Below are 72,089 nucleotides of genomic sequence, written 5' to 3' on the forward strand. Positions count from 1 at the left end.
ATACTTTTGTAGCTAAAACTTTCAACATATTCATGATAACTTCCTTAAGGCATATTCTTGGATATGAAATTATTAAACCAAAAGTAGACATATCATTAAGGCTTCCTATACTTGTCCAGCATTATTATGTGAGAAGGCACATTTCCTCTTACTATTTACAAAATCGGGTGTTACATAAAAAAAAAAAATCTCTGCTTGAATGAGATGTATTAAAATGAAATATTGTTGTTTATATTTGTATTTTTTGGTTATCATAAGATTGAAAATTTTCATAGATTCTTGGTTCTATTATTTTATCTTGAAAAATACCCAATACAGTGATAAATCAGGGCCTGAGATATCATAATTTATAAACTTGCTTGTTGGTGTCCAAGGAATACCTCTTTCCAGTGTCTAGAGTTTTAGGGAAGTAAGATGTTTAAATACATGTTTGCTAGGAACACAGTAATTTCTATCTCCCTCCCAGTGTGAGATTGATTTATTTGCTGAAGGTGATGTCAATATAAACATCTACGAAAATCCATTCCTTGATTTCTTTGAATTTTCTTTTTGCATATATGCCAAATAAATATGTTCTTTAAGTATAAATGAATGGAGACTATGATGGCTAATGACAGTTAATGTAGAAATTGATCATTTAGTATTTATTATAGACCACTGGATTATTGGATTCTACCAGACCACTCCTAGTAGGCAATATCAGTTGATCTTTTACAAGGGCCTAGAGGCAAAAAGTGGATTCCTTTCAGCTTCTCATATGTAAACCATGAAATTCATTCACAGAAACACTGGCTTATCTTCCCTTTCTCTTTCTTTCTTTCCTTTTCCTTTCTTCTCTAACATTTTACCTCCATCTCTTTCACTTCTACTCTTTCCCTCCTACATTATCTATTTTTTTCCTCTTCTGTCACATTTTCTTTGTGATAATATAATTGTTCAAAAATAGTAACTAATAATCCTTCCATATTTTATTCTTTTTGTTTCTTCTCCATCTCCATTTATGGACAAGGTCATTCTGATTCATTTTAGTACGAAAGGGATGTGATAAGAAAGGATTATCCTCCTGGCTTTGAATTTCAGACAGGTGCTAAGGAAAAACTTTGCTTAAATCGAGATAAAAGTAGATGAGTATTAGGAAAGCATACCCAACCACAGCACGGAAGGTGCCCATGTGCGCGCACACACACACACACACACACACACACACACACACACATATGTGTATGTATACACATAATATATATAGGTGTAAAGAATTACAATAAAGTGAACAACCATATACCCATCACTCAATTTAAGAAATGCAAGAATTCTAGTAATTTTGAAATCATCAAAACATCCCTGCTTCTACTGAAATGTGAATCATTCCTATGTATTTCCCCACGTAATAGACATACATATGTGTATCCCCAAATACAGTGCTTAGTAATGTCAATTTTTGAGCATACCTAACTACATTCAATGAACGGTATTCATATTCTCTAAGCTTGAAATCCTGCTTCACCACCTCACTGGGTAGCTCAGTCAACTCGGGAAAGTTACTTCATCCCTCTGATTGCAATTTCCTCAACTATAAAATGAGAACAGGGGCGCCTGGGTGGCTCAGTCGGTTAAGCGTCCGACTTCAGCTCAGGTCACAATCTCGCGGTCCGTGAGTTCGAGCCCCGCCTCGGGCTCTGGGCTGATGGCTCGGAGCCTGGAGCCTGTTTCCTATTCTGTGTCTCCCTCTCTCTCTGCCTCTCCCCCGTTCATGCTGTGTCTCTCTCTGTCTCAAAAAAATTAAATAAATGTTAAAAAAAAATAAAAAAAAATGAGAACAATAATTGTAAGTAGCTCACAGCATTCTTGGGGTTAAATTATACAGGTATTCCTTGTTTTATTTTTTCATTTTTTTATTATTTTATAATATGAAATTATTGTCAAATTGGTTTCCATACAACACCCAGTGCTCATCCCAACAGGTGCCCTCCTCAATGCCCATCATCCACTTTCCCCTCCCTCCCCACCCCCCATCAACCCTCAGTTTATTCTCAGTTTTTAACAGTCTCTTATGGTTTACCTTGTTTTAATGTACTTCACATTATTGTGCTTCACAGATACTGCATTTTGTATAAGTTGAAGGTTTGGGGCAACCCTGTATTGTGAAACTCTTTTGTCACCATTTTTCCAATGACATTTGCTCACTTTGTGTCTCCTGTGTCACATTTTGGTAATTCTAGCAATATTTCAAATTTTGTCATTATTATTATATTTGGTATGGTGATCCATGATCAATGATCTTTGATGTTACCATTATAATAGTTTTGGAGTGCCAAGAACTGTGCCCAAATAAAGTGGCAAACTTAATTGATAAATGTTGTATGTATTTTGACTGCTCCACTGACTGGCTATTCCCTATTCTCTGTCCTTTTCCTCAGGCCTCCCTATACCCTGAGACACAACAATATTGAAATTAGGCCAGTTAGGTATCCTATAATGGCCTCTAAGAGTTCAAGTGAAAGGAAGAGTCACACATTAAAGTCACACATCTGGTTTTAAATCAAAAGCCAGAAAGGATTAAGCTTAGTCAGGAAGGCATGTTGAAAGTTGAGATAGGCTGGAAGCTAGGCCTCTTGGACCAGTTAACCAAGTTACGAAAAGTTGGAACATAGCAGAAGTTGGTTCATGAGGTTCAAGGAAAGAAGCTGTCTGGGTGCAGGGTGATGCAGCAGGTGCAAAAAGCACCAGCAAGCCATCCAGAAGATCTAGCATAGACCATTAATGTAGGTGGCTCCCCTAAATAACAGATTTTCAATGTAGACAAAACAACCTTTTATTGGGGGAAGATGCCATCTAGGACTTTCATAGCTGGAGAGAAAGTCAATCCCTGGTTTCAAAGCTTTAAAAGACAAGTTGACTCTCTTGTCATGGGTAATAACAGTCACTAATGCAGGTAGTGACTTTAAGTTGAAGCCAATACTCATTTGCCATTCCCCAAATCCTAGAGCCCTTAGGAAGTTTGCTATATCCTCTGCCTGTGCTCTATCAGTGGAATAGCAAAGCTTGGATGATAAGCACATCTGTTCACAGCATGTTTACTGAATATTTTAAGCCCACTGTTGAGACGTACTGCTCAGAAAAAAAAAAGATTCCTTTCACAATATTACTGGTCATTGACAATGCACTTGGTAAACCCAAAATGTTGTTTCATGCCTGTTAAGACAATATCCATTCTGCAGCCCATGGATCAAGAAGTTACTTTTATTTTCAAATATTATTTCAGATATACATTTCACAAGCCTGTGGCTGCCATAGATAGTTGATTCCAATGATGGATCTCGACAAAGGAAATTGAAAAATTTCTGGAAAGGATGCATAATTCTGAATGTCATTAAGAACATTCATGATTCATGAAAGAGGTCAAAATATCAACATGAGCTGGAATTTGGAAGAAGTGGATTCCAACCTTCACAGATGACTTACAGGGGTTGCAAACTTCAGTGGAGGAAGTAACTGCAGATGTGGTGGAAATAGCAAGAGAACTAGAATTAGAAGTGGAGCCTGAAGATATGCCTGAATTGCTCCGATCTCATGCTCAAGCTTGATTGGATTAGGAGTTGCTTCTTTTGGATGGGCAAAGAACATGTTTTCTTGACATGGAATCTATTCCTGGTGAAGATGCTGTGAAGATTGTTGAAATGACAGCAAAGGATTTAGAATATTATGTAAACTTAGTTGATGAAACACAGCAGGGATTGAGAGGATTAACCCCAAATTGGAGAGAAGTTCTAATGTGGGTAAAATGTTATCAAACAGCATCGCATGCTACAGAGAAATTATTTGTGAAAAGAAGAGTCAATCAATGTGGCAAACTTCATCGTTGTCTAATTTTAATAAGTTGCCACAGCCACCTCAGCCTTCAGCAACCACTACCCTGATCAGCCAGTCATAATCAATATGGAGGCAAGACCCTCCATCAGCAAAAACATTACAAGTCACTGAAACTTCAGATGATTGTCAGCATTTTTTAATAAAGTATTTTTAAAAATTTATTAAAAAGTTTTTTTTTTGAGAGAGAGAGTGTGAGTAAGGGAGGAGCAGAAGAAGGAAGAAAGAGAGAGAGAGAGAGAGAGAGAGAGAGAGAGAATCTTAGGCAGACTCCATGCCCAGCACAGACCCCGACTTGGGGCTTGATCTCACAACCATGAGATCATAACCTGAGCCAAAATCAAGAGTCAGATGGTTAACCAACTGAGCCACTCAGGTGCCCTGTAGTAAAATATATATTTTTTAAGTTGATTTGTTTTGAGACAGCGAGCGAGAGAGAGCACGAGCATATCCATACCTGAGTTGGGGAGGGGGAGAGAGAGAGAGAGAGAGAGAGAAAGAGAATCCCAAGCAGGCTCTGTGCTGTCAGGGCAGAGCTCAGTGAGGGGCTCAATCCCACAAACCATGGGATTATGACCTAAGTGGAAACCAAGAGTTGGATGCTTAACTGACTGAGCCACCTAGGCACCCCTAATGAAGTTATGTACATTGTTTTTTAGACATAAGACTACTGCATACTTAATAGACTGCTGTCGAGTGTAAATATCACTTTTATACACACTAGAAACCAAAAAATTAATTTGACTCACTTTCTTGCAATATTTGCTTTATTGCAGTGGTCTGTAAAGAAGCCCATAATACCTCTGAGGTATGCCTGTATATATGACAGTTAGAGAAAAATTTGGTAATAATAACTTAATATTAGCTATTATCATTATTATTACTATTGTTACTATATTCTCAGTGACTAATGCCCCATGTAATGGCGTTGCATGTAGCTATAGTTTATTGTTGCTGACATATAGTATTCCACTAAATAGACACACCATAATTGGTGTGTCCATTTTAATGCTCATGGGCATTTGGGCTGTTTCCAGATTTTAGCTGTTATAAATATTATTTGTCGGAATATTTCTGTACAGGTCTTATTGCACAAGAGCAAGAGTTGCTCTAAGATTTTAGGATGTATTCCTAAGAGAATTGCTAGGTCATAGGATATACGCATATTCAGCTTTACTAGATAATGTGAAACAATTTTCTAAAGTGATTATAGCAATTTACTATCCCACTAGAGTATGTAAGAGTTGCTTCATATCTTTACCAATTCTTGGTATTGTTTTACCAATCCCTTGTGTGAAATGCTATCTCTTTTTGGTTTTCCTTTCATTTCTTTGATTATAAGTGAGATTGATTCATAGGAGTTGTTTACATATTCTGGACAGTTATCCTTATGTGTCACTTATGTTGCAATCATCCTTTCTTAATTTCTGGTTTGCTTTTCAAATTGTTTATGGTATCTTTTCATGAGCAGAAGTTCTTAATTTTAATGTGGTTGAATTTATCAAGCTTTTGCTTTACGGTTATGTGATGGTTAATTTTATATGTCAACTTGACTGGGCCTTGGGGTATCCTGACTAATTCAGACTTTGGTACCAAGAGTGGTTCTAGAGGAATAGAATTTTAAGGATGAATTTCCTGAGTTGGTTCTGGTAAAAATTCAAGTTTTCTTGAATTGGTTTCTGGAGTTGGCTCACTAATCTGTTTAGATTTAAAGATGCTAATGGCTCTATTGCCAGCAGTAAAGAAGGTACTAATGGTCCATGACATACTCTGGAAATATAGGTACTCAGCATATCAACATTGGATGCTCCTAATCAGACACATAAAAAGCAGGGAGCTGAGTGACTGTGTCTATAATGCTTTCAAATATTTTTGTCAAACTGATGAATATAATGAGATTGGCTCATTGTTCCTGATGTCACTGGGTAAAGTAGTGAAAGAAAATGAGATGAGGTCAGAGATTTGAAGTCTCAACTCAAGAACCATGTAAATGACTTGAAGACTTCTATGTGTGCCTTGAAAGAGACGCTTATTTTCTGTAGCCACAGGAATGAGACTGCTGAAAATCAAACTTACAATCTCATCTTGCAGCTGGCTGAATTACGGCACAGGATGAAATCCCCACTCTGTAGAGGATTTACTGTCAGAGTGGGGGCAATGTTCTCCAGATATGCTTTGAATCAGCACCCAACACGTGGCATTTTTCTTTTGTAGCCAGGATTCACAGGTCCAGGAATAGTGAAAATCAGAGTGGCCCCGCTTATTAGTACCCCTAATGACCTTTTTTTTTTTTTAAGTTTATTTGTTTTGAGAGAGACAATGTTCCCATTATCCTATGCTCTGTTGGCCTATAAGAAGAGGATGTCTGGAATACAGAGATTCCCTAGAGTATCTCTTTGGATTACCTTGCCCTGTGATTAAGGTCAATGGAAAAGCACAACGAGCCAATCCAGGTAGGACTGCTTACAGCTCAGACCCTTCAGGAATGAAGGTTTGAGTCACTCACCAGGTAAAGAACCATAAGCAGCTGAGATGCTTGCATGAAGTCAAAGGGAATAAGGGATGGACAGTGGAAGAAAGTTGTTATAAATACCAGCTACAACCATATGTCCATTTACAGAAACAAAGACTATACGAATATTTCCTCCTTATTTTCTTATGAATATGCTTATATATGTGTGTACTACACATGATACATTAATATGTAAACACACATGTAATATCTTTGTTTTGTTCCCTCTCTTATTCCCTCATCATGTAACATAAGATGTATTGACTCTATATCATAGTACTTAAACGCTGTTGATTTTATATCATAGTATTTAAGTCACAGAGTAGCAAAAAGAGTAAACATCACTCAAGGACTTTACCTCCTCTTCTGGGGAAGGAGTTAGTGTATTTTGGTTGTAGGCAGAACTGTTGTATTATGTTAAGTTAAATTATAACATTATTGTCTTCATTTGGAGATTAAGTATGGTTTAAGGAGATGTGTATGAGTGCCAGGTTAACTTGTAATGGTTAAGATTATGTATCAACTTGACTGGCAACAGGGCTCCCAGACATTTGGTCAAACATTATTCTGGGTTTGTGTATGGGGTGTTTTTGGATGGCATGAATGTTTGAATCAGTAGACTGAGTAAGTAGATTTCTCTCCCTAATGTTAGTGGGCCTCATCTAATTAGTTGAAGGCTTGAATAGAACAAAAAGGTTGATGCTCCCATAAGTAAGAAGGAACTCCTGCCTGATTGATTGCCTTGAGGTGGCACATTGGTTCTTTCCTGCCTATCAATCTGAAGTGAAACATTAGCTCTTTCTTGGTCGCAAGCCTACTAACATTCAGACTGGAACTTACATGATCAGCTCTCCTGGGTATACAGTGTGTTGATTGCAGAGCTTGGGATTTGTTGGCCTCCTTAACTGGGTGAGCCAATTCCTCATAATAAATCTCCTTCTCTCTCTCACTCTATATATACATCCTATTGGTCTGTTTCTCTGGAGAGCACAGACTAATGCAGTTAGCCTTTGTTTTCTTCTAAGAAATCATTTGTTCTGTCAAGCTCCTGCAGATAGTTTCCTATATTCCCTTCTAAAAGTTTTGTAGTTTTTCCTTTTAAACAAAAGATTTTAATCTACCTCAAATAAATTTTTGTGTATTTTGAGAAGTATAAATCAAATTTCATTCGTTTCCATGTTATAACCAATTAATCTAGAATCTTTGTTGAAATGTCTATCCTTTCTGCACTAATCTTCAATGATGCTCTTCCATAAATTAAATTCACCTCTAGTTGTGAGACTGTTTCTGCATTCTATAATGCTTTGATTGGGTCACGTTGCCTATCTCAATTACTACAGTTTTATAAATGCTTTGCTTTTCTTCATTTTATTTATTTCATTGTGTACAATACATATTTTATTATTTATTTAATTGTCCATCTCTTCTCATTAAAACTTAAGCTCAATGAAAACAAATATTTCCTCTGCTTTATTAAGTTTTATATGCCCATAGTATAGAAGAGCATCTAAAATATAATAGGTACTCAGCAAATGTTTGTTGACTTATGTCAGAATTGTGCTAAAGGTTTGACATACATTTTATCATTTAGTTTTCTGAATAGTGTTTTGTTTATTCAACTAATATTGATTAAGTATTTATTGTTATACCCATCTTTCAGATGGGAAAATTGAGGATTAAGGATGTTAAGGAATTTATCTACAACCATGAAGCTAGTACGCAATAAAAACCCTATTTAATTATAAGTATATCTTACATTGGAGTGTTATTAATAAATATTTGACTTTTATTGTAATCTCACGGAAGTAATCAAGTATTATATGATTAATTTATAAGACTGTCCCTTAACTTCACCAGAGTTTATCAGAATGATGGGATCTCTAAAAGTTATGCATAATATGTACTTAGAAACTATCAAATTATTTGAAGAGAGCAGCTTGCCAGAGCACAGCCTGAAGTATGACCAGAGAAACATAAATATAAGTGCTGGAAGAAGTCTAAGGGATCTTCTAGTCTAACAGCCATTGATCAATTTCTAAATTTGTCTTAACATAAGAAGAGGTTACTTGTACAGCATAAATTCTGCCTTGCAGATTTATATCTATAGAAAGTGTAGGAAAGAATAAAGAGTATGAAGAGTAAGCCATTAGTGAAAAATAAGAGACCATAATAATGACTAAAAGAAACAGAGAAATGTTCACATAACCAATGGTGGACTAGGAGCCAAGAATGGTAAATGGCAAATGCTAATAAAGTATTATTGAGGCTGAGAGGAGCATATTAAATCTGGTTGAAGGGGATAGAAAAGGCACAATGACTGTCAATTCACAAAAGAAGTGAACATGCCAAACACACATATGGAAAAATTTTTGATTATCAATGAGTTAAAATGAGATGCCATTTTCCATCTATCAAAGTCTATCAAACCATCTATCAAATTATTATTATTTTTTTTTAATTTTTTTTAACGTTTATTTATTTTTGAGACAGAGAGAGACACAGCATGAACGGGGGAGGGGCAGAGAGAGAGGGAAACACAGAACCGGAAGCAGGCTCCAGGCTCTGAGCCATCAGCCCAGAGCCCGACGCGGGGCTCGAACTCACGGACCGCGAGATCGTGACCTGAGCCGAAGTCGGACGCTTAACCGACTGAGCCACCCAGGCGCCCCTATCAAATTATTTTACCAGATGAAGAAAGTAACGGGTCAGTATGAACATGGAGGAACAAACATTGTCATTCATGGTTGATAGAATTTAAATTATTATAACCTTTCAGAAAGAGAATTTGGTATCAAAAGCTTTAAAAATGCTTTTACCCTTTAGTCTCATAGTTTCACTTCAAAGAATTCACACTAAGGAATAAGGTCACATATGGGCAAACATTTGCATCTATGGGTGTTTGTTATGGGATTATATGTAATGGCAAAATGTGTGAAATAGCCTAATTAGGATAGAGAACTGGATGAATAAATTATTATACATACCTATGATAGAAGAACCTTAGTCATTAAAAATGTAGAAGATTACAAAGAATTTTACTATAACCCAATATCTACATCTCTGAAAAATCTGTATTTTATAATATCTCCCACAAAGGAGGATTTAGAAAAAGCCACACTAGAGCAGACTATTTGAAACCTATTGTATCAGTTGGGGTCAAATACAGAAACAACATCAGCTGTTTTACAGAAAAAGTTTATTATGAGCAAGTACTTAAACAAGTATTGCAGAACTAAAAAAATAAAGGGAAATTGAGGTGATACAAAAAAATGTAACAGAAGGACACTGCTCTGACCCTAGGTTTGGGGGGAAAAGAAAAGAAAATGGGTTCAGGAGAAACCATAAGGGACTAAGTGAGGCTGGCACTAAAACCTTGGAGCTTGGGTGACGATCCCACCCCTCGTGTTGGAGTCTTGGGAGCTCAGAGGAGGTGTGCCATGGAACAAGCTTTCAGATCTCTGAAGAGGTATCATGAGGTTTTTGCTGAAAAACTGAGGACTGATCCCAACTGCTGCCCCAGAGAAGAAGGCTGTTGCTAAGGCAGTGCTGATAGGAACAGTGAGCAAACAAAGATGGATAAGACCTCTTTGTCAGCCTTTCTGTCTCCCTTCATTCCCATCCCTTCATGCGTATCACTGGCAGAAACTAATGGAGCCAGATGGCAAAGGCAGAAATGTGGTTTGCAGAGTTTCAGCTTCTACATCACAAAAAAGAGTACTCCGACAATGTGATCGGCAGAATTCCAAGATGGGCTCCAAGATTCTCACTCACTGGTGTATGTGATCTGTATACAACAACTACCCTAGAGTATGGGCAGAATCTATGAGTATGATGGGATAGTGGCTCCTTTGATTAGGTTATGTTACACGGCCAACAGTGATGGGATATTTACCCCTCTGGGTGCATTACAACTATATAAGACTTTGCCATAGCCAGTGGAGATGGACTAGAAGTCAGAGAGGGTGTTCTCCTGCAGGCCTGGAAGAAAGCAAGCATCCATGTTGTCAACAGGATAAAGGGGCCACATAGCAAGGGCCTGGGGACAGCCTGCAGGAGCTGAGAGCATTCCCTGGCCAACAGTCAGAAAAGGACAGCGACCCTAGTCCTTCAATGACAACATGCCACACCCCTGAATGAGCTTAGAAGACTGAGTTCCCAATGAGAACCACAGTACTGCTGACATCTTGATAACAAACAGCCTTGTGAGACCCTGAGCAGAAGGTCTAGTTCTGCCCTGGCACCTGACACGTGGAAAATGTGACTTGATAAATGAGTGATATTTTAAGACACTGAGCTTGTGGTTATTTGTTACACTGCATTAGGAAACAAAGGCAGATGGACTTGGTGTGGAAAGGCAATAGCGTAACAACCTGCACAACTATTGCAGGTTAGTTCAAAGAGCTAATGAGAACCACAAAAAATTGGTATCTCGGATGATAACCTGGACAGAGCTGGCTGGTTCAGTGTGACTGGAAGCTGCTTTGGGGGTATTCAGAAGCAAAACCTGGTGAAATGTAAACCACTTACTTGTGGTGCCAAGATACTAGAGATGTAAGTGGAGTTCCATGGAGCTGAGCTGCTGTGAAGGTGCACCCAGGAAGAGCAGTAAATCTCCCACAAGTGTGGGGTGCAAAGATGGGGTAAGGCCCCCCTTGAAGGCAGTTCAGGGTGCAATTACAGACTTTAAATTTTCTTTCTTTTTTTAAAAAATTTTTCTTTTTTAAAATTTTGAGATACAGAGCACAAGCTGGGGAGGGGCAGAGAGAGAGGGAGACACAGAATCCGAAGCAGGCTCTAGGCTCTGAGCTGTGAGCACAGAGCCTGACCTGGGACTCAAACCCACAAACCATGAGATCATGATCTGCGTGGAAGTCAGATGTTCAACTGACTGAACCACCCAGGTGCTTCCAGATTTTAAATTTTCTTAAAGTAAAACTGGAAATTCAGACTTTAAACACTAGCAGAGTGATGGCTCCTTCTTCTCCAATAAAAGTTTATCCAATCTCTCATGAAAAATTGCATGTAAATCATCACAATGTCCAAGTAATACTAACATCATTGCCCAATTTACCAAATGCTTCTGAGCTCATTGGTGTTGTAGGATAAAGGGGAGAAGAAGCAGAAGGAATAGGAGAGGAAGCCTTGGGATCTCCATGCTGATATGATACCTGTGACAAGAGGAAGGAAAGAAGAAAGTTTGGGTAGGTGGAGTTTCAGACTGCAGTGTGGCTCTCAGAGTCTTAGCTGGGCTGATGGGCAGCGCCCAGAGCAAAGACTGTCTGCCAGGGGACTCCTGAGTTGAGTAGGAAAGCCCCAACTCTATGCAATCACTGGCTGGTAGCAGCCTGAGGAGGAGGTGGCTTCAGGTGACAATTCCAGCTGATTGGAGGATGTGGCAGCTGGAGGTTGTCTGCCCAACTACTTGCATCCCAGCAGATTCTCTCAGAGGGAGGTCAGAGCAGAGGATTTCCACAGCTAACACAAATATCATTAGTATCTTTGTGAAAATAATGTAACACCCAGTTTCTCATAGGAGGAGTGTGATAGCTGGCAATGGAGTTCCTAATGGAACCAATGCCCATGATTTGGGACAAAAGATCATGTAGAAGAAAACCACACTGCTGACTTTGACTAGTGGAATTTTCTGGAAAGAAGGGCATGTTAGGTTCCATATTGATGATTCAAAACACACAGTGGGAGGCGACAGAGCAAGTCTTAATCCATCTGGTAAAAACTGAATTAAAAATTAGAGCCAAGAGCAAATGCCTATTTTTAGTTCAGTCAAATAAATAGAGTTGCTCTTGATATTGCTTGGGTTTCTAACAAGCTGAAGCAGAAAAGCCTGCTGATGCAATAAATTTTTGCCACCAAGCTAAAATGCAGCTGTCCCAAAACCAGATTGATCACCGTCCTTTCTGACCTTAAGAAAAGAAGTAAGACATAATCCTGTTCTTAGACTGGTGAACTAATCCAGATGAAAATTAAGCAATCCTTGATAATAGTTGTGGCTTAAATGAGGCATTGCAAGCTTTGAAAATTATAAAAATTACCTTTACCAAAAAATCATTTCCCATGGATTCTATAGTTATGCAGAGTGCTTAAAAATAATCTTTTCTTTCTGGTTCTTTCAAATAGGTGTTTTTCCTTAATTGTTCTACACTGCACTGTTTACTACATAAGGTACTTTAATTTGTGTGTGTGTGCATGTGCATATCGGTGCGTGTGTAGGCAGAGCTTATCAAATTCAATACCACAGTACTGAAGCTTTTCTTTAATATTATAACCTCACACAATATAGAGGTATACAGCTAAGATGTTCAGGCCTCCTTTCCACTCCCAACACCTAGTACTTTTCAAGGCATGTGGAGTTTAAAACTTAAATAAAAACAAAACTCTTAAGAAAATCTATGTATATTTTTACAGCTTTAAATATGGTTCTATGTTTAGTTTGTGAAACAAAGGTAAACATTTTATAAGTAAATAAAGCATTCAATTTTCATAAAATAAATGGTTGGGGCCTCTGGCTGGCTCAGTTGGTGGAGCATGCAACTCTTGATCTTGGGGTTGTGAGTTCGAGTCCCACATTGGGCATCGAGTTTGCTTTAATAAAATAAAGTAATGGTTATCTCCATGTGTGCTTATTCTCATGCATTATTGTTATTCCCACATGATTGAACACCAGTCTTGGAATCAACTATAAACTGAGGCACCATAATTTATATAGTAAAAGCTATTGAATGAGCTTATATATTCTATTCAAGAAACAGTGAAGAGGCCAGTGAGGTTGGATGGGGTGAGCAGAAAGGAGAGTGGAAGGAGACAACATCAGAGAGGTGATGTGGCTTTAATCTTTACAGGAATTTGCAGGTCATGGTAAGATTTTAGTTTTTACTCTGATTGAGTGGGAAGCCATGAAAGGTTTTGAGCAGAAGAGTGATGTGGATCTAATTCATTTTTACAGGGATCTTTATGGGTTTTCTTTTTTCAGGGAGTCAAGGGCAGAAGCAAGGAGACCAGTTAGATACTGCAATAATCTAGGTGAAAGTGACAGGGCCTTGGGTCATGGTAGTAGCAGTGAAGTGGTGAGAAGTGGTTGGATCCCAGCTTTGTCAACGTCTTTTCCTTCACTTCCTCAAAAGGCACTGATTTTGTTCTTAATATGAGTATGGCATGGGGTTGGGCATTGTAAACTACAAAATTCTCTCTCCTGCCTTCATTGTTTTCTCCTAACAGGCCAACAATCTGAGTGAACGATAAATGAAATACATATGATTCTAGTCTGAATCTAACCTGACACTAGTTTTGGAGTCTTGAAATCAATATTTGCAATTTTTATAGATCTTTTACATTAAGATTTTTTCCCTATATTATTATTATTATTTTTATTATTATTCATCTTTCTACTGCTCTAGAAACTCAAAGAAGAGAATGATCACTATTGTACTTTCCCAAGAACATCTTTTACTTATTTTCCCATCTTGGACACTTAATTTCTCAGTGCTTCAGACTCTTTTTGCATGAAAAATCTCTCTTTTTGAAAAATTGTGGTAAAATACATAAAACAAAACTTACCAACTTAACCATTTTTACGTGTGCAGTTCAGTAGGGTTAAGTATATTCATACTGTTGTGTAATCAGTCTCTGGAAGAAGTTTTTGTCTTGCAAAATTGAAACAATACCCATTAAACAACTTCTTGTTTCCCCCATCTCCAGTTCCTGGCAACCGTAAACCATAATTTTACTTTTTGTTTCTGAATTTGACCACTCTAGATATCTCATCTAAGTGGAGTCTTGCAGTATTTATCTTTTTGTGATAGACTTATTGTACTTAGCATAATGTCCTCAAGTTTCATCCATGTTGTAGCATGTGACAGGATTTCCTTCCTTTTTAAGGTTGAATAATACATGCTCTTTTAAAAATGAAACTCTTGGGGCGCCTGGGTGGCGCAGTCGGTTAAGCGTCTGACTTCAGCCAGGTCACGATCTCCCGGTCCGTGAGTTCGAGCCCCGCGTCAGACTCTGGGCTGATGGCTCAGAGCCTGGAGCCTGTTTCCGATTCTGTGTCTCCCTCTCTCTCTGCCCCTCCCCTGTTCATGCTCTGTCTCTCTCTGTCCCAAAAAAAATAAATAAACGTTGAAAAAAAAAATTTAAAAATGAAACTCTTTGTAGTAAACTCCCAAACTGTAAAGGAGAACTGACTTAAATGATGTAGAAAGACACCCAGAATTGAGGCAACTATTTAATAACTTTACCACTGACCTACATCTTGGGAATGTGTGAAAGAAGTTGTTGAATGCTGTGTGGAAAGAGGGGCTAGAGAGATTGGAGAAGATTGTTTCATATAAAGAAAAGTGCATTCTAATTTATCTTTTCCTTTTGAATTTAGAAAATGTCATACTTACTACATACATACTTATTTTTAAATGGTTCTGTAAAATTGGCCTGGATACTCAAAGAACAAGTAATCAAATAGCATTCTAAATTAGCTTTGTGAGCTCAGATTTCCCATCGCCCCTGCTTTCAAGAGTTCCACTGATATTCAGGTTTCTGGAAGAGAGTTTTACAAACACACCCTGGGAAGGCCTATCATTTTGATATATCAAGTATCCAAGTGAAAAGAATACATTTAAACTCAGACTTTAATAGCCATTTGTTGCTTTTTTGCTGTTCAATATTCCTCTTCCTACTAGTATTTTGAATTTCCTTTGGGAGAACCACCATCCCTATTGTCAGCTGTGTGGTTTGTATGACTCTAGCCCACCATTTTCAGCTCAAGCAGGTTGTTACCAGCTGTAGTCAGTCATCATTTCCCATAGTCCTTGACCACAGTATTTGATTGGTTCAGGGATGGGCTTGTAACCCAGACAGAGCTCAAGAGAGGCAAGGAGATGTTTGCTGAAAAGATCAAATACTGTCTTGGAAAGTCTGATTTCAGAATCTGAGCTCTGGAATGGGAAGCCATTGTGTGTCACAAGAGCTAGTCCAGGTGTGGATGTAGAGAGAAGCCTTGCATAAAATCTCTGATGATGCTAATATGGTAGAAAAACAGTGGAGAGATCAAGGGAAATTGTATCGTCGCTGACATAATTTGAACCACTGGGTCAGGATGCTCCTAAAGACAGAACTACCTCTGGAGCATTTAGTTACTTGTTATTTGAACACTGTGGCTCTAACACTAGGATTTATTCCTCCGCTTCATAGAAAAGACAACTATGGGACCAAAGAGAGACATAATAGAGATGTAAGAATGGAATTTGGTTAATTATAAAAGAATGTATAAATTATTAAAGTATTTAGAAAGACTATGCAAAATGCTACCATGACATTTAATCTAAACAAGAGGGCAGTACTACACAAACCTGAGGAAAGCAAACCCTTATGCCTTTATTCATTTTGTAAAAACAACAAACATTCGCTTTCATATTTTGGGACAGTAGCAATTAAAAGGGGCTACTGATAAATCTTTGTAATCCTTATGTTCTTTGAGTTGCTGAACCTAACCATCATTCCTAATAGGGTCTGTGAAATTTGTATCTTAAAAAGCTTGGGTCGGAATAACTCACGTGATGACTCAATGTCATAAATCATCTTTGCCTAAAAGAAACAGGGTACATTTTCTTTTTCCCGAAATGAGGACTGAAGTTTCGCATGTGAATCTTCCAGTTAAACATGGTGGGTCGTATGTACTTGGTTGCTTCCATTCTCTTCTTAGGCAAAGATTTAGAGAAACAGTACAGAGACACTAGCCAACCCTTGACCCTACCCCTACCCCTCAGGCAGGAGATTAGATCATTTCCCTGGAGAATTCAATTGGCCTAAGAGAGGGATTTTAGCCTGAAAACCCTTGAGTGACATCTACATGTGGACAAGCGAGAAAGCTTCTATTTGAGTTTTAGCGTCTTACTCATTTACTTTTATGTGACTACATTGTCAGTGGTACCGGGGATCTGAGTAAGGCTCTCATAGAAAGACAGGAATCAAAGCAATCAGGAAAAACAAAAACAAAAACAAAAACAAAAAAAAAACCCCAAAACAGGCCTTACAGAAAAGTGAGATGATGCAAGTAGTAGAAGGGAACTAAAACTGAGAAAAAGAACACAAAACAAAAAAGCTATTTTCAAAAAGAGAAAAGCATGTAGCATTCATGAATGAGAACAGAACAATACATAGAAAATTTAGAAGCAGAACTTGAGGAAATCTTCTATGATATAGGCAAAGAATTGAAAAACAGGAGGGAAAATACAAGAATATTCGAGAATCAGTCCATGAGGTTATACATATAAAATGGAGCCAAAATGAAAGGGAGAAAATGGAAAGAAGAAAACCATCAAAGAAATAACATAAGAAAATTTCCTAGGACTGAATAATATGTTTTTCCATTTTGAAATGGTGTGTAGAGTGCCATTTCAAAGAAAGCCCGCATAAAGTGACAATGCTATAAAATTTTAGAAACCTGGGGGGAAAAATGTCCTAAAAGCTTCCAGAGAGAGAGAGAGAGAGAGAGAGAGAGAGAGAGAGAGATCAAATATGAAGGACCAGGAGTCAGAATGAGATTGGACTTCTCAACAGCAATACTGTGTGCTCACCAACCATGAAGACATACACCACAACAGTAGAAAGTCAGTCACTAAGGTCAAGAATAGAAAATAGTAGGGCGCCTGGGTGGCGCAGTCGGTTAAGCGTCCGACTTCAGCCAGGTCACGATCTCGCGGTCCGTGAGTTCGAGCCCCGCGTCAGACTCTGGGCTGATGGCTCGGAGCCTGGAGCCTGTTTCCGATTCTGTGTCTCCCTCTCTCTCTGCCCCTCCCCCGTTCATGCTCTGTCTCTCTCTGTCCCAGAAATAAATAAACGTTGAAAAAAAAAATTAAAAAAAAAAAATTAAAAAAAAAAAAAAATAGAAAATAGTAGTAATAGTCACATAGCATTAGAAACATAGAAGTAAACAATGTAAAAGTAGATTTGCCAGCCATTGCCTGAGACAGTAGATTCAGAGACAGGAAAAAGAGAAGGCAGGTCTGAGAACTGTCTAGTTACAACATTGGTCAAACTATAGATAGGATGTGTTCCTGTGCTAAATATTAAACTATAAAAAGGAACAGTATGAGAGGTTTCTTTCTAAATTGGTTCCTTTCTAATAAACATTTTATTTCATTAAATTTAAACTTTTGGACCCATTTAGAATATTTTCTTCCATTATCCCTTCCTTTGGCAAACATCCCATCATCCATCCATCTGGCCATCTCTTTGAATGTTGAACTCCATAATAGTTTGGATAAAGAGGTTAGTTTCCTTTCTCAAAGTTCCTGTCTTTCTTTTTTAGAATATTTTAGTGTAGTCATTAAGCGGGAGGTGGAGATTAGATTCTCTAATGTTAGATTCTCTCCATGCCACATATTGGCTGTGTGACTTGGGAAAGTCACCCGATCTCCTGTGCTTCTGGCTTTCATCTATAAAGTGAAGGTTTGAATGGCACTTATAGGGTTGTTGTAATACATTGAGTTAATATATGTAACATTTTAGAATAGTTCCTGGCAGGTAGTGCACACTTTATAAATGCTAATTTTGATTATTACTATCAGGCTGTTGTTTAATTCAAACTTAATAGAGATTTCTGTATCTTCATGAAATATAGGTATACGTTGAAAAGTAGGAATACTAATTGCACACATGCACACAGGCTCTGGGGTGTACCTATTAGGATCATAATGCAGTATTTTTTGGCACAAGCGACTCTTTGCTTAGGTAATATGAATGTCCAAAGTTTTCACTTTTACGATCTGATTTTAATAGTGTTTGTAACACAAGCAACATTCTTCATGCTTCATTACAGATCCTTTTAGTTTTGCTTTGATGTCTAGTGTTGAAATATTTGAAATAGTTCTGGTTATCAGTTTGGTTTAAGAACTATTTAATTTTTCTGCTGAGATACACAATGAAGGTGTGAAGTTATCTGTTATTCTCAAGGCTTTTCTGTCCTTTTTGGTTGGAAAGCTTATTTCCAACTTTGGGCTCTGAATAAAACTCATTATAGTTATATCATATGTCTTTTCAGTCAACAACATTCATTTGTTACTTGTTATTTTTAAGAAATTTTATTATTCCCATGAGGAATACAAAGAAGTTTAAGAGAAGTGCTTAAGTTTTACTAAGTTGATGGTCAAAGAGAAGAAAAACAAATGTGTCAAATTGAAAGCAATTATAGATATGCCACTGGAAAGAATATGCTTAACTTCCAGTTGAGAAGGTAGCCAGTAATGAGACAGTCATTCCATTTTGTAATGCAGATTTCTAATTATGTCAGAGGAAACAGCACTCAGTGTAGGAGGTTGTATCTTAAGTCAGCGGATTAAAAAAAAAAGTTTTTTTTTTAATTTTTAAGAAATTAAAAAGTTAATTAAAAAGAAGAAAAAAGTATTTTCTTAACTATAGAATGGCTGGATTTTGGTTCGAGGTTAACAATTTTCTAAAAATCTGGAAAGCTAATGTGTGAGTGGGGACGCTTGGGTAAGGGAAAGTGTTATACTGAAGCTTGTTGCTAATGTGTTGCTTTAGAGACAGGAATTCAGTCTAACCAAGGTCTCCTTGTTGTCCAATGCAATGTAACCAACTGAGACTCAAAAAGACACATTTCTCCAACAGAGCCCCAATATATTTGGTCAGTATCGTCAGTGGACTCTTTTTGGACCCCGTTTGGGAAACTTAGAGCTCACCATGCTCAAAACACAATCTTTCTGGCTTCTAGGAATCACATGGACTGCCTCTTTTCTGTGAAATTTTCACCTTAGTAGTCCTCTTGATCTTCCGGTCTTGAGTTAGATATCATTCCCTTTAATTTTTTTTTTCAACGTTTATTTATTTATTTTTGAGACAGAGAGAGACAGAGCATGAACGGGGGAGGGGCAGAGAGAGGGAGACACAGAATCGGAAACAGGCTCCAGGCTCCGAGCCATCAGCCCAGAGCCTGACGCGGGGCTCGAACTCACGGACCGCGAGATCGTGACCTGGCTGAAGTCGGACGCTTAACCGACTGCGCCACCCAGGCGCCCCGATATCATTCCCTTTAAAAAGCCTTTACTAACCTCGTCCCTTCCCCAGCCATAATCCTTGTAGCAACGGAAACTTGGCTCTATTAGGACATTTTAGCTGCTCTTTTTAAATTGCCTCTTGATTTAGCCTGTATGTTCCCTCCAAACACATCTACTCAGGTATCATGTCTTGTTGAGACATTCTGATACATTTAAGAAACTTTATCCAAATAACAAAGCGCTGGTCTTTCATGCAGTGATTCCCCTAATAGGTTCTATAACAATTCTTAAGCTTTATACATGCATTCTAAACTTACGGAGTATGTTAGTCTGATAAATATTCAGAATCTTTCCATTTTCTTTTCTTCATTATCTCTTTACACATAGCACAGTGGAGACATTGAACTTGTGGTATGTTAGTCATGTCTGTGTGGGAGATATATTATTACCTTGACTCAAAGTTTTTAGAAGATAGAAAATCAACTGGCAATCCTTGCAAGTTGCAGACATGCTTAGTAAGAAAAAATTATTTGTCAGCAACCTTTAGATGTTCGGACTTCTAGTCTCCAAGTTGGTTATGTTTAGTACTCTTAAAACCTAAACAGTTATGTTGGAAAGGCTGAATTAACGTAATGGGTTGGTTGCGAGTCCAGGCACAAACCTCTAGGGACCACACGTCTGGTTGACCATGGCCGCTCTCCTCTTTCCTGGCTGACAACCAGCACAATGCAATCATGCTGTCATCAGGTAAAACGGCCTTGCAACTGATTTCCCCCAATCCTTACAGCTTGTTTAGAGACATCAGTTAAAAAAAAAAAAAAAAAAAAAAAAAAAAGGAGTCTCAGTGTCTCAGTGGTCCTTGGTAAGTTGTCTACGAATGTGCCTGCAGGACATTTGCAGCCTCTGAGTCATGTCTGAGGACCCAGAAATGTCTGACTGTATCGTCCACCAAACAAGAAGTAAACTCAGCAATTTACCAGTTGAGCTTTATTAGCTGGCTGACTAACCTACTGTTTTTCCTCGAACAGTCTGGCATGCCTGTTGTAACAGGGCCCTGATTAAAATATGATTAATTAAGTTTTGGTGGAAAATGCTCACGATGTTCTGTTCAAAAAGTGAAATGACTCAAAGATGACTTTTTAGTGTGGATAAAATCAGTGACATTGCCCTAGTAATGTACTAACCCAGTGGTAGACTCACAGCCATAGCTTTATCAAGCTGTTAAGAGTTGAAGCCTGGAATCAGTGACAGCGGCGGGAGCTGTGATTAGCCTGGAGGTGACGTGTTTCAGAGGCCGTGTTCCAAGACAGGGTGACATTATTTATAGGTATTTGTAATAGTGAAATTTTAAGAGCACAGGAAAAATGATCAACAGCTATTGTCCAAGTTAATTGAATGTAAACGCATTGCACATAAAACTAGCTTTGGCACACATGTAGGGCTCACATAAAATAAAGACAATGATAGTTGCAGCTGCTGAAGGGAATGGTCAATTTTTCCCAATCAGGAGTCACTAAAGGCCATAAACAGTTCCGAAATAAACTGTCAAAAACACAATTAGTGACTTTCCGTTGAATTCCCTGTTATCAATACATGTAATTCTTCACATTTTTTTTACTGCATCAAAATGCGTTGAAGAATTATTATTAATATTTGTTATTTGAATAATAAGGAAAAACCATTGAAAGAACTGGTCTGTATCACTTAATTTTGTTCTTCAAAGTATATTGTAAGCTTCTTTTTTTTAATTTCCTTTTTTAAATTTAATTTCTTTTCTTAATTGACATCCAAGTTAGTTAGCATATAGTGCAACAATGATTTCAGGATAAGATTCCTTAATGCCTCTTACCCATTTAGCCCATCCCCCCTCCCACAACCCCTCCAGTAACCCTCTGTTTGTTCTCCATACTTAAGAGTCTCTTCTGTTTTGTCCCCCTCCCTGTTTTTATATTATTTTTGCTTCCTTTCCCTTATGTTCATTTGCTTTGTATCTTAAAGTCTTCATATGAGTGAAGTTGAATGATATTTGTCTTTCTCTAATTTCACTTAGCATAATACCCTCAAGTTCCATCCACGTAGTTGCAAATGGCTATGTTTTATTCGTTTTGATTGCCGAGTAATACTCCATTGTATATATATATATATATACCACATCTTCTTTATCCATTCCTCCATCGATGGACATTTGGGCTCTTTCCATACTTTGGTTATTGTTGATAGTGCTGCTATAAACATTGGGATGAATATATTGCAAGCTCCTTAAAGTCAGTATCGTACTTTTTACTTTGTTTTGTGTCCTTCTACTGCATTCTTCTATCTCCTTTATTCACCATAATGTCTGGTATAATGTAAGCACTTTGTTCATTATTCTATTTAATAAGCCGTTATTGAACACCTGCTATGTGCAAACATGATAAGTGCTGGTGACTCACTGGTCAACAAGTTATTGACAAGTTAAAATAAAGAGGCAATTTCAACAGCATCCATTTAGGGTCCTAATAGAGCCAATAATGGGTGCTGTGAAGATTATGGTTGGAGGATGGTAGAGACAAGGAAAGACTCCATGAAGGGAGTGATATCTAATGTGAGGTCAGAAGATTAAGAGGACAATGAAAGTGAAGAAGATTTCAGGGAAAGGTGGCAACCATATAATGCCTAGAGGCCTGGGAGACCATGTTTTGAGCCTGGGGAGCTTCATGTTGAGGACAGTGTGACATGGGACTTGAAAGTTATTTGTTGGATTTCTTTTCAGTTGCAACAGAGAAGTTAAAATTGGTGTGACATAAAGGAAAGCATCTTTCAACCCTTAAGGTAACTTTTTTTTTTTTTTTAGTTAACACACAGTGCAATATTGGTTTCAGAGGTAGAATTCAGTGATTCATCACTTACATACAGCACCCAGGGCTCATCATAACAAGTGCCCTCTTTAATACCCATCACCCATCTAGCCCATCTCACACTCACCTCCCTCCATCAACCCTCAGTTTGTTCTCTGTCGCTAAGAGTCTCTTGTGGTTTGTTTCTCTCTTTTTTTTTTTCCTCCTTCCCATATTTTCACCTGTCTTGTTTCTTAAATTCCACATATGAGTGAAATTGTATGGAAGATACCATAATTTGAATGCATTTTTGAGGTACTCAAAGATCTTTAGGTGAGGTAAAATTTTTAGTGATGGTAAAATTAATTTTAACTTGATCACATTTATTGTTTTTCTACTTAAACTTCCAAATAAGGTGTGTGAATAACTCACAGTATTCTTGAAAGGGTACAGTATGGCCAAGACATAGGGCATATCAGATTAGTCTCCTAGAGGAGATAGTCACGAGGAGTCCAGCTGGAGGGTCAAGACAAGGTTCACATAATGGAAGCTGTTACCCCAAGGTGTTCAGGCTTTACCTACCTAGGAAAGATGTTACATTGATTTTGTTATTGTTTTTTTAATTTTTTTTAACGTTTATTTATTTTTGAGACAGAGAGACAGAGCCTGAACGGGGGAGGGGCAGAGAGAGAGGGAGACACAGAATCCGAAACAGGCTCCGGGCTCTGAGCCATCAGCCAGAACCTGACTCGGGGCTCGAACTCACGGACCGCAAGATGGTGACCTGAGCTGAAGTCGGACGCTTAACCAACTGAGCCACCCAGGCGCCCCTGTTATTGTTTTTTTATGTTTGCTTGTTTGTTTATTTTTTAGCAAGATTACTCTTATAGCAGTTGATAAAGGGAGAGGAGGGCAAAAGATTGGTAGTGGTGCAAAAGAGTAGGAGATTATTATGTATGCAAAATGAGGAGAGTCCAAATGAAGGACATGGAAGGGCAAATGAGGAGAGGAAGAAAATGGGAGATAGAATTGAATGTGCGAGGTGAACAAAAGAGAGTGAAAACACCAGGGATTTTGGTTTGGGAGACACCGTGAACGATAGAGACATTAATGTTGGGAATAGGAGATCATGGCCAGAGCAAAGAGGTGAATTCTGTTTTGGACAGTGTTTGAAGTGCTAGGACAGATCCGTCCAGAAGTAGACGTGCAACCGTGTCATTAGAAGAGACATTTTGCCGTAGTGGATTGAGCATGCGGGGGAAAGGGCAGAATTTGGGTGCATGCTTGTGCTGAGGCTTTAGCAGATCAACATCTAACATTGCTTTTCCCCTGCAGAGTTTGAAACCAATATGGAACGAGACATAAGAATCAGACAGTTAGAGATAGAAACGTTGTCTCGATTTCTGATAAAGTTGATTAGAGAACATGGTTCTATTTCTGAGGTCAAAAGCATTTGTAAGAATTTCACCCAGTAGGTAGACATACTTACTCACCCCTGGCTTTGGAAAGAGACAAAATCAGAACATAGGCTATCCTGCATGCAGGTAGATTAAATAAAAGGAGGGTCTCTCTGTCTCTCCCAAATGCGCCATCAAATAAGCCACTCTTCTTTCCCTCCATGGGGAAGAATGCAGAAGGGCTGGAAAGAACTGGAAATGTTGCTCTAGGTGAAGTTCCTGGATACTTAAGGTCAGGATAAATGGCCTACATTTGAGAGGAGGGCATGGTATGATGATGATGGTGATGATGATGATGATGAAGATGATGATGCTATATGAAAACTGCTAACATATATTGAGTATTTACATGTGCCAGGCACAGTTCCAAGTTCTTTATAACCATTAATTTCTTAAATCCTTACGACAAGCATGAGATACAGGTAAGGAAATGGAAACAAGTACATGGCAGATCCAGGGTTGGAATCCAGGAAGCATGGTTAAGAAACTGGTCTCTTGAGAAATAATATTCAGAAAAGGTGGAGGGGGAGAATAACAAATAGAAGAGCGAGGTAGCATGGACCAAGACGGGAGGGGGCCACGTGGTCAGCTTAACTACAGAGCTTCACTTGTAGCTGTGACTTGTGTGTTCTTGACATGACGAACTTCAAAGTATAAAGAAGCAAAGCCAAACAAAAACAGTTGTTTATGCCAAGATTTAAACATGGAGAAACAGTTAACAGGAGCATTAAGGTAAGCAGACACCTTAAGATCTTGAATCAACCAATTTCTTATATTTTAGATTTGTTTTGATTATTTAAGTCTAAGTACAGTGGTTTCTTCAGTGTAGACAGCCTTTAACACTCAATTTGACCTGGATGGTGTTAAATGGACATTCAAGTAAAAAAAAAAAAAAAAGTCTAATTTGGTTGCCTACAAAGATCAAATGAATTGTATAATCCTGTTTTCCATTGCACTTTGTACAACCAGTGTGAGAATGTGAGTTGATACTTAGATAGCAAGATGTTGGGATTTAGCTCCTGCCTTAGCCTTAAAGAATTAAATAGCATTTCTAACCCTAGTTCTTCTATAATGGGGAAATTAATGTATACGTCCCATATGGTACCCTGCAGTGCTATTAGAAGGATGCTACGCATCATGAAGCTTTGAACTAGGTTTGGAGGCTCTCTGGGTTTCACCTTTGCTGTCATTGTCAGTTGGGGATGTCAGTAAAAACACCATCTCATGAACTAGATGTCTTGGATCTTTCTGCTGTGAAAAATTGGGAAATCAGTCAGTCGTCCCTATTACTTTTGTGAACTGTTATGAAGAACCCCGCAGCTTAAATTAAAGGGCTTCAGTGTAAGATCTAGACATCTACACACTGAACTGTGTGCGAAGTCAAACATGTTGAAATCTTCTGACTTATTAAAAACACAATTCTAAATTATAGTCAGTGAGGTAATAGTTTCCTTTATTGCGATGCAGTGTGTGCTGCTCTTCTGGGCGCTGCACCTGGACCATCTGTCTGCAGTTTCTTCTGCTAGCCTCACTTGGAGATTTCAAGATGGTATATATCTCCTTAATTGTTTCTTGACAGACAAGAATACCATAGCAGGCTCTGGTCTCCCAGAACAAGCAAAAATGGTCTTGTAGGCATTTGTAATGCATAGCATCTTGTACCTTTGAAGGTCTTTGATACCAACATCTATGAATTTTGAAATTTCTGTAATTTCTTTTACCTGCCAGATTAAAAAAAAGTTGTATTTATTTTAAGAGAGGCGGGGAGGAGCAGAGAGAGAGAGAGAGAGAGAGAGAGAAAGGCACTGTCAGTGCAGAGCCTGATGCGGGGCTCAAATTTACAAACTGTGAGATCATGACCTAAGCCGAAATCATGAGTCGGATGCTCAACCGACTGAACCACCCAGGCGCCCCTTGCCTGTCAGTTTTTTTATTAACAGACAGTAAGTGCTTCTGACCATATAGAAAATTAACAACAGCCTACCATCTAGGTTTTCAAGAATATGCTTGAAAAAGTACTGAAGGCTGTGGTAATGAAATCAGAGTGAAAACTGTTTACTCATCCATTTTATGTGCCCTCTACTACTCTGTGCTCCCAGGTAAACACAACAGAACACTTGGCTTTTATTGGAGAGCCTTTGGTTTGTCATGAAATATATAGTACCATTAAGCATTCATTCACCAGTAACACAATCCAAATGCATAGGAATAGTGCTCAACCACATGTATATTTACAAAGCAGGTGGTTTCTGAATCTGAAGACCCCTTAAAAAAGAACAATATCAAATTTTAAGTGACCCAATGTAAGAAAACTGATAACTATCGTCGTGATAATCATGAGCCTGCTTCTGGCTCCTGAGTCCTGGAAGATATTTATATGTATGTATATATCCCCACCTCACACTCCCGTGCGATGCACCACCAAGGCCACTCAAGTTGGCCAAGAGGCAGACTTTCTGAATAGAAAATCCAGAGGTCACAGAGCTTTGTCCCTCTCCCAGGCTCAGCAATAAAATAGTCCATCCTTTTTCTCCTGGGGAAGATTGAGGAGGGGCTTGGAGAGACACTGAAATTGTTGCTCTAAGTGAACTTCTTTCACATGGAATCTGGAAGACTGATTAACTGTGCCCTCCAATGACCACTATTTAAGAGCAAGGCAGAGAAAGAAAAAGAACAGTAATATGATGATGATGTGATCTGAAGGTAGCATGTCCAAAGTGATGAACAATTAAGATTTTTCCCCAGTTTCTTTGTCCTCTCCCTTCTGAGCCTCCCTCTACCTTGGAGCAGTTGGTGGTGGAGGGAGGAGTCTCCTCTCATAGTTTCTGGCATGAGAATCTCAAACCTATCTTGGTGGTTCTATTGTCTTTTGGAAAGTTCAAACCAAAACCGGAAGAAGGGAACAGGCCCTATACTAATGTCTCAACCCTCTTTAGCTCCTTTCCAGCATCTTTCCCTAATCCAAGAAGGGCTTTTTTTCCTCCAAGTGGGATGTAAAATGCTATTTTGTATTATCCAGCATTTTCCCCTGTGGTCTGGTTAACTTTTTAAACCTCTATGTTCTAGCCTTTTACCTTGGTTCCTTGGGTTACACAAATTTGTTCTTTTTGGCACACAGTTTAACTTTTCCAAGTGAAAACCTTGTCTCTAAATTGGGCTTTGAGAGCTTATTTTGTAAATCCAAAAGATGGACATTTCTCCTTTGGTTCCGGGTTCTGCCTTTCCCTAAGTGATGGATACCTCAGTCCTATTGAGTGGAAGAGTCTTCATTAGTAAGAGTTACCAAGTATGAAACCTTCACATGCTATTTCACAGTGTATGGCTGATAGGGCTATGTGGAAAACAATATTCCCTCCCTCTCACTCCCTATACAGAAGGTGTTAAGTCTGTTGCCTACTAGATCACATCATTGCATCATTACTTCCTTCCTGATCTAATTCCCACTTCAGCTCCTATCAAGTAGCCTTGATGATATGATATATATATATATATATATATATATATATATATATATATATATGTCTCAGAGCTAAGCAGCCCCAGTGAGAAAGGACTTCCTTTCTACATACTAAACTAGATACTAAACTACATACTAAACTATGTCCTACATACTAAACTAGAAGAAGTTCAGGACCTCAAAGCCTAGTGGTAATTTCTGTTCTGTCTCCTCTATCTCAACCGTATCATGAATCCACAACTCTGGACACACTTTCAGAAGGATAAAGAAATATTCTTTATTTAGGCCCATCTTCAGTGTCCAATAGGACTAAACAGAGCAGGCCCAAGACGAGGCCACTTAGCAAGACCCAAATGCTAGTAGTAAAATTATTGAAGATGAAGCTCTTTAATTCAGGGAGGGCTTTAGAGAACATCTTTTTCAGAAGCTTCTGAGATCACATCCTGGCTATGTGATCAGCATTTACTAGTATAATTAATTCTTCTGGCAAGGAGTTAGTGGAAGTGGTGATTTTACATCTGAAATCTGTATTAAGGAAAGAGTTTTAGGAGTGAAGCATGTAAAATATCACGCAGAACAGGCTTTCCTTTTGCCCTTCTGGACACACACCTGTCAGCTGTAAGCCTGGGCTCTGTGCCAGTTTAAAATGCTGGATCACAGATCCACTGGGTCCAGACAGGGACATTCCAGATCCAAAAGCCACTCCCCCTTCTTCTGCTCAACCTCTCTGGAGAGCTGAAGAGACAAAAGCTATTTCTGTTTCGTTGTAGGCTAGGATTTGATCTTTATGGGTGGCATTTCTATTACTAACATACTTATTTGCTTTTGAGTCACACATTTCTTTACAATCACCCTCTGAACCCTCAGAATAGGTGGCCCAGCTGGGTGCGATAATATCATCATGTATATGTCTTCAAAGCTTGTGGTTATTTTTAAGTGCTTGCCTCATGCTTGTCTTCCCTTTTGGGTCATGAACTTCATGAGGAGTCAACTTAATATCTCCAGTCCTTAGCCCAGAGCTTGGTACCATGTGCAGATAGGGCTGAGAAAATCATGGGATTTTCTTTCATTTAGTCTCCATAACACTCTTGGAAATAGTCCCTATCATCACTCATAAAAATTGGATATTAAAATTTCATCTATCTAACTGACTAGATATGACCTTGTGTTGTGTCATTTAGCCTTTGTTTCTTAACCCATAAGAATGTTTAAGGTACCTTCTGGCTTAGAAGGCTAATAGTCTAAATGTCTAACATGTCCTTCCATATATTCCAATACTGGCCAATTAGAACTTGTTCTCCAGTGTGTTTAATAGGATAAAAACACACTTCTCTTCATATTCCTTGAGAAGGAAATAAATGAACATTCATTCCCTGTAGTACTTATACCCTTAGGAAACAAAAGAAGTAATGATTTTATACTACATGGGCTCAGCAGTTTATAATTATCAATAATGTTAATGATTACAACAAGAACATTCTCCAAAGTCCTTTAGTAAAAGATTTTCTTCTAGGTTCTCTTAATTGGTATCTCAGAAAATTATCCTTTCAACCACAGAGTGTGGATCTTATTTTGCTGAATTTCTTCCTAGATAGTTATTATCTCTACTGGCCTTCATCTTTTCTTTCTCCTCCTTTCCCTTTGCCTTCTCTTTTCCCTTCTTCCTCTCTTCTCCTATTAAGTCTGAGAGCCCTTATTCCCTTTACTCATTGTAAATTCACACTGTTGTTACTTTTTGGCACACCTGTGCACCACACTCCTGAGCTACTTGCAGTCTTGCTAATGTTTCTAGTTTTTCCTTTGTAAGCATAAATATCCCTTGTCCTTTACAGAGGGCTTCATTGCCTGCAGAAACCTCATCCCCGTAATTCTAGGAGCCTTTTACTTCCCTGGGTATTTCTGACCTGAATTTTGGCCAACTGTGTCTTACAAAGTCAGCAGGTTTTCCCCAAATATTATCATTAAGTGTTTCCTATGTGAAATCCTGTCCTTTCCAATGTACTTGTGAGAAGGAAATAGAAAAAAACAACGTGGGTGTTTATATAGGATCTTTTCTCCTTACAGCCAACTGCTTGTGAATCCTTAGACAATTTCAGTGAGCGCAAAGTAAACTGCTGATAGGGGCTGGACAAATAGAGGTTAAGATGGTTGAAGTCTTTTCTAATGTTCCATAGGGAGTGATCGGGGTTTGTGTGACCTCCACATAGCTGTTTGAGGTAATTCCCTTGATGTCAGTGAATAAATTTCTAGAATTCAAGGCATTACTATGCCCTTAGCACACAGGGGAAGTACAAAGCATGCAGATTACCCCCCAGGTCTTTAGGCAAGAATCCAGTGAGTTCTGTAGAGTAGCATAGTCCTGGGAAAGCTTGTGGTTCAATGGAAATTGACCTACTTTACAGACCCTAGGTTATCTGAAATGGTGGGGGTGGTGTGGGATGGGGGACAGGCCAGTTCTTGGAGGTGGGACAATAATTTTTCAGGGTCCATGGTGGGTAAGGAAAGGGTCAGGAAAATTTTGAAAAGAAACTTTGAATAAAGTTGAAAGTTTAAATAATTGAGCTATGATCAGAGAAAAGAAATGTTGAGTTTGGGATAATAAAAGTAATATAAAACTTTCTTGTTGAAACTTAACTCTTAGAAGACTAAAGAAAAAAAATCTTTGAGTTCATTGTATTTCCATGTAAATATTGGATAATTGTCTTTTGTTTCTTAAGTTTTTAACTTAATTTGTCAAGAGGGTACATTTATTAAGGTATATTTATTAGGTAACTTTTTGCCTTCTCTTTGAAATTCTGTTCATATTTGAAATAATTTTGAAAATTATTAAGGAGCTTGACTTTTTTTCTATTCTGAGTGCTGATTTTTGCCCTAATTGTCTTCAGATACCTATTCACCTAAGGGGATTTGTGATGGTAGAAATGTAAATAGAATGAATGTGAAATCATTAAGCTTTTGACATGCAAAGTAACATCATGCTGTGAGATAATATCCTTTACAATCAGATCATTTTCTTGAATTTTTTTGAACTCCTTTATTTTCCCATTTAGAATATCAACATCTAGTCCTTGAAGAATTATCTCAGAGTTCTCCAACTGCCTAGAGAAAATATCCCTATAGACCAAGAGGCTGGATTCAATAAGAGGAGAATATAACAGAGGGGAAAGTCCATTCCTTCTAGGCCTGGGTATGTGAAAATAGGGAGAAGCGGAAAGAATATATAGTTTTTAGGTTTGTGTGTCCTGATTTTTCTACCCATGTTTAGCGTGTTATGAGATTCCAAGGGGATGGAGCCACTGTGGTCATCTTACCTTAGGACTGTGGAAAAGAGGCTGCTTCTTGTGGGACATCCATCTACAACTTGCTTCTTGGGTGACATAATGGGTCTTAGAAGTAGCTGAGGGGTGGATGGGGAGCTTTCCAGGCACATTGCTCTTTCTGGGTGAAGTAGCTGTAAAGTAGGGCTGCAGAGCAGACTGTCTTGGCCTGGTCTGGCTTAGCCTTTACAGCAGCTTAATGAATCAGTGGGAGCAAAGATGTGTCTTAGTTCAGGAGCTCTTCAGGAGCATTTCATGAACAAAAAGAGTGGATCATGTGATCCCATGACTGGAGGCTAGCGTGGTATCTGGCAACATTGCTATAAAGACCACAGAAGCAAGAAGATACTAATGCCTGAAGACTCCAATCCTTTCTATCCCACCATGGAGTCATGTGAACTATACCCCTACTGTTTGCACACTTAGACACTGGCTACTTTGGGAGTGTGTGTATGTGTGTGTGTGTGTGTGTGTGTGTGTGTGTCTGTTTTCATGTGTTTTCTCAAGAGATAGTGAGCACTACCAAAGGATCTATTAAAATTACTAGGTTGGGGAGCCTGGGTGGTTTTGTTGGTTGAGTGTCAGACTCTTGATCTGGGCTCAGGTCATGATCTCATGGTTCAAGAGTTGGAAGCCCATCTCGGCCTCTGCACTGAAGGTTCAGAGCCTGCTTGGGATTCTCTCTCCTTCTCTCTCTGCCTCTCCTAGCTCATGCGTGCTTCACATGCTCTCTCTCCCTTTCTCTCTCTCTCAAAATAAATAAATAAACATTAAAAAAATTTCTAGGTTGGGCTAAGTTGAAATTATATAGGATTTCTTTCCTTCCTTTCTTCCTTCCTTCCTTCCTTCCTTCCTTCCTTCCTTCCTTCCTTCCTCCAATTAACAGTGGTGAGAGCTTTGCAGAACAACAAAATTTATTTTTTGCATTCCTGATTTCCCTTTCCTGGGCTAGCACTTCCACCTTTTTTAAGATATAAACCTCTCTCTTAAGGTGTCCTAATGCCACCTTTATGCCTTCTGTCTATATTATAAGCACATCTGATAAACTAGTTAGCAGTAAAGTGATACAAACAAAATTTTACTTCCTTCAGAAATATTAACGTTTAAAATAAGTCCATGAAAGGTTCAATGGTAAAATCAAAGAAAGAGAGGCAATAGCAAACTTTTGGGCTCTGTGGGTCAATTCAGCAAAGAATTTAGGCAATGGTTTTTCTCTGAAAGCTCAACGCATACGCATATGCTGAGATGGGGGATGAAGTACCTACAAAATGACTGTTATCTATTCCAGACCACAGGAATCCCTACTATTGCAAAAGTTTTCTTTTTCCATAAAATAGAAGGTGTTTATTTAGGCAATTATACTCATGAGTAGCTCAGTGTTAGCCAACTGTCTGGGAACAGGTGCCAAGTGTGAAGCAGGGAAGGAGAAGACCTGATCAGAAGAGACAGAGCTGGCCCTGGCCTTCACCACAGGGGTTTGCAGTGCATCTCATATGAGGTGTCAGCAACATTGTCTATTGTTGCCTCCCTGCTGAGAAGCAAAAATCAATGTCATCAATCTGGGGGTGGGTGAAGGGAGGTGAGGGGGTTGGAATATTTTTGGGACCTATCTTTAGATATCTTTAACTGTTTCCAAAATAAAATCTGGAGAAATTTATGATGGTGTGAATCACAGTTCACTGTCACAAAGTGCAAATCTGTGTATGCTGTTGGCCTTGATTGACTGTGAAAGATGAATCTCAGCCTCAATTATTAGAATAGCAATTATGAGCATCATAAGCAGAGTAGAAAGAGTAAAGCAGGTTGTTAAGGTAAATCAAAATTTGTTGTGCTGAAGGTATAAACAGTTGTTCTGTCTAGAATGGATGAAATTTTCAGGTTATAATTACAAAGGATTGCATATTATGGAAAAAGGACAGAGGCTGCATTACAGAGCATGTATGAAAGCAGTTATAGGCAAAATAACTCTTATGCAAGTAGTACATTGCCTTTCCATGGATTTACATGTTACATAATTAACACAGTTTTAGGACACTATGGCCTAGAAAAGTGATTTTTGCCTGTGAGCTTTGGGGTCAGAAAGTCTTGGGTTTAAATTGTGGCTCAACCTCCTTTACTGGCTGAATGACCTTAGGCAAGTCATTTAAAATTTCTGTGAGACAGTCTCATCTGCAAGAATAGTGGGAACAATTATTATTATAAACTATTTCTTAGACTTCCAGATTTGGATTTATGTCATTGACTAAGGAATCATGAGAGGTCCAGAAGTAAATCTCTCATTCTATTCCACTTGCACTCAGATTAGAGGACTGGATCCAGTGTGGTCTGTTCTCTTCTCACACACATGTGTGCACATGCACACATCCCATGCATACACATACACACACATGCACAGATATGAAAGAGTTGAAGACATTCCAGAGAAGTTAATTCAGAAATAATTAGAGTTGGTAAGTACTATGGAGAAAAATAGTACAGAAAAGAGGAGTAGGGAGTATTGCGGGGCAAGAAGGAAGAGGTTATAATTTTAAATAGCATTTGAAAAAAAAATCTTGAAGAATATAAAGGACTGAGTCATGTGAATAGCTGGGGAAAGAGTGAGGTAGGAGGAGGAATCGCATGTACAAAGGTCTTGTGGTGCTTGGCTTATTCTAGAAACAACAAGGAGACCCATGTTTTGAAATGGAGTGAACAAGGCAGACTTTGAATTGAACATAGCAGGATATGAGATCAGAGCACTAAAAGGACCACATCACTTAAGACCTTACAGGCCATTCTTTTGATTTTGGTATTCCCTATTACTGAAATGGCATACTATTAGAGAGTTTGATGCGACCACTTATGTTTTAACAGGATCATGTGGGCTGCTGCATTGAGAACAGACTGTAAAGGGGCAAAGATAAGGACAAAACACCCCACTGGGATGCTGTTACAATAATGTGTACAGGAGAAGGTGGTAGGTTGTAGAGAAAGAGGAAGTCAAGCAGTTTGTACTCAGGTGGTAGCAGCATGACGTGCTGAGATTGAATGTGTGATATAAGAGAAAGAAGATTTCAGCCCAGGCTCCCGGAAGGATGGAGTTGATATGTACTGAAATGCGGAAGTCTTTAGGAGGAGAAGGTTTGAGAGGGAAGAACAAGAGCTCAGGTTTGGACGTGTTAAGCTTTAAATGCCTATCAGACATCTAAGTGAAGGTATCTAGTAGGTATGTTTGGGTATGTGAATCTGGAGATCAGAGAAGATGTCCCTGCCTAAGGTTATAAATCTGAGAATTACCAGCATATAGATGATATGTAAAGCCATAAAACCAGATGAGATCATTGAAGAAGCAACTGTAAAAGAAGAGAAATGGTCTGAGGACTCAATACCAGAGAACATCAATATTAAGAGATTGTAGAGAAGAGGAGGAACTGGTAAGGGAGACTGAGAAAGAGGGCAAGAGAAATAAGAGAAGCAAGTGTGTATGGTTAGCAGGGCATTAAGCGAATCAAATGTTAATGAAGGATGGAGTAAAGAACTGTCTCAAATACTGCTGAAGTCAGGTGAAAGACGGCTGAGAACTGAGCGTGGGTTTCCACAACTTGGAGGTAACTTATACATGAGGTAAGAGCAGTTTTGTGATGATGGTAGTTGTGAAATAATAGAAAAAATAGAAATAATGAAATAATAGAAATAATAGTTGTGAAATATATATGGGTCTCTGCCTTTGGCTTTTGGCATAGAGCTTCTAACCCTTTGTAATGTCTTAAGTTATAAGAGCACAAGGGGCATCGTTTGTTTTAATATTTGGTCTTCAACCCCGGTTCCTGACACAGCACCCATAAATCGCTTGGAATTTGCTGGGTGATGGGAGTGGCTTTTGTTCTAATGAGGAGACTCTGGGTGGCCTCCTGAATAGCTCCTGTATGGAGGCTGGTCACCAGAAAGACGAGGTCATGGTTAGAAGGTTGGAAATTTCAGCCATCCCCACCCCTGCCCCATTTCCTTTAAGAAGGGGAGAGGGGCTCGAAGTGGAGTTAATGATCAATCACGCCTATATGAGGAAGCCTCCATCAAAATCCCGAAAACATGAGCTTCAGAGAGTATCTGGGTTGGTGAAAACATTTAAATGCTGGGTGGATGGCACATCCCAACTCCATGAGAACAGAAGGTGCCGCATCTGGGAATCTTCCAGAACTTGCTCTATGTATCTCTTCATTTGGCTATTCATCTGTATCCTTTATCATATCCTTTAATAAACTGGTTAATATAAAGAAGTATTTCCTTGAGTTTTGTGGGCTGTTCTAGCAAGTAACTCCTCCTGGAAACTGAGGAGAGGGTTATGGGAACCCCAATTTATAGGTGGTTGTCAGAACCACCTGGTGACAGCCTGGGGACTTGCGATTGGTATCTGAAGAGGTGGAGGGAGTCTTGTGGGACTGAGTCCCTAACCTGTGGGCTCTAATGTTACTTCCAGGTAGATAGTGTCAGGATTGATTTAAATTTTAAGACCCTTAGCCGGTGTTGGGATATTGCTTGGGAATAAAACCCCACACATTTGATGTCAGAAGAGTTGTGCATGTGCTGGTCGTGTGAGAGTGAGAGATGAGTGTGTTTTCCCTACACAGTAGTTACAAAGGTTGATCAGAGTGGGGTCAAAAGAGGAGTGTTGAAAACAGTAAATTCTTTTGAGGCATTTTGTTGTAAAAAAAGAAGACAACAAAAGAGCAGTAACTAGAGGAGTATGTGAGATCAAACAAAATTTTTTGTTTAAGATGGGGGAAATAATTACATGTTTCTGTGCTTTTGGAAAAGATCCAGTACAGAAGGAGAATCTGATGGTGCTGGAAAGAAGTGGGAGAGCCATGAGACAATGCGTTTGAGTAGATCAGAGGAAATGGGATCTAATGAATAAATGGAATGTTTGTTTTGCTGAAATAATGGACAGTTTATCCAAAGTTATAAGAAAAGGGAGAACATACAGGCACAGATACAGGTAGCTTGATAGATATAATGATGGAAGTTTATCCATCCAGATTGCTTCTATTTTCTCAGATTAATAGGATGCCTGGGTCATATTTGAGAGATTGGAGTGAGAAAGGAAATGGGCCAGAGAAACACAGCAGGGTTGTCAGGCAGTGCTAACAGTCTTCTTGATGCTAGAGCAATCATCCATTTGGGCATGTGCTTTTCTCCGGTCCCGTTCGTTTATGTGGATGCAGACACGGTATACAGTTGAGTCAGTTTTAACCAAGAGTAGAGTTCGCCAAGTAAATATCAGGTAGGAAGAGAAGAGAAGGGATTTGAAAGTATATACAAAAGACTGTAATTATTGATCATAGATTTCAAACTGTCCAAAGAAGTGAATGAGGAGATGATGGATGGGAAGGATTGTGAAAGATAGTAGGGTCTATGGTGGGTTAAAAATTAGCAAAGCTGGGAACTAGAGGGAGTTGGCTAGAAACAGAGAATAGTAGTTAGTGGTGACTTAATGCTTGCTGTGGAGATCAGGATAAGGATTTTAGACTTCATTATTAAACGGAAAGCAGAGGAATAGCAGGATATGCTTTTTTCTCCTCCTCTCCTCTCCTCTCCTCTCCTTTCCTCTCCTCTCCTCTCCTCTCTTCTCCTCTTCTCTCTTCTCCTCTCCTTTCTCCTTTCCTTTCCTTTCCTTTCCTTTCCTTTCCTTTCCTTTCCTTTCCTTTCCTTTCCTTTCCTTTCCTTTCCTTTCCTTTTGCTTTCTGCCTTTCTTTTCCCTTGCCTTATCTTCCCTGCCCTGCCCCCTTTCTCTTCTTTCTTTTCTCTTCTTTCTTTTCTCTTCTTTCTTGTCTCGTCTCATCTCATCTCATCTCATCTTGTCTTGTCTTTTTAACTCACTCTAGCTGCTCTATGTAGAATGGGTTACAGTTGTAGCTGGAAAACACAAGCAACAGTACAAGGTGATAAGAACCGGAGAGATCTGGTATATCTAATAGGATGAAGTTAACAGAACTTTCTAATAAATTGGGTGTGGAGGTGAGCAAAAAGAGAGAATCAGATATTATTCCTAAACTTTTTGTTTGAGCCACTGGGTGAGAGTGGTACTGTAATAGAGGGTTTGAAAAAGAAGTATTTCCTTCCAGAAGGATGCAAGTGCTCTCTTTTGAAGATATTCATTTTAAGATGCTTATTAGATACCCAGGAATTATCAAATAGTTAGTGTGCATATAATTCTAAAGCTTAAGAGAGAGGTCAGGGATGCAGTCTGAGGGTGAATGAGAAGATGGTATTTAAATTAGTGTGTGTGCATGAACTCACTCAGGGAGTGAGTCTAGGAAGAGAAGAAAAAGTACTGTGTTTTCATCAGTGAGCACAGGACTAAGCATAAAGAATAAATATCTTTAAACAAATAAAAAGCAAGGTTAATAAACAATGAATTTGACTTATAAAAAAAGACAATCTGTTCTTTAATTCCCTTGGGAAGAGAAAACAAAACCACGTTCTGGGATGCTGGGCAGCTGGAAAAAACTATCTTTCTGCCTCTATAAGTTCCTCTAGTCCTCTGTATGACACCTGCTGTGCCCAGGTCAGACCATTATCAGAATCACTAAGCTATTGCCTCCCTGCAACAATAGTTTTGGCAATAAATAGAACAGTTACTGAACGCTCTCAACATTTCTGGCGTTTGATGAATCAATTGACATTTTATTTTTCATATTGGTGTGTTTAATATTTTGACCAACCATTTAGAACCATGAAAACAAAGGTCAAAGTTATGTGTCAATTAAAAAAGAAAGTGAGTCACTAAATGCTTAAAGCCATACTTAAGCAAAGGAGATTCTACAAAGCTATGAACACCGGGGGGTGGGGATTGTTGGGGCCATCTCAGAGGCTGCCCACCACAAACTTATGACATACGTATACACCATGAAGCCATCTCCACAATCAAGATAATTGCCATTCCCTCACCCCCACATTTTTCTTATGTCCCTTTATAATTTATTCTACCTCCAATCTCTGCAAAGTCCTGTTCTACTTTTTTTCTGTCACTATAGATTAGTTTGAATTTTCTTGAATTTCATTAAACAGAATTATAAGTGTGCATGCTTTTTTTGTTTGGCTTTTCATTCAGCATAATGATTTTGAGATTCATCCATGTTGCTTGTATCAATTTGTCCTTGTTATTACCGAGCAATATTTCATTGTATAAATACACCACAACCTGTCCATTTACCTGCTGATGGACATTTGGTTTTTTTTTTCCAGTGTGGAATTCTTATGAATAAAGCTGATATGAATGATATGAACACTTGTGTACAAGTTTTTGTGTGGAGGTGTTGGTTAATTTTGTGTGTTCCTTTGGCTAGGCTAAGATACCAAGAGGTTTGGTCAAACAGCAGTTCTAGATGTCGCTGTGAAGGTACTTTTTAGATGTGATTAACATTTAAGTCAGTAGACTTTAAGCAAAGCAAATTACATTCCATAATGTGTGTGGGCCTCATCCAACCAGTTGAAGGACTTAAGAGAAAAGACAGGTCTCTGAAGATGAAATAATTTGTCTCAAAACTGCAACATAAGAAAAATATCATGATTTCACTCATATGTGGAATTTAAGAAACAAAACAGATGAACATGGGGGAAGGGAAACAAAAATAAGATAAAAACAGAGAGGGAGGCAAACCATAAGAGATTCTTCAATACAGAGAACAAATTGAGGGTTGCTGGAAGGATACTGGATGGGCGGGGGATGGACTAAATGGGTGATGAGCATTAGAGAAGGCACTTGGGATGAGCACTGGGTATTGTATGTAAGTGATGGATCACTGAATTCCACTCCTGAAATCATTATTACACTATATGTTAACTAACTTGGATTTAAATTAACAAACAAGAAAACAAAAAAACAAACAAACAAAAAACAACCCAAAAAACAAAACTACAACATAGAAACCTTGCTTGAGTTTTCAGCCCTTTGCCTTACGGAATTCAGACTGAAGACTGCAACATCAACTCTTGCCTGAATTTCCAGCCTGCCATACAGATTTCTGACTTGCTGGTTCCCACAATTGTATGAGACAATTCCTTAAAATAAACCTCTCTCTCTTTCTCTTAATTTTGGTACTGAGAATGGTTCCAGAGAAGCAGAGCCTTAAGGATGTATTTCTGAATTGGTTCTTAGGTTTCTGGAATTGATTCACTAATTTTATTAGAGTTACAGGCATTAATGACTCTACTTCCAGTAGTAAAGAAAGCACTGATAGTCCCTGGCATGATCTGGCAATAGAAATACGCCAAAATCGCCACTGGACACTGTTAATCAAATATTTATACCAGGTGAAGTTCTGGGTGACTACTATTTGAAACTTTTCTTAATCAGGTAAGGCTGCCATAACAAAATATCATAGAATGGTGGCTTAAACGACAGAAATTTATGTCTCACAGTTCTGGAGACTGAAGTCCCAAGATCAAACTGCCAGCAGGTTTGGTGTCTAGTGGGAAGTCTCTCTTCGGGTTGCAGATGACTGCCCTCTTGCTGTGTCCTCACATGGTCTTTCCTTGGTGCATGTAGGTAGAGATAGAGAGAACAAGCTTGCTGGTGTTTCCTCCTATAAGAGCACTAATCCCATAAGACCAAAGTCCTGTCCTCATGACCTCAACTAACCCTAATTCCGAGAGGCCCCATCTCCAAACACCATTACATTAAGGGTTAGGGGTTCAACATATGGATTTTGAGGAGGACACAAACATTCAATCCATAACAATACTTTAGAACACTTGTGTCAAACTAATGAGTATAATAAGATTGTATGATTGCTCTGGGGCACCTGGGTGGCTCAGTGGGTTGAGTGTCCGACTTCAGCTCATGTCATGATCTTGCAGTTTGTGATTTGAGCCCCGCGTCGGGCTCTGTGCTGACAGCTCAGAGCCTGGAGCCTGTCTCGGATTCTGTGTCTCCCTCTCTCTCTGCCCCTCCCCTGCTTACACTCTCTCTCCAAAATAAACATTAAAAAAATAAAAGACTGTATGATTGCTCTTAATTTTGCTGCCTGCACAAAGTCTTAAGGGTCTTAAAATATTATTAGAAATCTTTCCTTTTTATTATCTTTCTTTTTATTTTATTTTATTTTGTATTTTTGGTTGACTGCATTATCAGGCAGTCTCTACTCTTGTGCTGGTAAAGAGAATCACTGTGGCCACGGCTTGCTTGGTACTGGCATATGTCATTTTTTTTTTAAGTTTATTTATTTTTGAGAGTGACAGAGAGAGAGAGAGAGAGCGCGAGAGCAGGGGAGGGACAGAGTGTCTGCCAGTTCAGAGCCCAACGCGGGGCTCAGACTCCCAAGTTGTGAGATCATGACCTGAGCGGAAACCAAGAGTTGGACGCTCAACGGACTGAGCCCCCCAGGCGCTCCACCGACTAGCATATGTCATTTTGAAAAGAGAAAGTGTCTCTTCTTGATACTCATAGTTAAACAATATTCTGGGGAGGAGCTTGATTGGCTTGGACTGAGTCACATGCCCATCCCCATATTAACAACTGGGGATGTATTATTCTGTTTGGCTGGCTCAGGTTCCTATGCCTGTCTTGGAGCTGGAGTTCTTGGTCAATCTTATCAAACCACGTGGACTTGGTGGATTGGGGTGATTTCTGCAAAAGCATTATAAGAGTTCAACTCACACAAAAAAGAGACGGATCCATGGCACCTTCTATAACTCCCCTAGGCACTCTTTGTTTCCTTCTCTGCTCTTACTATAATTGGTACATGCCTTAATTAAAGTCATTATTGCATTGTAATTGTGTGTTAGTCCTATCTGATTCTCCCTGTGATTATAAATTCTGTGGGGGCAGAAACTGTTTATTTTCTTCTTCATATCTCCATTGCTTAGCATAGTTTTCCGTTCATAATAGTGCCTGACAAATATTCATTACTGGATTATATCTATTTAATTTTATCTAGTTAATTGCTCTCTTGCTGGAGCTTTCATTGTCCCTGAACACTAGGTTTTCTCCCATCAAGTAAATCCTTCTCAGGTGTCCTTTTTGAGAGACAAAGCCTTTTAAGAAAAAAAAATTCATTATTTACCTCTTACCAAAGAGTATTTCTTTTTCCTTTTTCTTTCAAGTTTCTTGAAATAGGAGTAAAGGATTTTCTGCCTCCCCTCTCCCTGCTACCCAATGATTAAACACTCACTTTTTTTTTTTTTTTTTGTTACCAGTTACCTTCTTGTTGTAAAATCCATTGGCCATTTTCCAGCTGTGGTCCTTCTTTACCATGCCACAGCACCTGGCATTGGCTGCCCTTTGGCTCTCATTGCTCTGTTGGTGTTCCTGATTGTTTTCCCAAATCTTTGCTTATTAGGAAAACATTTGGTATCTTTATATAATGTGGTAGGTACCAGGGATCTACAGAGTACTGATCTTGCCATCAGCAGCTTTTAAACTAGGAGTTCCCTTCTCATTTCCAATAAAATTTATACCTAGATGGCTAGAATATTCTGCTAACTGAATTTTGTGGCTGCAGATGTGTGCTAGTCCATTCAGACCACTGCTAAAAATTTATCATACTGAAGTCACGCCTAACTATTGGAGATCCACTGGGGAGGATGTGGTGTCTTCTGTTAGGCCCCACCCACTTGGACAGTGTTTTCCCACAGTGTCCAGCCTTCTAGGCAGCCTTAAATAGCTCCTGCCTAAACACTTGCTTTCCATACATGGCACTTCTGGTCATTAGGGTCATTCTACATGTAATATACAGGTATTAGTTTCTTTCACATGTCTGCCTTTTGAGGTACTTTCAACTAATTCCAAATCGAGTTCCTCCATGATGCTTTCCTGGACTTCCCATTCCTGAAGTGATTACTCCGCCCTGTAAAGGTCAATAGGATTTAGATTATGTTGACCTTTAGTTTTAGGAATCCAGAGGAGCTGTGCTTAGAATTTAACCCAGATCCCAGGTGGGCAGGGAAAACTGCTCAGTATCTGCCAGATCATAGGTTTTTACTCAATAAATAGGAGATGAGTGAATGAACACATAACTGCTGTAAAACTAGCCCTGCAGGGGTATAGGATATTTGCCCAAGAATGCTTCCATTGGCTCTGCAGAGCCCAGCATGGAACTTTTCCATGTTGTTCTCAGTGTCATGCCAGAAATAATATACAGCCTGTCAGCTACCAGTGAGCAATTCTTGATTGACTCTAACAGACAAGATAAGGGAGATCTGGAACAGGGTGAAGCAGAAAGAAGCAGACCAACTCCATCTCTGAATGCTTGAGAATTCATTACCTTCCACAGAAGGGAGGTTATCAAGTGCAAAAAATAGACTGCTGGGTAACTATCCATTTTGGCGTGCTGGTTATTTAACCATCTGTCCTTTTATCTCTAATAACTGGGTAAGTGTGTAAACAGAATTAATCAAAGGAGCATGGTTACACACTGGCATCATTTCTATCAACAGGTCCACCCGAGGACTTCTACTTTACATGCCAAATCGAATAGAGATTTTAAACAATACTTTAATTAAAGGGGATAATTTGACAATAATCAAACTGACTATGAATTTTATTTAAATATAAGAATAAATCAGAAGCATTTTATAGAAGTGTCAGTTTAGTTTTAAATCATTGATCCATCTCATCAGGGAATTTATAGCAGTTGTCTAGCTCCTATTATTAATAGAATAAACCCCGTGGGCTATGCCAATATTTCAAAGTTGCTTTTGTGACTTGTGTATCTTTATCTATTGTTGCCTTCTCTGTGTTGGAGGGTGCTTTCCGGCTCCTTTTGAGGTTCCTTCAATCTCTTTTCAACCTCAGTTCTTTAACACAGCTTTGCTGTCTTTGCTGTGACTCCTCATACATTCATGGTCCCTTTGTTCTGTACTTTTTATTTCTGGTTGACGTTTTTTCTTTGGAACGCTCCCTTTCTTATAGTCCCTTCATGCTCTGTGTCCTGCACCACAATAAAATCTCTGCACATTTCTTTTCCCCTGCAGGCTGCCCTCTCCAAGCTTTGCCCTACACTGTTTTGTCTTTTTATTTTCTCATCCCCTTTTCAGTTCTAAGCCTGCAAATAACTCTGTCTTTCTGGTACTACTGTTGTTTGTCTACTAGGAGCCACACTTAATTTATGCTGACAGCATTCATCTTGAAGCTATGCACTCCACACATCCCTGTCATCCTTCCGTTTGCTTGCCACTCTGCTGGTGAGAAGGTTTACTTCCTTCCCTCCCCCTCTCTCCCCTAGAGGAAACCGTTTTTTGGAAGCAAGACTGGTTTTGACAGAAGACCTCATGGAGCTCATGTTCTCAGGAGACGCGCAAACAAGCAAATAAGTAAACAAACAGACACATGCAAACTTTTCTCGGTGGCATTTTGAGTTTCTTCTTTTCCTTTATTTACAGCATTCCGGGGTTGCAACAAAACCATTATCAACATATACATCAAAAAAATATTTGGGCCTCCTCCTTCTGGGGCTTACAAAATTCCCTTCAAGCTCTTCACATGGCTTATAAAAGAATTCTTCCAGTGGTATGATATTCAAGCAAAAATGTGACACAAGGCTGTAATATCTTACATTTATATAGTTTTGTTGTGCATAATGTAGGTAATGCTTGTCCCCCAATTATGTTCTTAAATGCACACAACTTCTTTTGTTCTTAATGAACCATTCACCTGTGAAGTTTTATATTTCAACCTGTCAATTCAGAGTTATTGCGAAGCAGGTCAATGGCTTTAAAACATTTATGTGGAAAAAAAATAGTTCCCTTTCATTAACAGCGTGAACTGTTCAGACAGATTCCTCCTAGTCAAAAACCACAGGAAACTGTTTGAAGGTATACTGAATAAATGAATAAGTGAATAAATGCTAATATGCATGGAGTAAAGCTGCCCATGCATTTCATTCTGATCTTTGGGGTAATTTCGAACCTGCTCTTTTTTTCTTTTTAAGAAAAACTGTCCATCAAGTTCAAATAGACAATGGTTAATGTGGATAAAAGACCATCAGGCATTTATATGAAACTACAAGACATCTTTTCACTAGCCATTTCAATTTGGGATTTAAATCCAAACTCATCAAAGGCAAAAACAAAAAAACAAAACAAAAAAAAGCCAAAAAAACAGACCTATTAACACAATACACATTCTTTAAAGAAGAAAATCAGTATTTTATTTTTTTGACAGTTGAATGAAAGGATTTAGACATATTTCAAGCCAGAAAAAAAAAAGGCTTTAGTTCCTTTGTGGAATAGGAAGACAGATGTACTAAACTGGGAAGATTGCACAGAAAAACGGGAGAGAAACCCCAGAATGTGTGGCCTCAGTCCCATCAGATCAGAGCATAGCAGCAGCTTGTCAATTCAGTCCAAGTCACGTCCCACAGTCTCTACAAGAACAGGGCATCTGAAAGCAGCTTCCGAAAAGTTGCTTCCTTCAGACATGCGCTAATGTGTTAGAGATGGTTTCGAAGTTATAACGTGGAGGGGATGATCTATACTTTAACCAGATTGCAAAACTGAAACACAACAGTGAACTTCACATCAAATAAGCCAAGTGGCGATAAGCAGACAGGGGCGTGGCACTTGGAGAAGAGTCACTTTTTGTCATGTACGAGGTGCCACATTGTGCTCACTGTTCATGATACTAAATGAATGTATATTTTAACACATCTTTTTTTAAAAAAATATTTTTAATGTTTATTTATTTTTGAGAGAGAGAGGGTGAGGGAGGGGCAGAGAGAGGGGGACAGAGGCTCCAAAGCAGGCTCTGTACTGACAACAGAGAGCCTGATGTGGGGCTCAAACTTATGAACAATGAGATCATGACCTGAGCTGAAGTCAGACGCTCAACTGACTGAGCCACCCAGGTGCCCCCAACATATGCCCTTTTATGTGCATAGGGAATATAGTAGGCCTTCAAATGTTCTTTGAATGAAAATACGATATGTACATATTACATATTACTGTACAAAAGACAATATATTATGTATAAAGAAAAATTTGGTTTAATATCATCAGAAACATTTTAGCAACCAGTGCTTTGGCCATTCTGGGCCAAATGAATCTTTGTTGTTGGGGTTGGGCCATGTATTGCAGGGTGTTGAGCAGCATCCTTGGCCTCTAGACCCATTAGATGCCAGTAGCAATATCTCTTGTGACAACCAAAAATGTCTCCAGATGTTGGCAAATGTCCCCTGGTTGAGAACCACTGATGAGAAAGGAGGCTGTAATTAGCACAACTGAGTTTCATCTATGTAGCTTTCTCTGCTTCCTCTCTTTAAGGCTACTTTGTGGTTGAGTAGGAAGGACGGTTTCATTTTACCTATTAGTAAATTAATGTGTTTATATTAGCTTCGTAGGGCTGCTGTAATAAAGTTTGACAAATTGAGTGGCTGCCACACCAGAAATTTGTTGTTCCACAGCTCTGGAAGCTGGAAGACTGAGATCAAGGCGTGGGCAGTGTTGGTTTCTTCTGAGGGCTGTGACAGAGAGTCTGTAGTAAGCTTCTCTCCCAACTTCTGGCAGCCTCAGGCACCCATGATGCAGAGAAATGTACTTCTCCAGGGTCTTTGCATTGTCTTCTTTTGTATGTATTTCCATTGTCTCTGTGTACGTATTTCCTCTTTCTATTGGGATGGTAGTCATGTGGGACAGGGCCCAACCTAATGACCTCATTTTAACTTGCTTACTCTGTAAAGACCCTATCTCCAAATGAGGTCACATTGTGCCATACTGGGGGTTAGGACCGCAATATATCTTTTATGGGGGGGGGGGCGTGCAATGCAACTCATTGTGATTGCAACTATGGTGCATTTAGTGCCAGAAACAACTCTCTGGCATTTAAGCATTTAAGTGCTTTAACTTCTGCTCTTTGGTTTACACGTCTGTCACATGTCTGCTTCCTGGGGGACAGGTGGTATGGTGTATTTTGTGTGAATTTTTATAGCATCCAGAAGAGTGCTTGGCAAGGTTCTGTTTGAATGAAGAAGAAACGCTCCTTTCTGCAGAAGGGGAGGTGGTTTGTCACTTTAACTCTAATTGATGTTGATTCACATCAATGAATTGTCTATTCTCTCTCTCTTTTTTTTATTTTTATTTTTGAAGAGCCTGAGTGGAGGAGGAGCAGAGAGAGAGGGAGACACAGAATCTGAAGCAGGCTCTAGGCTCTGAGCTCTCAGCACGGAGCCTGACATGGGGCTCGAACTCACGAACCGTGAGATCATGACCTGAGCTGACCTCAGTCAGATGCTTAACTGAATGAGCCACCCAAGTGCCCCTTGTCTATTCTCTTTTTAAATCAAACAGGCAAAGATCTCCCTTTGAGTATTCATTATTTTTTTACTTTCATTTTCATTTTTAATTGACAAAATTAAATGCACTAACATTAATAAAATGAATGAATAGAACCCATTGAAATAGAACAAAAGGCTTTATAATCAACTATCTCTTCAATTCTCTGGTCTTCTCCAAAGGTAACAATTACTGACAGTTTCTTATATATTCTGCAATATTCTTATGTATAGAAAAATGCTTATATTATTTTCTGTGTCCTCTGATTTATCCTTCTTCAATTCTACTTTATTTATTATTATTTTTTAATGTTTATTTATTTTTGAGAGAGACAGAGACAGAATGTGAGTGGGTTAGGGGCAGAGAGAGAGGGAGACACAGAAGCAGAAGCAGGCTCCAGGCTCTGAGCTGTCAGCACAGAGCCTGATGCGGGGCTCAAACTCACGAGCTGTGAGATCATGACCTGAGGCGAAGTGGGACGCTAAACCGACTGAGCCACCCAGGCGCCCCACTTCAATTCTACTTAAAAAAATGTTTATTTATTTTTGAAAGAGAGAGAGAGAAAGCATGAGCAGGGGAGGGGCAGAGAGAGGGGGACAGAAAATCCAAAGCTGACTTTGTGCTGAAAGCAGAGAGCCTGAGTAAGGCTCAAACTCATGAACCCATGAGATCATGACCTGAGCCTTCAGATGCTTAACCAACTGAGCCACCCAGGATCCTCCATCACTCTTCAATTCTAAACATGAACTGCAAACTTCCCCCTCTAATTCCCTCCACCTCCCACACACACTAGAAGAATATCAAGAAACTAGATACAGATAGCACATTGTCAAAGACAAAGATTCAGACCTGTGATTTGTATAGGTATGAAATAAAAGCCATATACTGAGGATTAGCATAGAACCAAACACTTGCTAAAAGCAATCTAAAGGCATTTTTTGGATCTGCCATAAGCCAGAGCCACAGACGTTACAGAATGCTGAGAACACAGTGGGGGCAGTGAGACTGGCTACATAGAACCTCAGGAGGCCCGGATGTAATTAGATGCTGCTAGAGAATGCTGGACACTGTTGAGAAGTTCCTGAAGAGCCAAGAGCAATGCCAGCAAGTCAGTCTCTTCTTAGAGCCAGCATCAGCTCATGCATCACCATAGAACTCTCTGGAATGAGGTGCTTTACAGTGATAGATCCCATGGTGCAAAAAGAGCATCCAAAATCCAAGCAGAGTAGGAGAAAAACTGCCAGAATTCTTAGTTCTAACTGAATTGGCACAAATTGCACACACTAGAAAATGCTAATGGAAAGAAATCTGCAGCATCTGATTTAAAGTTTAAACATGAATGTGGTGTTTTTATTTTCAAAGATGAAGAAACTGCTCCAGTATCTATTCAATAGATGCATTGAGCTATTTCTTGGTAGTCCATGGTGGATTTGTGCTTTTTTTAAAAAAATTTTTCTTGCTCTTTTTTTTTAATTTTAGAGAGAGAGAGCCTGACCAGGGAAGAGGGGCAGAGGGAGAAAGAGAGAATTTCAGGCAGGCTCCATGCTCAGTGTGGAGCCCAACACAGGGCTCGATCCTACATCCCTGGGATCATGACCCAAGCCAAAATAAAGAGTCTGGAGCTCAACTGACTTAGCCACCCCATCTCCCCTCGGCCTCTTCTTACCAAGTTCTTGTGCATGTAGTGGTAGGCATGGGCTGGCAATTGGCAGATAGAGAATTAGGGTCTGTATCCTGGGGAAGGCTGATTACAATTGACAGTATACAACCTCACATCCTAGGGAGACAACATTAGCTTGCTGTTTTAACTGACTTAGCTGACACTATCAAAACCATACATATTTAAAGCTCAAAACACAAACTCTGTGGGAAAAATGTCTTTTAATCTGGTAGAGTTTGTGGAAAGTTTTATCTAATTAAAAAAGTTAAACAGGAGCAATGCTACATTTTACATAATGTGAAGGTAAGCATTGCAAGCAGGATATGTGTTCCTGGCACATTTATATTGATCTTTGTTCATGTATGCAATAATAGATTGAGTAATTATGAGCTTCACTAGCCTGCATTTTTAGAATACTAATGAGAAAGACTATTAATATTTTGCTTTCTTTCAAATATCATAATATCTCAGGCTAAGCTTAAAATTTTTATGGGGGAGGGTTTATGGTAGGCTATTGATAATTCATGCCCCAAATAGCCTTAAAAGCACTAGACTATTTGAAAGTTAACCTTCTGAATTTCTCCTTGAAGCTTAATAGAATTACCAGCAAAAAAATCCCCCATGCTTAAATGCTTTAAAATGAAAGTACTTAGCACCCATTCATAAGTTATTAAATTTTCTGTATCTTGTAGACTTCCAGAATGGTGTTAGGTTTGTGAACAACAGTTCCTTAGGCCTCTCACAGCCAACTGAGCATCCTACTTGGGCCACAGTGTTGGGAAAATGCCCACAGACAACAGAAAGTGCTACATTTGTGATTTGCCTAACTCAATTATTTCTCCTCTGTGATAACCTCAGGAAAAAAAAATGGATGACTCATGTCTCTTTAGGAAGCAATTCCTGTCTGAACCATTTCGGTAGGCAGAATTCTAAAGTGGGCTCTGAGACACATCCTCCCTTCTCCACCACCCCCCCCCCCCCCAACAGGTATACATACCCTATCAATCTCCTCTGCTTGATTTTGGGCAGGACTGTAAATATGATGGGCTAGTCACTTCCATGATTATATTATGTTATGTCTTAGCAATCTGGAGGGAGAGATTCAAAGCAAGAAATCTCTGTCCTAATGGCCTTGAAGATGAAACCTACCAGAAGAGAAGGCCACATGGCAGTAAACCATGGGTAGTCTTTAGAAGCTGAGAATGGGCCTCAGGTAGAAGCCAGAAATTTTCAGTTCAGAGATACCAATACCATAGGGAGCTGACTTCTGCCAACAACCAAGAAACCTAGAACACCCTAGGCCTCCGATGAAGTCCCACTCTGGTTGACAGTTTGCAGCTTCGTGAGACCATAAGTAGAGGACCCTACAGAAATGTACTGGAGTCCTGGCCCTGGAAAACTATGAGGTAATAAAATTGTCTTCTTTGAAGCTGCTCAGTTTGTGATAATTTGTTATACAGTAAGGGAAAACTAATACAAAGGATTCTTATCTAGAAATCCAAGTTCTATCGTGTATTCTGAAAGGTCTCAGGTTACACCTTGTGGGACACTGTCAGATTAGACTACCTAAGATTAAATCTTGTTTAAGCAAAATGTTATTGGATGCCATTCATCATTTTATCCAAGGAAATATCAAGTTGAATACAAAATGCATGGCTCCTAATTTTGTAAAGCAGGGCACCAAAAATTTCCATTATTTGAGGGATCTCTAAGTGAAATACTACTTTATTTTTGACTTTGTTACAAGTTATTTTTAATGGAAAAGAGAGAAGTGGAGATTAAGAAGGGGAACACTTCCTCATGTTGAGGTCAAAAAAATGGGAAAGATGTACCTGTCAAGCAACTCTAAGGAATACGATTATTCTCATTCACTAAGACCTGGGGACAGGTTGGATGCTTGAGTTCTGGAGAGGGAGGCTTGGCAAATGTGTCCTTAGGTTATTATCATTCTTTGGCTTGGGCTCTTTGGGATGGGGTTAGAGCTATATTAATATCTGTGTTCAGATGGGGAGGATACCAGTGGCAAATCAGGCAGGTGTTCACCTAAATTCTTGGTAGATTACATTTGGAAGATGTTATCCAACAGTTTCTGTTTTGAACACATCAATGTTACTTTCATGAGTGTGCTGAGTCACCACCACTGAGGGTATATGTATGTTTATTGAGTCTACCATTTTAGGTAATTGACTATCTATTCAAGGCCTCAGTTTTCCTAACTGTGAAGTGTGGGATGATCATGCTTACTTGGGTTACTCACAGAGATACTAGAGAAGATAGTGAAGGAATGGGTGGAGAGTAGGTGGGAAAAGAGTTGATCTGATTGATGGCCAGTGAGAAATTGAAGGAAGCACCCATGATGCAGAAGTTGAACTTTTATTTTGGCCGAGGAACCATAAAGAGCTGAATGAGGAGACACACTCTTTGTAGGATATGGTGCAAACAAAACAAAACAAAAAAAAGTTGGATGATTATATCAGAGTAATGGCAAGATGTGACTCAGCAAATTGCAGACAGGAAACTGGTTTCCTCCAGGTAACAATGTCTTTATCTGGTGGAAGAGTGTTGGCAAAGGGGAAGAAAGCTCACCGGGAACATGAGGAAGGAATTGCTGCAATCAGTAAATATTTTGGTGACAAGGTCCTTATGTGGATATTTGTAAGGAAGGAAAGGTGAAGAAGCCTGGGCCACAGCCTAGTCATTAGAGAAGTGCTCATTGTTTTGGAAAAAGGAAAGTGATGATGATAAATGGAGACCTGCAAAGAGGACTAGAAACATGGAAAAAATATGTTGTGGTAATACAGGTTGGAGACCCCAGTGCTGGACCTATTTTCCAAAGAGAAGATGAAGGCAATCTAAGGAGAAAAGTAGCAAGGTGAATGAAAAGGATTTGGTTAGCATGTGGAAGGTTGCTTAAGATCGATAGCTGACTTTCTGAAGGACAAAGAGGGTGCAGTTTTTATAGAGAGTAAGAAGGCAGGGCACAGGTTAACCCCGGGGGACTCTTGTGCTGAAAATGGGCGATGTGGCCACCTCTGCACACTTTGCCTTCCTCTACTCATGACTGCTTGCCTTTTTAGTGAGCAGATGATACTGAAAGCCAAATAATTTTTTGAGTGATAGAACTTATATAAAAGGCTTGTTGAAGAGGAAATTAAAATGATTGTCTAAAAATGAGGTCTGTGGATAGAATTTATCCATGTTAGTAGCATCCCCCATCATCATCATCATTGGGAATTAGTTGCACTCCCTTTAGTAAGAAAGATACGTAGAAAACCTCAAATCACACTGAGGTATACATATCAGTTATATAGGATAATACACAATACTAGTTTTAGTCATTCTGATAATATTTTCTTGACACTTGTATAGGGAATAAAGAGAATTTTCCAAATACAGAATCATTAAAAAGTAGAATAAAAAGTTATGAAACCCCAAAGAATAGTGAGATTTTAGAAATAATTTTAGTCTAGTGCAAGTATATAAGGTACCAGTAAAACCTTGGTTTGCGAGCATAATTCATTCCAGAAACATGCTTGTAATCCAAAGCACTTGTATATCAAAGTGAATTTCAAGAACCATTGGCTCAGTTGTGATCATGTGACATTTGGCATCATGTACTACTCATATCACAAGATATCATTTGTTTATCAAGTTAAAAATTATTAGAAATGTTTTCTCATCGTGTGGAACACTCGCAGAACAAGTTGCTCACAATCCAAGATTTTACTGTACTTTGAAAGCCAGGACTGATAAAGACGAGGTGAGGAAAGGAATAAAGAATACACATTATGTATATCCATGAATGTAAATAGTTATGGGGCATATTTCAACTTTCCATAATGTATTGTGCTATTGAACAAACTTATTCATTTACTCTGTTTTATTTCTTTCAGCTTGACCAAGGGTTAGTCCTTATCTGGCTGTGCTTACTTCTCTCCCAACACGTACACCCATGATGAGAATACCAACCTTGTGATTACATTAAAATTTTATGGCCCCCACTCTGACCAGCCTCAGACCTGGGCCACTCACACAATATGCTTTCCCTTCTCCATAGAACCTTAGTAGAGAAAGACCCCAATCTGTGAGATGCTGGCTGACTCTAATTCCGTATCCCTAAATGGATTCTTCATGGGTACATGATGTCCTCTTTTTTATGGTCTTTAAAGTTTCCTAGCTCAGTCTGAGAAAGGATTATTCAAAAATTCTCCATGTTGCTCAGGTCCTAATCCCCACCTCTGCATCTCCAACCTCAGCAGAAGACCTGTGTTCCTTGCAGGTGTTACTTATTAATTAGATGGAAGTTGGTCGTGAGGACAATGTCAATGCTATCAGAAAGTTTGAAGATCATCTTGTCTATGTCCTCAATTTACAGATAAAGATACTATGGGTTAATTCCCCAGGAAACATGGAAAACTTTGGTTAAAAAAGAATTAATACTGTGGCCATTCCTACAACTCATTAGAATTTATAGTATACCATCAAAAAAGCTGTTGTATTGACTGAGTAATTCATTTTCTGTACCAGCCCTTAAATAGAGAAAATAGCAATAGTCTATATTTCTTCCTTGTTCCCCAATTCCACCTAATCCAAAATCACAGTCTTACCTCTAATATCTTAAGTCCCAAGTCTTCATCCCCAAATTGACTTTGCACTTTGTTTGCCTTGAGATGATAAAATTGCCTTTTAAAATCATACTCTTGAAAATGCTTTCTACTGCCATGTACTATGGTTCTGTAAGGAAAGAGTTTCAAAAGTGTTAGTAAATACCCAAATGTTGGCTGTTCAGTAGAAGAATGTTTGCTCTCATTTTATTCCCAAAAGCAGAGCTTGGATCAGTGGGTGAAAGATACAGGGATGCCCATTTAAGCTCAATAATCAATCAATCAGCAACTATTTCTGGCATCTACTATAGGCCAGGCATTATTCTAGAAACAGGGGACACAGTGGTAAAGAAAAAAAAATACAGTCCCTGCTTTCTTGGGACTAATTTTCTGTGCTGCATCAGATAATCAACTGAAAACCAAGTAGATCTATAGTTTAATGGTGGGTGACAATAAGTATTATGAAGAAAAATAAAGATGGATAAGAGAGTAAAGAGTGACTGGCAAGCTTCTCTGAGGTGACATTCAAGCGGACACCGGAATAGGGAGCAAGTCCTGCAAAAGCCTGCAGGGATGTTGTTCTCATCAGGCATTGGGAAGGGCAAGTAGTCTTAATTTGGAAACACAAGAAATTGGCTTCTTTGTGATTTCGTTGGTTCACCCTCCTAGGACTGTTTAGAGTCTGGATTACCTTCCAGAGAATTTAAGATGATATTCCTGCATTATTCAATGATTAGTCAACCTTGAGATTTCTTTCCAGCCTTAAAATTCTGTATATTTACCTGACAAAACCATATAGCTTAGAACTTAAAATAAGAAAAAAAATAGAAGAAGAAAAGAGGCAAATTGTCTTTGGAGGAGCTAACAGTAAAGCTATAGGTTGGAGACTATTGATGCAAGACCTTGGTCCTTGTTGACATTCACGTTTGGGAGCAAATACAGCTAAATATTAAATAGGATGGGGGCATGATGAATCAGAAGTTAAAGTAATTTAAGTCATTCTGTTATGCACAGATGCGTAACTACTCGCCAAATGATTCAGAAATCATAGGAAATGATTTATAAGAGCTGATACTAAACTTTGTATGGGAAGTAATTTTATAAGAAACAATTGTTTATAACTCTTACATGATGCAATCGTTTTAAATTAGAATGGTTGAAGTAGTATTTATAAATTTCTTTGTGCTTTTCTGAAGAAAAGCATTGCCACACATTTTCATTTTTGTTGCTATTAAGATTTTAACTTCAATTTTTTAAAAGTCTGCCAGCACATAAAGATAATTAGAATTTATTTACTGTTAGAACGTTAAAAAATGGGCTGATCTATGTTTTTGCGTTTCAGCCTTAGAAAAGGAGATACATTTTAAAAATTAAATTGAAGGATTTCTTAGTAAACTTCTATAATTATAACATAATATTTTATCTTTTGGAGTAGGAAGTAAATGCCACAAGTGATAGGCGAAAATGTGAGCATAGTTAGCATCACAACTTGGCATTAAAAGTAGACTTACAGGAACAATATTTGTACCTCACATCTTGACTTTAATCAAGTAGTTTTGAAAACCAGAAAGACCTCTTTTTTTTTTTTCATGCATGTATATCTCCTTTCTCCCTCTTAATTGATCACCTATCAAAATCAGTGAAAAGTATACACAGAAATTAGGAGGCACACACAGTGGGAAGGAGAATAGAGACCAGTAGACATTACAGAGGAAGAAAATTGAGTACCAAAAGGGTCAAATATTTGTGAAGCATCACATTGTCAGTTAAAAGAAAGTGCCAGGAATTGGACACACAAGAGTTTCTAGTCTCTGGGACAACTCCAAGCTAATTCTCCCCCTTAACTGACATTTATGGAGAACAGATGTGGTGCCACTGTGGTATATGTGAAATTAGTTCTGCCTACTTCTTTTCTGAACACATATGTGTATTACACATGTACATTTAGCTAAAGAAGAACCATATTTTGCCAAGTTCTCATCCAACATATTTTTCTAGTAGCTTGGGGGATGACTAGAAGAACTTGGGAATGAGGCAAAGGCATGATAAATGAGAGGGTCAGGCCAAAATGGAGGTGGGCAGATTCATGTTTTTAGCATGCATGGTTGATAGCATTGTTCTTGCTTTGCTTTTGTGTTTTCAAATGAGGATATTGTCACGGAGACCAATGAACCTGAATTGTATGAAATATAAAAGATTACAGAAGAGAAACAGCTGCTCAAAGCCAAGTTGGCTTTCAGGACATGTCTTTCATGGAGACCACAGACCTTCAATCTAATGAAGAGTGAGAACTTGAACAGTGAGTGAAATAAAACAAATAACAGAGCCACATGGGGCCAGGCATTATAGGTTAGGGAAGAATACTGTACTTACTATACTTATACTTAGGGAGGGCAGTTCACAAAATGATACGTATATCATCCCACTCTTAATTTGTGTAGGCTTATTTTTTGTTTCCTATAATTGGTTTGGGCCCAGAAAACTTGTACAATTTAGGAGAACTGGGGGGGGGGAGGGAACTCATGTTGAGAACTCATCTCAAATTCACCTACATTAACAGGCACTTGGACACCACTGACAATTAAAACTATGGATAAGCTAAAGAATGTTTGTCATGTTTGCAAGGAATTCCTTACCTCCAAGCATTTGCACCAGCTGTTTCCTCTGTAAAGAGTATTTATACATGCAACCTTAATTGTCCAACCCAGATGCTGCTCTGGATGTTTTTCCTAGAAAGCCTTCTCTGACCCTAAGACTGGGTCAGGTGCTTGTATACACGTAGCTCTTACTGTACTTACTATAGTTCTTGTTGGTTTCATGACAGAAATGACTGTAACCTTACATCCAGCATAGTGCCTCCAAACATGGAAGTCTTCAGATTTGCTGGAGCTCAGGGTCAAGGGGAGGAGTAGAAGAAGGAATGAAAGCTTTTGAAAGGATCGAATTAAGAAGGATCTTAAAAACTCCCTGAAGGAGTTTGGGTCTAGTCCAAACTCAGTGTAAAAAGAGTTCATAAACATCCTAAAGCATAGTAGTAATTTACATTGCTAACAAGCCAAAGCAGAAAAAAATCAATAGATTAAAAATATATTTTATAGCAGATATCAGGAACCCAATGGGCACCATTTAGTTCCACAGGCACTTTATCTTTCTGCACATATACTTTGACATTTTATGGGATAGGGACAAGCTGTTCTTCCTACTCTTAAGATGGATCCTTAGATGCTTGAGAGATGGAGATTGTAGTGCTGAGGTATGTACTTGTTCTGTCATGTCATTTTGTCCTGCTCTGCAGGGTTCCTGGAACAGGGTCTTCAAGGCAGGGGGTACTATTTACCTTAAGGGTCCCTTGGCCTTGTCCCTGTCAACACGTTCGTATGAACCCAGCCACCTGCACTCAGAGGCTCACTGGTAAAACACCCACTTCCCTGAGTGATGACAACTCTCCCCGTTCTCATATGATCTAAAAAATTGCAACCAAAAAGTTGTCCTTCTCTGCTTTAAGCTCCTATATGAGACTAACCATATAATCACCTTCTGAAAACTTTGTCATGTTTCTGTTTTAAAGAACAAAGACATTTCTCTGATGTCCAGTGTTCTAGGCCATGTGTATCTCTTTGGTTCATATCAATCTCAAATGCTAAGCTGTGTTATTTTGGTTTTGACTTCTAATTTGGTCTGGTAGGTTTTGTAGGCAGCAAATCATGGCCAGCTCTATAATTTCCTTAAAAGGGTATGATTGTCTCTAAAAGGGTTCTTGCTACTGTGGTTTAGGACCATTGAATTGGCCATAAATCTTACATGCCCTTTAGATGACAACCTAAAACAACAATACAGTTGGTAGGAACAATAGCCCATAAAGGGTAAGTAATACTGGAACCCTGCTGGCCTTGACATTCTGACAGAACAGGACACCCTGAGGAAGCCCAGGTGGTGCCAACTTCTACTGGTCTGTGGGCAGGAAAAGAATGCAGAAATGGCAAAGTCTGAAAGAGCCATTTCATACGTGACAAGCAATTTTAGGAAAAAATAAATAAAGTCACTCTTGGGTCCAACTTGTGAAATGACAGTTGAGATCACCTCATCTATGGCAAGTGTAGGGTTGAATTTACACTTTATTTTTTCATGATTTTTAAAAGAAGGTAAAATACTATATATATGTAAATAAAAAAAAGAAATTTGATTATCACATCTTGTAAGATGTGAAGGCTAAATTGAGACTAGCACCCATAGTATTTTGAAAAAAGTAATTTTATAAAATTTGCAATTTAACTTTGAACTTTAAGATAACTTTTAAATTAATATTAACTTCAAAAATATTTAAATGGGAGAACATATGATAAAATAGAGGTGGATAAAGATGTCTGTTATGCATCTTGTTATTGAACTTTTTCCCAAATTAAGAACCATAGGAGAATTAATTTTTTAGCGCCAATGTCACATGTTATTTCCAACTGATTCAAGTAATGTGTTCAATTGAGATCCAGTAGTAAAGGGAATGCTTTTGTCTGCTTACAGGTTAAACTTGCATCAGTGGATTTAGGAACTGGACTGGATCTTGTCCCTTGTATCAGTTTCTTGTGACTGCTGTAACAAATTGTCACAGATGTAACAGGAATTTATTCTCATGGTTCTGGAGCCCAGAAATCTGAAATCAAGATATTGACAGAGCTACACTCCCTTTGAAGGCTCTATGGAAGAATCCTTCCTTCTCTCTCAAGCTCTTGTTGGCTCCAGGCATTCCTTAGCTTGCAGTGGCATAGCTACTCTCCCTCTGTCTTCACAGGACCTTTTCCTTCTGTCTATCTGTGTCCTTTACTGACTCTTGCAAGAACACTTTCATTGGATTTAGAGTTAACTCTAATCCAGTATGATTTCATCTTGATCCTTAACTAATTATGTGTGTAGAGATCCCATTTCCTAATAAGGTCACAGTGCGAGGTTCTGGATGGACAAGAATTTTGGAGGTGGGGGGATTTGGAGGACACTATGCAACCCACCATAATAATTATAAATTAAATGTTAAAAGGTAAATTAGAACCTTTTGGAGTGCTCTAGATTTTCAGGACACCAGGTCACTGCTTCATAAATGTTTATCCTATCATAATTTAGGGGCTCTAAGGATCAGAAAAAAAATCAATTTTGAAGTGCAAGTATTAAAAACATTAGAAACAAACATTCTTTAAAGTAATAGAAGCCCAAAATTTCTAAAATTAGACTAGAACTTATTATAAAGAGATCAACATATACATATTTCCTTTTTATTGACTCTTTGCTGGATCGTCATGTGTATTTTTAATTTTTTAAAAAATATTTATTTTGAGAGATAGAGCACATGCAGATGTGTGGGAGAGGGGCAGAGAGAGAGAGGAGAGAGAGAATCACTGGGCTCGATCTCACAAACCATGATATCATGACCTGAGCCGAAATCCAGAGTCGGATGCTTAACCAACTGAGCCACCCAGATGCCCCATGAATTTTTAATTTTGATTTTAGGGAGAATTTGGAGCAGATGTTAGTAGTCTTTTTCTGTACTTAAGTAGAAGAAATAGAAAAATGACCCAGTGCAGATTTTAGCTTTTTTTCTTTAAAAAATTTTTTAATGTTTATTTATTTTTGAGACAGAAAGACAGAGCATGAACAGGGAGGGTCAGAGAGAGAGGGAGACACAGAATCTGAAGCAGGCTCCAGGCTCTGAGCTGTCAGCGCAGAGCCCAATGCAGGGCTTGAACTCACGGACCATGAGATCATGACCTGAGCTGAAGTCGGATGCTTAACCGACTGAGCCACCCAGCCAGGCGCCCCCAGATTTTAGCTTCTTATACCTATATCTAACTAACTGTTTTTCAACACAGTTATCAAAGAAGATATGACTACTTATACAGTTGTTAAATACTATATTTTATTCATCAATACAGTTTGAATAGCACACTTGTGTTTTCTAATGTTGATATTTGAAAAATATTTTCTACTTCTTTATTATAAGTGTAATACACAGTGTACAAAGCCATGAGTATATTTTTCTGTTTTTAAAATTGTTTTTAACTTTCATTCCTTTTTAAGAGATAGAGAGAGACAGAGCTTGAGTAGGGGGAGGGGCAGAGAGAGAGGGAGACACAGAATCCGAAGCAGGTCGTCAGCACAGAGCCTGATGTGGGGCTTGAACCCATGAACTGTGAGAACATGACTTGAGCTGAAGTTGATGCTTAACCAACTGAGCCACCCAGGTCCCCCAGGCCATGAGTATATTTTTCAAAGAAGAATATTGGTGATTTCAGTCCTGTAGTTGATCAGTGAAGTCTGTTTATGTTATCTGGACCTTTATGGGGTCAAGAATGTCTGATCTGAGACTTTTCTTTCTTACTCATTTTCATCTTTTCACTTACTGTTGCTCTCGGTTCCATTGAACTAGTACTAACTCACGTGGATGGTCTTAGGGAATTGATAATTGTGCGGTTAACAAAACAGGAAATTATTTACAAGTTCTACTTGTGAATTCTAATATACTGTTTGTGGTAGAATGTGTATAAGGATGGGTCATTCTCACACTGTTTTTCTCAGATTGTCAGAATATTTCTCAGACATCAGAATTGAATACATTAGTTATTCCTAAATATTGAATTCCTTAGGTCTATACCTAAAATAAATCTTTGCATTTCTATTAAATTTTCAAACTGCTTTGCTACCTATCCATGAATAGAAGGAAATGGTGAGCTCCGTGTACCTCATATATTCTGGTATCCTATATAGGAGGATAAGAGTTTAGTGGCTGAGTATAAGAGTTTAGTGGCAAATGTTCATTCTTTTAATACTTGATGACTGAAAATCAGAAACATTTTAGACAGTGAAGCACGCAGACATCAACGGATAGTGATGACTTTGAAATCTCTGAGAAAGGAAGCCTCTCATTCAATCTCCTAAATTTAAGCACTGAAGGAAAAAGCCAACAGTCCGCTCAGAGCCCTGCTTAGGAATATGATGATCAGGACGTACATCTAGCTAGACTCCCAGAAAAAGCAACAATACTCTGAAGTGGGTGAGTTCTGGTCATGGATGAATTTTCTCTTGATACTTTCTTTGGGAAGAAAGACCACTTCAGAGCCTAGAAGCCCTCTCCTGCTACTGAGCCTTGGAGGGCAGCCCTCTTGCACTAAGAACTTGAACATCACACACACAATCCCTGTGGTAGGCTGTGTCCTTCTTGGTGCAGCCAGACCTGTTTACACATGGTACAGAAAGCTCTGATGAGTCTTAGATGCTAGCTGTATTATTCCTTCCTTCCTTCCTTCCTTCCTTCCTCCCTCCCTCCCTCCCTCCCTCCCTTCCCCCTCCCTCCCTCCCTCTCTCTCCCTTTCTCTTTCTTTCTTTCTTTCTTTCTTTCTTTCTTTCTTTCTTTCTTCTTTCTTTCTTTCTTTCTTTCTTTCTTTCTTTCTTTCTTTCTTTCTTTCTTTCTTTCTTTCTTTCTCTTTGAACGTAAGCAGGGGAGGAGCAGGGAGAGAGAGAGAGGGAGAATCCCAAGCAGGCTCCAAGCTGTCAGCATGGAGCCCATCATGGGGCTCAATCTCATGAACTGTGAGATCATGAACTGAGCTAAAATCAAGAGTTGGATGCTCAACTGACTGAGCCACCCAAGCATCCCTAGCTATTATTCTTTACAAACTGATACAATCTTTGTGTTTTAGGGGTTGGGTTCTTGATTTTCAGGGTGTGTCCAAAGGTTAGAGGAGTCCTTGTGGGTGTGGCATAGAGGGGGCCAGAATCCAGGCAACTTATCTCACAGCCACTACCAGTGAGGTTTAGGGAAAACACGATGTTTTATGGTGAAGTGTGGTATTAAAAGCCCTGGGCAGGGAGTTAGAACACCTATGATATGACTGCCCTCATCCTGCTATTTAGTAGCTGTGATTTTTAACAAACCATATGTGAACGTTCTGAGCTTCAAGTTTCTGTTCTGTAAGTCAAATCTTGGAGCATTAAGTTTCTTCCAGTGCTAAAGAGATAGACTCTGCATTTCTGAGATGTTGCATTTAGAATATTAAAAGCCCTGTGTTGCCTCACAAGCAGTGGATTAACCACCTGGCAAGGAATAGCTAGTTGTTTATTTTATTTTATTTTATTTTATTTTATTTTATTTTATTTTATTTTATTTTATTTTAGAGAGAGAGCATGAGTGAACAGGGGAGGGGGCAAAGGGAGAGAGAGAGAGAGAGAGAGAGAGAGAGAGAATCCCAAGCAGGCTCCATGCTCACAATGGGAGGCTTGATCCCACAACCCTGGGATCACGATCCGGGCCAAAATCAAGAGTCAGACACTCAACTGACTTAGCCACCCAGGCGCGCTATAGCTAACTATTTCTTCAATGTTTATTTATTTTTGGGACAGAGAGAGACAGAGCATGAACGGGGGAGGGGCAGAGAGAGAGGGAGACACAGAATCGGAAACAGGCTCCAGGCTCTGAGCCATCAGCCCAGAGCCCGACGCGGGGCTCGAACTCACGGACCGCGAGACCGTGACCTGGCTGAAGTCGGACGCTTGACCGACTGCGCCACCCAGGCGCCCCACTATTCCTTAATGATAGACTGTCTTGTGTAGCAGAAATAGGTGCAAGCCTCATTCAAATTGCATTCTCCATGAAGTCGATTTGCTTGCCTAATCTGACACTGGAATGTAGACTACATCATCAGTGACAGTTCGACACCAGAAGGAGATCTGTATCAGCCACCCCTTTTGCACCACTTGGCATTCTTTGGCCTCCTCTGTCTCTGGATCCTGTGGCTGCTACTGTTGTTCCAACCACCACTGTGGCAACCAGCTCTGCACAGACTTGTTGGACTCGCGGAGCTCAGTTCGCGTCGTTCTCTTGCTGCCCGCTGTTTTGGCTGTTTCAGATCCATAGATGTATGAGACGTGTTTATGTCCTTTCAAGCACACTATTCTTTCCTGTTTCAGTATATCGTAGGATCATAACTAGTAATGATCACCTAACAAAGCTAAATTCCCTACACATCATGATGTTAAGCCATGAAGAGACAAGCAGGTTCTAACGTCACCATTTCTGAAAAGTGTATTTATTTTGAGAGAAAGAGAGAGACAGAGAAAGAGAGAGAGAGAGAGAGAGAGAATGGGGGATGGGCAGAGAGAGGGAGAGAGAATCCCAAGCAAATTCCGCACTGTCAGCAAACAGCCCTGGGTGGGCTGGAACTCATGAACTGTAAGACCTGAGCCAAAATCAGGAGTCTCACGCTCAGCCAACTGGGCTACCCAGGCACCCCTCACCACTTCTACTAGTATAGTAGCTTGGCTTTGTTTAGTAATATGTCCCATTAATTCCAACATTTATTTTTATGTACAGATATCCCTCATTTTTCAAAAGATCACGTTAGGCCACTTTGCTTTTATGATAGACCTATGTTAGTGCCCGTTTTCACTAACTGAAAGAAATCTGAAGAGGATTTTCACTTTTATGAGAAAGGCTAAGAGTGAAGATGGTGGCCAGCATTTGTTTCCCAGTGAATCATTACAGAGGCGGTGGGAACCCCGCGCAGCGAGAGTGCCTAGCTCCTTCCCTGGGAACTGCACTCAGCGACAAGCTGCCAGTGTTTTGAACTGTGTGAGCATCCATGCTTCATCTCAATTTATTTTGAGCATCCGTTAGCAAGGTGTCTCCTAACATATTAGAAAAGCTTGAGAGAGGTTGTGTTTTTTAAATCTGGTGACACTCAAAAAAATTTTCTCTATAAAATTAATGATAATTGCTTCTTTGCTTTATGTCATTTAAGTTTATGCAAGTTTTCATAAGAATGCTCTACTTTTGGATGGGGGACTGTACTTAGAATAATGCAGGGTAAGCAACTTGATTTCATTTTGTGCATTGGATGTTAATACTATCATTTTATTAAAAATAATATAATAATTGTATTTAACATAGTTGTGTGTGTAAATTGCTCCTTGGGGCTTTGTACCGGTTTAGGGTGAGGTGGAATTGCTGAAGACAAGGCCTGGCAGTGACCCGGAAGCGGGTGGGTGGATAGAGCTGTCACAGCCAAGATAGATAACACCAGTGTGTGGACAAAGGGCAAATGCAAATCCAGAGAGAGAGAGAGAAAATCAATCAGAGGAGGGATGAAATATTTATGCAGAAACAATTAGAAATCAGAGGACTATATTATATTGAAACAAAGTTGTGTATAACATCAAGAAAATGAAAAATATTGTGGCAATTTTCCCTGCAATCTGTAGACAGTCACAGGACCCAAACCATTACTTACTAAACTCATATGACAGAGTAAAGCAAAAATACCCAAAGACTTGGAGAAGACAATCTAATCTAAGGCTGTCTGAGGTAAACTCCTTGTCCAGTCAGGATGCAGCATAATTCAAGCAATACTGATTGAGCCCCTACCACATACAACACAGTAAGCTACACAAAAAGGTTGCTGCAGAGAGTGCTTGGGTGGCGGAGTTGGCTGAGCATCTGGCTTTTGATTTTGGCCCAGATCATGATCCCAGGGTTATGGGATTGAGCTCCGCACTTGGTATGGAGCCTGCTTAAGCTTCTCTCTGTCTCTCTCTGTCTCTCTCTGCCACTCTTTTCCCTCTTATGCTCTCCTTCTCTCTCATAGATAGATAGATAGATAGATAGATAGATAAAAGGAGACTGCAGAGTAAATAATTCCAGACCTCAAAAGATTTACACTTTGAAGAGACTATGAACAAAAATTATTTTGTTTTAGACTAAGTAGATTCTGCTAAGCACAACAGAGACACCAATATAATTTTATTTAACTTTTAAGTAAGATTAAATCAATTTTGGTTGGGGGTCAGATAGGACTTTGTGATAGACAAAACCCCACCCATCCCCCCCTGCCACATTCACACACATATAATCATCGCCAATAAATGTATGGAAACATATTTAGCCTCACTAAAATAATTGGAGGAATATGAATTAAAAGAAGTGTAGTGGGAAGGATTTATCTTAAACTCTTAAATTTATCTCTCCCTATATCAGGCTTGTGTCTCCGGAAGGCCTACTTTGACCACCCGTATAAGATAGGAGCCCACATTGCTCTCTTACCCTGAATTCCTTCCTTCATCCTCCTAACACCAAAGGGAATTGTATATATACATACTATATATATACTACATTACATGTATACTATACACATTCTATACATATAGTATTGTACATAATTTATATTAAATACAAAATATATAAAATATAATTTTGCTTGTTTAATCCACAGATAAACTATAAAGAAGGAAATAATGAACAACATTTATCTCATCTGTGAAATGTGAGTTCAACAAGGGGAGGGGCTTCATGTGTTGTGTTCACTGCTGTATCCTTAGCTCCTAAAGCAAATTTAGCAGAAGGTAGATGTTTAATAAATTTCTAGAATGAATGAAAAAATGAATGACTGAAAGCAAGTCTTCAATTTTTTTCCTCCACACGGAGAGCCAAAAGATCATAAGATCTCAAGATTAGAAATCCAATTAGGGGGAAAGTATTCTTGCTTAGATCTTTGGCTTGAACTGCATTTTCTAAGCCCTAATTATCAGAACAGAGCACTGAGGATTCTTGGGCAGTGGCCTATGAAGTAATAAAGTGAAACTTTGCTTCCCACCCAGTATTATTCCTTGAACACATTTGCCTCAGAAACCGTATAGGGAGAAGGGGAGGTGCAGCCAGCAGAAAAGGATTCGGGTTATCTAAGATACCATCTTAATGATTAAAGCCTCTAACATGCAACCCTAACAACAATAGGATATATTTTGTCACTGTCAAACTGGCTACAGTTATTTTAACAATGCCCAAACATGAGCAAGTAGAGGGCTAATAAGAGTACAACTTGGTATAGAGTTTTAAAAGTATCATTTTGTAACATTTATCAAGTGTCAATACTTTTCATTGTAGAAATTCCTGTTTCAGGAATGTGTGTTTGTCAGTAATCTGAGAAGGCAGTATGGTGAAATGGTTATGAGCACAGACTTTGTAGGTCAGAGGAACTGAGTCCAAATTCTGTCTTCTCCACTTACCAGTTGATATTAGGCAAGTTACTTAATCTCACTAGTCTGTTCTTGCCTCATGTATAGATTGGGACTCATGATAATAAGGGTTTAAATAAGATAATGCATGTATTTAGCACAGTGACTGACAAACAGTAAGCAGTAAATAAGTGTTGGCAATTATGGCTGTTAGATCTGTGGAAAGATATTTATTTCAGTATCATTTATAGTTGTGGAAAATTAGAAACAAAGTAAATTTCAAGTAGTAGGGAACAGGGTAAATAACCTTTTATCATTCATGCTACAGAAAACTATAGAGCAATTGAAAGTCATATTTTGAAAAATATTTAATGACATAAAAATGTCCAATTGGGGAAAAATAAGACTACATATATTCCATGCTTACTATATGAAGACCTGTGTTGGTTTTAATATTTAAAAAAAATCTATACAAGAAATCTACAATATAGGTACAGTTTTCTCTATTTATAATTAAAGAAACAGAACCTATCGAGGTTGAGTAACCTGAGAGTACATAGTTGATAATTGGCAGAATTTGTTGTTGTATGACACTTACAGAGAAAACAGATTGGTATTTCATATCTACATTTATCTATATATGTATAGATATATATGTCTATATAGGTATATGTATAGATATGTATGTATCTATGTATATGTATGTATGTGTATATATACATATATATGAGCAAGCAATATAAATATATATAAGCTATATATATATGTATATGTGTGTATATATATATGTATATGTGTGTGTGTGTGTGTGTATATATATATATATATATATATATATATATATATATATATAAGCAAGTCCTGGATGCTAAAATTTAATTATTTTAATTATTTTTTAAAATGTTTATTATTTATTTTGAGAGAGAGAGAGAGAAAGCATGAGCTAAGGAGGGGCAGAGAGAGAAGGAGAGGAAGAATCCTACGCAGGCTCTTTGTTGTCAGTGCAAAGCCCAACGTAGGACTCGATCTCAGGAACCATGAGATCATGACCTGAGCTGAAATCAAGATGGATGTTTAGCTGACTGAGCCACCCTGGTGCCCCAAGTTTAATTATATTTTAAATGTTTTATATTTTCCAAATTTTATGCAATAGGTATATATTAGTTTTGATAAAAGAAAAAATATTAATAGGTCAAAGTAATAGAAAAGCCTTTTTAAAGGAGGTAGTATGGAGAGATTGACAGGAGTGAACATGGAAATACAAGAAAGTAGGGAATCCCATGTATGTCTGGTTAATCAGAGAAGTCTTGGTTAATCAGTCAGGGTGTGAGTAGAGGCAAATGGCCTTGAGTTTCTTGATCAAATTTATGCACACACGATTCAGTTAGCAAATATTTTCAAAGAGAAGAGTCATTTTTTTCTGAAGTTAATTGGACATAGATTAAAGAGAAACGACTTTAATTTTGCCTGTTTGGGTTTGAGGTTTCAGGGTGTCATATGTAGTATTTACAAGGAAAGTGGAAATATGGGGACAGTAGCTTTTGATGAAGAGGAACAACCGAAGTTATTGTTGATGTATAGTGATTGAGTGCAATCTCTCTGAGTGCGAGAGAAAGTGATCTTGGTGGAAACATTAGCATTTAGGGGAAACGAAAAGGAAAATGAGCCAGAGAGGCAAACCCAAAACTATCTTTCACGGCAGTGAGAAAGATACTGTGTTCCAGAAAATAAGGAAAATTTAATATGTCGTTGAGAGCTGAAGTAGGATGAAGAGTGAGAAAAAGTAATTGGATTTGGTGCTTAGGAGCTATCCACAATTTCAGTAAATTGGTGATAGCAGAAGCTAGGTTGTAAACTGTATGGATGTGAATCAAGGTTAAGAGGAGACTACAATTCAAGAGGTGTGATGATTGGTAAGGGCTATTTCTATGGTGAATGGATAAGGGTGTGAAGTACAGGGAAATAAATCAGTAGCAAAGTAGTTGTATGACAGAGAATGGGGGAAAGGGCTAGAAAAAATCCCAAAGGATGTTGTAGAGAGTGAGACTAAAAGTGAGTAGAGCGAGTGAACTTTGGCAAAGAGAAGAGTATCTTGTTCCCTTCCGATAGCAAGAAGAACAAGAAAAGGCTTGCAAATACCTAGTGAGGTTTTATAGGTATAGTGAGAAACAGGAAAAATGAGGGAGCTTATTTCATAAGGTCTCATTTTCTTGGTCAAATAGGAAACGAGGTCATCTGCCTAGAATAAAAGATAATGGGTGGGAGTGGTTACTTAAGGATTGCGAAAAAGATTTGTGAAAATCAGCGTAGGAAGACAACATAGATCATCACCCCAGGATAGATGAAACGATGTCCAGGTAGCAATGTGCCCATGTGATTTTGTCGAGCATGATTTTCCAGTTCAGGTTTGTCAGCGTCTCTGGCAGTGTTCAGGAGCATGTCAGCATGACCAAGAAATAATATTAATAGGTAGCATTAATGTAGTAATCCGCAGTTTATAAAACACATTTATACATGTTCCCTCACATAGAGTAAACTGGCAGTTGGAATTGATCAGGACTGGCAATGGGTAAGGTGGAAATTTTCCTGTACCATTAGGGTGGACTGCCTTGAAATTGTTGCCCCCAAATGCACAGAGAGTGTAGTGAAACCATGCCAGTGTGTGGGATGAGGAAGCTAGAGATCATAATGAGGTTAAAGGGCATAGTCTGTAGCAATAGCAGGAAGTGTGGGAAATTAGGATTTTGTGGTCAGAGTGATTTGCATTTTGTTTTGACATACATAATGAGAAAAAAAAAATCCCCCGAACTTCTATCTAGTTACCTCAACTAGTGGAAAAAAAAAAGACTTCTTCCATTGATTTCTGCAGATATTTTATCATATAATAAATTATTATATTTAGTCAGATTTATTTGAAATATTTGCAATATTATTAAAATATATTTTAATTTTTCTTTAAAATATATTTAAAATATATAATAACCTGATATTTCTGACTTCTCTTGGATCAACTAAATTATATGTACAGTTATATCTTTATCTGAATATGTCTATGTCTATATAATGTCTATGTCTATATTTCCATTTACATATCCAATTTTGGTTGATTGGTCTTATGTTAACCTATACATTAGCTTAAGTTAGTTGATATTTCATTGCATATAACATTCATATCCAGAAGTATAGTATGTATTCTTTATTTCTCTAAATAAAAAAGAAAAATTCCTTAATATTTCAGGTCATGTTAATCATGTTTGATGTGTATATATTTTTTATTCTGGAAACCTTATTAAATTCTTAAAATAATTCTAATAATTTGTTTTAGTACATTTTGGGGATTTTATAGATAAAATTATAATAAAAATGATTGCTTTTCTCTCCATATTTACCATATATTGACTCATTTTCTTTGTTTTATAACCAGAGCTTTCATTTTTCCATTTATTGCAAAACCAGGATTTTAAGCACAATATTAATAAATTGGAGCATATATTTTTATTTAAAGGAAATGCCTTTAAAATGCTACTTCAGTATTTAACATAGGTATTCTTTACTATGTTACTGAATACTGGGAATGATGCATCAGAATTTATCAGATAACTTTTCTGGTGTGGTTCAATAATTTTAGGAAGCCACTTCTAGCCAGGTAAAGCCCACAAGACTGAATGAGAGGAAAAACCTGAGTGACCTAGGCCTGTGTTTGTAAATCTGGTTCCTGTCAGTCTGCTCATCTTTACTTTGTTTCCATTCCATCCATCTCATAAATAGTAATTCTTATGTTCTGGTTCCTCTTGATACCAAGTTCCTTTAGCACAATCTGCTATTGGCCATTATCCCAGCTCTAATTAGCTGCCTTTATTCATAGACTCTGCAATGGTTTCTTCTTGGTTTCCTGCACTCAGAAACAAACACGTGTTGGGGCACCTGGGTGGCTCAGTCGGTTAAATGTCCGACTTGGGCTCAGGTTATGATCTCATGGTTTATGGGTTAGAGCCCAGTGTCCCAGTGTCCAGCTCTGGGCTGACAGTTTGGAGCCTGGAGCCTGCTTTAGATCCTGTCTCTCTCTCTCTCTCTCTCTGCCCTCCCCCCTGTTCACACTTGTGCGCGCTCTCTCTCTCTCTCAAAAATAAATAAACATTAAAAAAATAAAAAAAAAAGAAACAAACACATGTCAGCAACCTCTTCTTCAGGGCCCTGGGAACCCTCCTATCACTGTCTTGCTCTCCCGGGTTTTTGATGAGGCACAGGAGAGTCTCAGTCTGTTCCTAAATCTTTTCAGCTTCTACTAAATTTATTATATATCTTTCTTGTTGAACTAAAATGCTGCTTAAAATGACGTCTTCATATTTGGAAATTCTTGCCTTTCTTAGTTATCACAAATTGTTTCATATAGTATAACTAAATTCTATATGTTAGTCCATCATTTAAAAAATAGATTTTTCACACCTACGCTCATAAGTGAGATAGAGTGTTTTGTCATTAAACAGATTTGAGTGGGAAAGACCACATTTGTTTTATAAAATAAATCAGTAATTTCAGAAATTTTTTAGCCTTTTAAATGTGAATTACAAGGAAATCATCAGTTTGAAAGCTTGAAAGATTTCTCTAAAGACTTGTCAGGTTTAACTGACCTCCTTCCGCAACTGTGGTTGAGAATAGTTCTTGGATGACTTTTCCAATTTGCTACTGAAATAGTTCTCTGTATGGCTTCCAGCTTAAATCTGGAGATTTCATATTGAAATTTACTAGAAACTTATCATTCTCATTTTGATTTTTAGATTTATTACATTTTTAATATTCTTTAAATTTTATCCACATTTTTATAACTTTAGCCGCATTGTTTATTAAATAAGAGAATATAAATTAAAAATTATTTTTTAATAAAAACATTTTAACTGCATTTATTGTATTTATATTAATTATTTTCATCTTTTTCTAAATATTCTAGACTTTTCTTCAATTCGATTACTTTATTAGGAAATATTTCTAAACTTTTACAAGTATTTTACTTTTAATTTATAAATTGATACATTGTAGTCAATGCATTAAAAATAAGAATTAATGTAGTCATCTATTTAGACTTTTTTGTGGCTTAGTAAATTGTTATATCATAAATATTGATGTACACTTGAAAATAAGATGTATATGGTATCTATATTATAATATAAGCAAACTGATGAAGTATTCTTTTATAAGTATATAGAGTATATATATTTAATATAAGTATAAAATAAAGTGGCATTCATAAAAACACCACACGTTTTCATTTTCTTTGATGCGAATTGTTTAAAAATTGTGTTAAATATATCAGACTTCCTGTGTTGTGGGGCAAAAACCTATAGCTCTACTACAAATAGTGAATATGTCAATGTGTGAAGGCTTGTGTTTTCTGTATTCTATCACTAATAAAATAACTAATATCCACTGACTACACTGAAAGAAAGACTGAAATATCTTTCTCTTCTATGGAAACAGTAATAATAATAATAATAATAATAATAATAATAATAAACATTGCTATACCAGAAGAGTTCTTCTATATTTATCAAAGAAGTTGAATTCATAAACACCTCCAGCAAAGAAAGCTTCGGGCTTAGATGGCTTCAATGGCAAATTTTACCAAACACTTGAAGAAGAAATAATATCATTCATACACAATCCCTTCTAGAAAATACAAGAGAATCAACTGGTTTTATGTACTCAGCCTAACCCTGATTCTAAAACCAAAGACATTTCAGGAAAAACAACAACAACAACAACTAAAGACCATTGTCTATTGTGATCATAGATGCAAACATCTTTAGCAAAATACTAGCAAATCAAATTCAATAGTATAAAATATGATAATACAGCATGAGAATCTTGAGAATGCAGGACCACTGAAACATAAAAGAAATCAATCAATACAATTTATATCAACAAACTAAAGAAGAGAAACCATAAATCATTTAAAAATGCAAAAGAGCACTTGGCAAAATTTGACATCCATTCATGAAAAAACTCTCAGCAAACTAGGAATAGCAAGGAACTTCCTTAATCTGATGAGGGACCTTGTTATAGGAAGAGGAAATTTGGACAGACAGAGAAAAAGTTGTGAGAGGACCCAGTGACAAGGCAGCTATGTGCAAGCCAAGGAAAGAGGGCTCAGATGAAATCAAACGTTCCAACACCCTGACCTTGGACTTCAACCCTTCAAAGCTGTGAGAAATATATTTTTGTGGCTTCTGTATCTAGTGTGTGGTACTTTGTTATGGCAGCCTTAGCAAACGAATACAGGTATCCACAAAGAAACAGCTAACATCATACTTAATGGTGAAACATTGAATTCTTTTCTACTAAGACTGGGAACAAAGCAAGGATGCCCCCTTTTAACATTACTATGCAAAATCATAGTGAAAGACCTAGGCAGTGCATTAATATAAGAAAAATAAATAAGTAGTATACAGATTAGAAAGGGAGAAATGATACTATCCCTTTTAATGCACTACAGAATTATGTACATAATCCTTAGGGATCTATAAAAAGGCTCTTATAACTAACAAGTGAGTTTACGAAGGTCACAGGATACCTGGTCAATATACAAAAATAAATTTCTTTTTATTATTATTTTTTATTAAAAATTTTTTAATGTGTATTTATTTTTGAGAGAGAGAGAGAGACAGAGAGAGAGAGAAAGAGAGAGACAGAGAACGAGTGGGTGAGGGGCAGAGAGAGAGGGAGACATAGAATCTGAAGCAGGCTCCAGGCTCTGAGCTGTCAGCACAGAGCCCAACGCGGAGCTCGAACTCACAAATCATGAGATCATGACCTGAGCCGAAGTCAGATGCTTAACTGACTGAGCCACCCAGGCACCACTAAAAATAAATTATCTTTCTATACATTAACAATAACAATTGAAAATTGAATAAAAATGGTACCAAAAAATCTCCAAAAATACAATACAAAAAAAAAATAAAATAGGAAGGATCTATCAAAATATATACAGAACCTGTATATATATATATATCCACATATATATATAATATCATTCATACACAGTATATATTATTATTGTTAACAATATTGTTAACATGTCAAAATACTCAAGTGATCTATAGACTTAATGCACTCCTGATCAAAATCTGAATGTTTTTTTGCAGATAGTAACAAAGTACGAAATTTATATGGAAAGGAAAAAGAACTAGAAAAGCCAAAACAGCTTTGAATGTGAACAAAAATGCTAGGAGAACCCAGCCAATTTTAAGACTTACTATAAAGCTATAGAAATCAAGAAGACTGTGTGGTACTAGGGTAGACACACAGACACATAGATCAACAGATCAGAATAGAGAGACCAAAAATAGACCGACACGGATAATGGTCAAATGGCTTTTAACAAAAGTGCAAAAGCAATTCAATGGAGAGGAGAGTCTTTTCAACAAATGGTGATAAAATAATTAAACATCCATGGCCAAACAAACAAACACACATTCCCTCCCCCCACAAAAAAACCCTCCGAGACCCTAGCCTTGCACTCAAAAATTAACCCCAAGTCATAGATCATAGATCATAGACTTGAATGTGAAAAATAATACTGCTAAATTTCTAGGAGAAAGTCTTTGTGATCTTGGATTATGCAAAGAGTTCTTAGAATTGATTATTTGGTATCTGTGTGATGACAAAAGCACAATTAAAAAAATGGATAGGTTAAACTTCATCAAAATTAAAAATTTCTTTACCAAAGTCACTTTCACTTTTCATGAAAAGACAAACCAAAAACAGGCTGAAAATATTTTAAATCACACATCTGATAAAGACGTACTAAATATATATGAAACTCTCAAAAGTAACATTAAGAAAGCAAACACTCAGTTAAAAATGGGCAAAAGATCAGATTAGACACTTCACCAAAGAACACATATAGCAGGCAACAAATGCATAAAAAGGTATTAGAAAGAAGCAGATTAAAATGATAAGGTATCACTATATACATATTAGGATGGGAAAAACAAACAGATGAACAACAACAAAAAACTCACACAAGTGCTGGTGAAAATATACAAGTGGAGCTCCCATATATTGCTAGTGGGAATGCAAAATTAGAGACAGACACTTCAGAAAATAGCCTAGAAGTTCCTCATAAAGGTCAGTATACACCTAT

Source organism: Lynx rufus, unplaced genomic scaffold, assembly GCF_022079265.1.
Source record: "Lynx rufus isolate CCGP_SWC_20201006 ecotype Redwood Valley unplaced genomic scaffold, mLynRuf1.p SCAF_3, whole genome shotgun sequence".
NCBI classification, from domain to species: Eukaryota; Metazoa; Chordata; class Mammalia; order Carnivora; family Felidae; genus Lynx; species Lynx rufus.